This window comes from Cimex lectularius, unplaced genomic scaffold (assembly GCF_000648675.2).
Source record: "Cimex lectularius strain Harlan isolate CLEC.00 unplaced genomic scaffold, Clec_2.1 scaffold131, whole genome shotgun sequence".
NCBI classification, from domain to species: Eukaryota; Metazoa; Arthropoda; class Insecta; order Hemiptera; family Cimicidae; genus Cimex; species Cimex lectularius.
The window spans coordinates 80,839-150,288 of record NW_019392685.1 but is presented as its reverse complement, the minus strand read 5'-3'; the positions used below and the strand labels follow the sequence as shown (position 1 = coordinate 150,288).

Genomic DNA, 69,450 nt, shown 5'->3' with positions numbered 1-69,450 from the left:
GAAAGTTGGATACGAGCTTGGCTAATGGTTCGTAGGAATTTGGAATTGATTCCTTGGAGGTTGGAACGCGGAATTTTGAGTTTATACAACTAGAGTAAGTGTGAGTTGAGATGGAGATGTGAAGATATGTATATATATATATTTACTTATATAGAGATGTATATGTTGTGTAGATGTCTGGCTCTTCTGGAGTAAGTCCTTTTTTTTTGTATGTGGCCTCGTGAGGCCAGTCATTACCAGAGTTACTTTGTTGATTAATGCTTTATTTATAGCCGCACTGCTTTGGTCAAAATTAACGACTCGTTCATCGAATGACTAAACGGGCGATTGTGGGCGACACACTAAGGAGAGGGAGTGAGCGAGAGCGAGTGAATGATTTATTGATTGGTTGAAAGAGAGAAAGAGAGAGAGAGAGAGAGAGAGAGTGAGAAATGATTTGCATGAAAACGGGCGTTTGAGAGAAGGAGTGGGAGGGAGAATGAGTGAAATAGAGGGTGTGAGTGAGTTAGAAGGAAAGAGAATGAGTTTATTAGTGAGAGAGAGAGAGAGAGAAACAAAAAGAGAGAGAGAGAGAGAAATTGCTTTCAGCCTGTTCCTCTGTTTCTTGTAACATTCTTCCATGAAGATATATTCCTGAAGGTTTCCGGACGTAAGTACTGGTAAAAAAATTATGTTTATTTTTAATTAAAACCATGTTTTTATAAGCGATCAACCGTGAAAAACTCTCTATAAATTGCTTGACTTAAAAATAAACGTACATTAACTTTTTTTTATAGTCATTTTTGGTAAAAACGAGACTGGGTTGCACGGCGGAAGAGGGCAACAGTTTTGCACGACATGGAGGTCATGCGGGTTTAGCCTACTACCATCTAACATATGTAACTACATATTTTATTCTTATTTATTTAACTTATTAGTTTTTTATTAGTTATTATTCTTTAAAAAAATATATTTTCTACACTTCTTGAAAAATTATTTTTTAGGTTTTATCCGGGTGAACATCTCATTAAGAATAAGACTCTTTTCGTCGAGATTTCTAGGCCTATCAACAGGACTACGAAGCTACACTGCCCATAAAAAATAAAAAAAAATTACCTCATGAAAAAATGACCAATTAATTATACACAGTTTTTTCGAAATGAAAAATTAGTGTCACAGGCGGGATTCGAACCCACGGCTTTCTGCTTAATACACCGCTGCTCTCTCATTTGGGCTACCGTGACTTCGATCGCCCATGCCACAAACTTCTCATTTCGAATCCCCGATTTTATTCCAATTGTAAGCAAATCGCGGCTTCATATAGAAACACTTTTTATTAACGATTGTACTACATTAGCGGGACTGTATACGATTCACAGGTGTAATTCTAGATTAATACTAAATTTTTAATTTTTTTATCAGCTTATACTCAATTAATTATACACAATTTTTTCGAAATGAAAAATTGTGTATTGGGTTGTCCGGAAAATAATGCAGGATTTTGGTATTAAACAAAAAAAAAGAAACTAGTTACTTTAAAGCAATGTTCTTTAATCAAAATAATTTCCCATACTCTCAATACATTTCTCCCAACGTGTTGGTAACTTATTAATTCCGTCTGAGTAGAATTCAGAATTTTTAGAATTGATAAAGTCAATAAATGCATTTTCCAGTTCCGTTTGATTTTTGAATATTATGTGTTGTAAGTAGTGGTCCAGGTGTCTAAAAAAATGGTAGTCAGTAGGCGAGAGGTCCGGAGAGTAGGGTGGGTGAGGCAAAGTTTCATAGCCAAGCTCCAATAATTTTTGTGACGTTACACGTGACACATGTGGTCGAGCGTTGTCATGCAACAAAATGGGCCCTTTCCGATTGACCAAAGAGGGCTTCATTACTGCCAATTTCTGATGCATGGTATTAATTTGGTTACAGTATGATTCAGCATTGATGGTTTCGCCAGGATTTAAGAAGCTGTAGTGTATTAAACCAAATGAAGCCCACCATACCGTAACCATTACCTTTTTTTGATGAGTTGGGGGCTTTGGAAAATGTATTGGAGCTTCTCCTTTGTCGAGCCACTGTCCAGAACGTCTAGTGTTATCGTAGAGAATCCACTTTTCGTCACATGTAACAATTCTGGCCAGAAATGGGTCATTTTTGTTTCGACAAAGAAGTGATGCACAAACATCAAAGCGCTGATTTTTTTGGCGATCGTTTAATGAGTGTGGAACCCAATTTTCGAGTTTTTTCACTTTTCCAATCGCCTTGAGGTGGTCAGCGACGGTCGTTTTACTGACTTTGAGTTGCTCTGCAAGTTCTCGAACAGTTGTTTTGGGGTTTTCTTCCACCACTGATCGCAGAACATCATCATTAAGAGAGGAAGGCCTTCCACGACCTTCTTCATCTTCAAGGCTGAAATCTCCCTCCCGAAATTTTTTAAACCACCTTTGCACAGTGCACTCATTAACACAACCCTCGCCCCAGACTTGGTTAATGTTTCTAGCCGTTTGGGCTCCGCTTCGGCCGAGTTTAAACTCGTAAAAGAAAATCGTACGAAATTCTCGCTTTGACATTATAAGGATGACTGAATTATTTCCAAGTAGCGGAATGCTACAGAGGTAAACAAAATGAGTAATCCTGTAAACGTAAACAGAATATTTTATATAGATTTTTTTTAATGAAAACTTAAAATCCTGCATTATTTTCCGGACAACCCAATATAATTAACTGAGTATTTATATAATTAAGTAGAAGCTGATAAAATAATTAAAAATTTAGTAAAAATGACCCACTTTGGAAATATGTACGTATTTTTTAGCCTTTTAAGTCACAGACCGTCCGGTGATGCTCTTCGCGATGGTGATGGGGCCTGGGTTCGGGTAGCGGGAGGGCCTTTGAAGATACTAAGTTTGGGTGACACGCTAGGGAGAGGGAGTGAGTGAGTGATTGAGAGAGAGAGAGAGAGAGAGAGAGAGAGAGAGAGAGAGAGAGAAATGACTAGAAAGAAAATGAGTGTTTGAGAGAGAATGAGTGTGTGAGCGTCAGAGTTAGAGAGGAAAAAAAATTGAGATCAGTCTGATCCTTTGTTTCTTGAAACATTCTTCCACTGCAGATATAGGCTTGAAGGTTTCCAGACGTAACTGCTGGTAAAAAAATAAAGTTCTAAAAAAATTATTTAAAGTTTATAATTTTACCATGTTTTTTAAAAACCACCAACCTTGAAAGACACTGTAAATTGCTTTATTTACAAATAAACGTGCATTAATTCTCCTATAAATAATTAATTTTGGTAAAAACGAAACGGCGGAAGAGGGCAACAGTTTTGCACGACGTGGAGGTCGTGCGGGTTTAGCCTACTACTGCCTTACCTTACATATTTGAATTTTACTCCCTAGTAATTACTCTTTAACAAAAAAAAACTTTCTACATCGGTTGAAACATTATTTCTACTGTTTTATCCCAGAGAAAATCTCGTTAAGGCTAAAGAAATATATTTATATACCAGCCTCAATATTATAATTTTATATTAAAAATCTAGGATAAGGCAAATTTGAACGAAAAAGACTCCCACGAGATTTCTAGGCATCTCTGTCGATTGGACTACTAAATTATAACATTTAATATTACTTTAAAAAAAATCTTTTCTACATCCCTTGAATATATATAGCATATTTAGCGGTAAAAACATTTTTTTATGTAGAATAGTTATATAATATAATCAATGTTATAATTTTATATTAAAAATCTAGGCTAAGGCAAATTTGAGCGAAAAGATTCATTAAAAGCCTCGGTCCTTCTTTTTTTTTTATTCCGCGGTCTCTTTAAGTATGCAGGTTGATCAAATCGGAAATGTTTATCATCGACTTTTCAGGCAGTACTGAAGGCAAATCGAAATGTCTGACGTCATTGATCAGCAGGCCAGTAATCACGACCACTTTGACATCCTTGGACCTGATGAACCGACTAGTTTAACCACGCCCACTTTGACGTCATTTTTCAGAAGGCCAGTAATCGCGACGACTTTGACATCCCTGGACCTGATTAACCGACTAGTTTAACCACGCCCACTGTGACTTCATTCGTTAGAAGGCCAGTAATTGCGACTACTTTGACATCCCTGGACCTGATGAACCGACTAGTTTAACCACGCCCACTATGACGTCATTGGTCAGCAATCACGCCCCCTTACATTGCCAACGGTCCATAACCATCACCAGCCATCCTTAATTCAAACTGTGTTATCTAGAGTGTAACCATCCCAAACAAACCCACGACTGAAGATGGCAAACTTCTAGAACACTTTTAACAAGCCAAATCTGCCAGCAAACTGATAAAAAATTATCAGGTGCCTGTTTGCCAGATACTAACGTAAAAGGAGTTTAATATAGTATCCTATTGCATCAGAAAGATGATGTGGACGTAATAAAAGGTTATTTTTTCAATTTTGCGCGTCACAATCTTGTTTCTCCGCGTGTTCTTTGCACGGGCTTTTCCACGGGGAGAAGAATGGCTTTCTTACATTTGAAAAACAAAAAACAAGAGGTTGGAAGTGAAAAAAAGGCCGTTTCACGGGCGAACAAGCGCCCTCGTGCCCGTGGCCGTGGTGCGTCGGAAAGCTGAGCTTTTGATCTTCGGGAATTGACCGGGTTAGGCAACGTCGGCGTAAATTACAGAGAGGGAGAGAGAGAAAAGGCAGGAAGAGGAAAGAGACAAAAGCCACCCCCTAAAACTCATTTGCCAGATTACCCTAGTCTCTCCGCGAATCCTGTTGATTAGGCACATCAAAGCCTTGTTTTTGAATCAGCGCCTACCAGCCTCGGAGCCCCTGAACCTTTTTTTCCCCCTTTGTCTACACTGCGCCTCACAAACCGTGTTGCCAGATCCGCTTCTGCACTTTACCGAAACTGGTTGTTAAATAACAAATGATATTGTTGTTCTGGAGCAACTTCTTGAACAAACTAATCAATTTGAAAAAAATTGGATATTTAATTTTTGACAATATCTGTAGGGTATATCAAAATCTTCATTTGGGCCACAGAATTTAAAATATTCTCGAGGTTACTTAATAAATTAGCTATGGGATTTGTCTATATATTTCGATTAAAGATTTTTTGTTGGAAAATTTGGGGTGGGCGTCAACCGTGACGTCGGTCTGGGACGAGAGGACTCGCAAAACACTTTTAATACAGGAAAACTGGGTCCTATGGATAAATAAGAGGCAGATTGGCGGAAACAAAATAATGGAAACGCCATTGTATCGGGGGAATGGCTTGATTTCAATGGGGAGGACGGTGTGATAGGAAGTTGATTACACCAACTTCGCCTCAACCCCCCCCCCTCGACGACGTTTCCGGTTTCCCATTTTCTTATTGTTACAACAATCACACTACAAGGAAGTGGTACACAATTAATTCGCAAAACTCCCCCGCGGTGATTAAATCCTATCGACCCGCAGGCCGACAAAAGGGGGGTGAGACTCGTGAGTTTTATGCAGGGTGCAGGAGGGGGTACATCATAAAATATCCATCTTTTTCTAAGATATTAATAAAGGATAATAATCAAAAAAATACGAAGGGGGTATGACCCGTGATAGCAGTCCGACGTGTAATCCCCAACATGACTTAAGAGATTTAAGACTTCGACGACTAGGAGGACTTCTAGGACCGAAATCTGACTTGACTGTCAAAACTAATCAAAACTTATACGAGACGTTACTGCGACTACTTTGGTCATATGGAATTGTAGGGTTCTGCCAAGCCAATAAACAGCCCGTTGGAACCAAAATCCTCCAAAGCTCCTTACTACGTCACTAACCTTACTATCCACAATCCACCTCAATATTCCTTTTGTCACCCAACTCATCCGTTTCCGATACCAAAAGATCCACAATAACCTCTCGATCCATACTTAATCGCCTTAATCGACGATGGCCTCGAGACCTCCTTGCCCCTTAATCCCTCACGCTGAGTACCAGCATTGGCTGGTTTATCATGGCATGTGTCCTCCGGGAGCAGCGTAAGCATTAGTGTTAGTGTTGCAACCGTGTGAAAAGTTTTGTAATCTGTGACGCCATTGATCAGCTGGCCAGCAATAACAGCAACTGTGACGTCATTGATCAACAATCACGTCCCTACTTAACATCACTGGAACAAACTAGTTAACCACGCCTACTCAGACGTTATTGCCGAGCTGGTCAGCAATCATGCCCCAATTGGACATCACCGGAACATATGTGCCAAATAGATTACCCACGCCCAATTCGATGACAATGATCAGCTAGTAATCACATTCATTTTAACATAACAGGAACAGATGAACCTACTAGTCAATGACGTTCACTTTGATGCCATTTATCAACTGGTTCACAAAAAGAGCCCGACATCACTGGAACTAATTTCTTTAACTACGCCCACGGTGATGCCATTGATCAGCTGACCAATAATCACACCTACTATGACATCATTGAAACTATCGACTTACCAGTTTAGCCACCCACACCTCTTATTGACGTCAATTAACTATTGCCAATTAATAATAAATATCTTACTAAAGTCATTTGATGATTAACCAATTACAGTAGTCACATCTATGACAATAATTCAAAACGTTTGTTTATGTCTTGGCGAGCCCAATCTGGTAATTGTGTAAAGTTTAAATAAAGCGGTCCAATTTCGACACCATTTGCCAATCAAACCCGCCTAGGTTCAACATTGACATAATTGAACGTTGACAAACCAGTTTAGCCAGGTCTATTTTTACGTCATTTGCCAATTGAACCACGAGGTTAACCCCACAGACTTTGACCTCATTGGAAAATTAAAAAACCGTTTTAGCCACGCCTACTTTGACGTCATTTGTCAATTGAATTACGAGGTTAACCACACAGACTTTGACGTCATTGGAAAATTAAGAAACCGTTTTAGCCACGCCTACTTTGACGTCATTTGTCAATTGAACCACGAGGTTAACCACACAGACTTTGACGTCACTGGAAAATTAAGAAACCGTTTTAGCCACGCCTACTTTGACGTCATTTGTGAATCGATTAACCTTAGTCATGACCACATTGAAGTCTTTGAACATTGAAAAATTATTTTATTTCTAATTTGACGTCATTTGACAATTGAACAATCAGTTAACTGCACCTATTTTACGCCATTGAACGTTAATTATTAACATTCTGTTTTAGTCACGCCTACTTTGATACAATTACGACTGTTTTTTACGCCTATGTCCAATTTTCTAGCAGTACGAAACCCTGATGAGCCGAGAGTAATTCGCATGAAAAAGCTCGGCAACAAAGATGAAAAGGATCTGTTCTTCTATGAAACGAAAAACAAACAAAAATGCCTAAACAATGGTAAATGTTATATTTTGACTACTGGTTTCAAAGAGATTTTCAACCGAAATCAAATCCTGCTTTGAATTTCAGTCATTGCTGGGGTAACGTTGATAATTAATTTTGAGTTTTGTATTCGACTAATATTTTGTTTGGATAGCAGAGAAAAGGCAGGACGAGAATGTTTTGATATGGAGAACGTTATCAAATGTATACACGCAGATACCATTAGGATGATGATATGCAAAGCGGGTTTATTAGAAAATCTCCATGGGGGAGGATTTTTCTCCGCACTCTTTTTATTAATAAAGTATCATTTATAAAAAGAAAGTCCTCCTGTATTTTTTTTACCCCACGGGCAAGGGAATAAAAATGGGAACGAATTGGATGGCGATGAGGGAACGGAGTTTCATTCACGAGTATTAAAAAATGAACTCCCGCCCCCCTTTTATGACGGCGGGCGGGGATGTTTAAAACGCGGCGGACGAGAGACCGGGGGAATCAGGTAAAGTGGATTTTTCAATATTTCCGATTGGATCCGAATAGGGAGCGAAAGGGCCGACAATGGGCCAATCTAATCTGCAAACTCTCTTATAATCCGAGACGCCCATTTCTCGGTATAGCGTCCCCCGAGCCGCCCCCAAGGGCCTTTTGTCATCCCCCTCCGCCCCGGGGGTGGGCGAGCGCTAATTATCACCCCTAGCTGGGAAAAGTGACGGGCCACCTTTTTTCATTAGGTGGAACGGGAGAGGGACCCAACTTTTCCTCCCTTTAAGAACTTTTTCGCCTTTCCTCAACTTGATAAACTGATGATAAATAAAAGAAGGAAATTGAAGAGATCCTTACAAGTTACAGCGTTTAAAACGGTACGGCATCAGAAGGGAAAAAGCTTCTATCTTTCTAGTCATGAATTCATAAGTAAATCACTATTGATAAAGTTTTTTTTTTGTGCAAAAATAAACAATCGTTACCATTTCATCTGCTGAGTCCTAATTAAAGATTCATACGAAGCTTTATATGCAATTATGAGGGTTTCTTTAAGGTGACATTGTCTCAACATAATTTGGCGGAACCATATCTTAGTTTCATCAAGAGATTCTTTATGTTTGGTTCCTATTTGAGCCTAAAGTTAGTCCCAAATAAATCTTTCATTTACCATGTTCTGTGAAGGACAGTCATATATCAAGACGTTTGGATCTCCTTAGTTTATAAATTACAAAATATACAACACAATTTAGTATACAGTCAAAATAATATGTAAATAAATGGTCAATACTGTCCAAAAAATTTAAATGAAACCATGTATTACACTGGTACGGTGGTCGTATTTTTTATTTTATTTTATTTATTTTTTATTTATCAGTTCCTTTCAAAAGTAAGCTGGTTTATGAAAGTTTTATGCTGATATACCATGGGTGTATTTTATTTATTCAACTATTAGATTTTGTGGCAGCCATTAGATGTTGTACTGGACATCCTTATTCACTTCAAACCAATTTTAGAACCTCCAACCATCTTTAACCACCTCTATCCATCTTTAAGTATCCACCTCCATCCATCTCTAAGCAACCACCTCTAAACAACCACCCCTATCCATCTCTAAGCAACCACCTCTATCCAACTCTAAGCAACCACCTCTATCCATCTCTAAGCAACCACCCCTATCCATCTCCAAGCAACCTCCTCTATCCATCTCTAAGTAACCACCTCTATCCATCACTAAGCAACCACATCTATCCACCACTAAGCAACCACCTCTATCCGTCTCTAAGCAACCACCTCTATCCATCTCTAAGCAACCACCTCTAAACAACCACCCCTATCCATCTCTAAGCAACCACCTCTATCCAACTCTAAGCAACCACCTCTATCCATCTATAAGCAACCCCCTCTATCCATCACTAAGCAACCACATCTATCCATCACTAAGCAACCACCTCTCTCCATCTCTAACCAATTCATATCTCTCTCACCCTCCTCCCCATGCACAGCTCTGTTACTATGAAATCTTGAAGATTTTTCGGGTCAATGCCACATGTAATGTTCTCAATATCCCTGGGGCTTGGTAAAAGTATGTCGAATAAATTTGATAGAGAAAAAAGATACCTTGACCTGATTAGATCTAATGCACTCTTCTATTTTTATAACTTAATGGCTAGCTTCTGATTGTTGACTCCAGAGCATTGCCAGCGGTTTCTTAGTGTAGAATTTTGCTTGTGGCTTTTCCTCTTCTAGTTGCAAAAATCTGCACCAATATAGACCGACACAAAAACAAAGTCTTCTGTGATCTCTTCTTCTGGGCTGTCTGTATTCCTTCTTATGTGGCAGGCAAGGAGGTCCGAAGTCGTCGAATGTAATGTACAATATGCTGCAAGTGCCTTTAATCAGTTCTCTAGGAATATAAGTGACGATAGTTTGTAGAAATCATGTTATGTGGCAGTGCCCTACCAGAAATTCCTTTGTAAGTCTTGCAGGCAGCCCTTCTATGAATCTCTTCGCGTGCTTCATGCCTGTAGTATTGTTCCACCAAGTTTTGGACTCATTAAGGATCCTAGATGCTAGGCCACAATAGGATGTGTAATGGCTCCTCTTTAGGCCAACATGTCTACTTTCTCACTGCCTCTGTCCTGAATGCTCAGGAACCATACAAGGGCAGGTCATTGGTGTTGACTACTGCCAGGGCTTCCATAGAATTCCGTAAACTTTTTGCCTTTACCTTCCATGATGGAAAGCCTGATTGTCAGAGAAAATGGCTATCTTTCTGGAAGGTGTTCCTAAGTATTTTTATTTCTCTGGCGCAGTATTCATTGCTATAATTTTAGACTGGAAAATTGTAGTGAATTTACCTAAGCTTCGGATTTATTCCGAGGACCACAGTTCCCATACTTCTATCCATTTTTAAGCTGTCAGTATACTAGTAGAAGCCCTTCAGAGATATTCCTTTGGCCCACTTTTCTTTTTCTAATAAGAGTATTTTCTAATTGTTAGTGAAGTTTGTTTTGTCGTACAACGTATCGATTGCTAGTATGGCATCTGTATCTCTTCCTTCAGTTTCTATCCTTGCAGATGGTTTTCTGTTTATGAGCCTTTGAACCTCTGCTCTGGCTTCTCCTTGAACTAGAATACGGAGCAGTGGAAGGGTTGGCGTTGCACTCCTGGATCCGGTGACACTGAGAAGCTTGTAGCACTTGAGTGACATTTAATAGCCAGCAAAATCTTGGTCCACCATACCACCAACCCATATAATAAATCAAGAGTTGTATTTATTTAATACTTTCTTCTAACATGGTAAAATATAAACCTCAACTTTCCATTAGTTAAATAATAAAAATATTCTTAAGCCATTTGTCTATACAATAACATAAGGTACAATGTATTTTTTTGTTCTATTTGAATTCTCATCTTGCTTATACTTATTTTTGCTAAATATATGTTTTATTTATATTACAAAGTACAGAAAATAATTAACAATGCAATGAAAAATTTAAAGTAGTCGTTTGGTATTAATTGCTAGTAAGCATTTGGACAGTCACTGCTATCTAGTAGGGGTTTTGCAAACTGAAACATAAACTAAGTATTTTAATAACATAAAATATACAACACAATTTAGTATACATATAAAGTTAGTCCCAAATAAATCGTTTCATTGACCTTGTTCTGTGAAGGACAGCCACATACCAAAACATTCTGATCTCCTGAGTTTATGAGTTATAAAATATACAAAATACAATACAATTTGGTATGCATTCACTAGTTTTCGTGGTCCGCTTGACCAATTAATGTCTTTAAATAAATTAAGGTTTTTAGTTGAGATAAGTATTTAGTATACAGACAAAATAGTATGTAAATAAATGTTGAATACTGACAGAAAAAATAAATAAAATGTATTACACTGGTACAGTGGACATATTTTTTTATTTATCAGTTCCTTTCATACATAAGCTGGTTTGTAGAAAGTTTTAGGCTGATATACCATGGGTGTATTTTATTTATTCAACTATTGGTTTACATGCTTTTTTGCCAGCCATAGGTGTTGTACTGGACATCCTTATTCACTTCAAACCAACTTTAGAACCTCTAACCATCTTTAACCACCTCTATCCATCTCTGAGCAACCACCTCTATCCATCTCTGAGCAACCACCTCTATCCATCACTAAGCAACCACCTCTATCCATCACTAAGCAACCACATCTATCCATCACTAAGCAACCACTCCATCACTAAGCAACCACCTCTAAGCAACTAAGCAACCACCTCTATCCATCTCTGAGCAACCACCTCTCTCCTCTCTAAGCAACCACCTCTCTCCATTTCTAAGCAACCACCTCTCTCCATTTCTAAGCAACCACCTCTCTCCATTTCTAAGCAACCACCTCTATCCATCACTAAGCAACCACATCTATCCATCACTAAGCAACCACCTCTAAGCAACCACCTCTATCCATCTCTGAGCAACCACCTCTCTCCTCTCTAAGCATCCAACTCTATCCTTCTCTAAGCAACTACCTCTATCCATCACTAAGCAACCACCTCTATCCATCACTAAGCAACCACCTCTATCCATCACTAAGCAACCACCTCTATCCATCACTAAGCAACCACCTCTCTCCATTTCTAAGCAACCACCTCTATCCATCTCTAAGCAACCACCCCTATCAATCTCTAAGCAACCACTCCTATCCATCTCTAAGCAACCACCTCTAACCATCTCTAAGCAACCATCTCTATCCGTCTATAAGTAACCACCTATATCCGTCACTAAGCAACCACCTTTATCCATCCTTAACCATTCCATATTTCTCAACCCCCTCGATAATGGCCCCCATGACAATCCCATTCAAGAAACGTGTCCATCCTTGGCGGACAAGGATTTCTAAAATATTTATATTTTAATTAATTGGAAAAATAAGAAATGTAGAACAATAAAAATATTTTTTGCTGGAAAAAGGTAATGTAGGTATGTTTTAAAGTTAAATCAATAAATCTTAAGTGTATTTTATTTTAAATACAGTTTGTACTCTGCATTTATCACATTTTTAAAAAAATTATATTTATTATTTAATGTAGTTTATAATCATTTTAACTATGTATATCACTTTCTTATTTTTGTGTTCAGTTTTATTCATTCGATGGACTTTCACCATGGGTATTTTGTTTTATAAATTAAAATAATAGTAATGTGGTACACATGATAAAAGTAAATTTGAACAATACATTGTTGTTTGAAGATAAACTGCTCAAAAATGAATAGGGACATTTGTAATTTATTCTTATTCTATTAATTTTAATAAAATTAACCGATATAATCTTGTTAGTTGGATAAAACAAAATAGCAAATACAAACCAAAAACAAAAAAATGTTAATAATTAATAGTAAACGTGAAGATTACTCATTTAATAATTTAACAAACACCTTTTCTCCATTTTAATCCAGTTGTAAGCTCTTTAAAAATGGAAAAATATCATCTTGAACCAGAAGTTCGAAATATTATTGTGAGAATGAGTCATCGAGGTCACCGGCAAGTGGATATCGCAGAGGGAGTTGGCGTTTCTCAGAGGAAGTACATAAGTATATAAATAGGAGGCCTGGCAGTGCATCTCAGCCCATTACGATGCTAAGGGAGAATAGAAATATTGTCATCATTGCAAGACGGACCCCTCTCCTTAGTGACTGCCAGAAACCTAAATGATGTACAAGATGTTTTTGGCAAGGCCTCTCATCAACACAAACGATTTGTAATAGTTCACTTCACATCGTATGCCCCTTTGAGACAACCTGCAGCAACAGCCCGCCACCAGCAACTTAGTTGAATATGGTGCTGCAAGCGCCTAGAAAAACACCAATTGGTACACTGTTATGTTTACCGAGTCGCGTTTCTGTCTGTATAGTGTTAACAGGTACCGAAGAGTCTACTGAGAACAGGGGATGTGTATAAGCCCCAGGTCATGCTCCCTTCAGTGTAGTGGAGGCGTTATGGTCTGGGCCGGGATTTTCACCGGAGGATGAACTGGACTGCACATTGTTGAAGGCCTCACTGCAGTCCATTATTTCCAAGAATACATTGCTCAAACCAAGGATTTTTGAAATTTGAATGACCTCATAGAGGCAGAGGTGTTCATCGATGTTTAGATTACCAAGGAATTTCCCATCTGCCTCTTCCCCTGTTGTCTCCAGACTTCAATCCATTTGAGCACATGTGGGATGCGTTGCAGACATCTGCAGCCAGTTAACCTGCAACAACTGCAGCATTGGAGTGAAATTCCTTATGAAATTATTGACAACCTCATTAACAGCATCCTTAAAAGGTGCACAGAGGTTTTAACATGTGACAGTATTAATTGTTTAAAAAAATTGTGTCCAAATAAACAAAATTATGGAATTAAAACCTTTTATTTTGTTATTCTTCAAAATCCCTAAATTAAATTTTCCTACAGTAAAAAACAATAATTTTTAATAAATTTTAATGCAATTTATAATAAAAATAAAATAAAAATGCTAGGGAAAGTAAATACTACACAATTAGCAATATCCCTATTCATTTTTGAGCAATTTAGATAAGCTTATAAGATTTAGATAATTTTGTGTATCTGGGGATAGTAACTAAATAGTTTACATTTTAAAAATTTATTATATACATTGTATAATTGCATAAAAAATAAATTCCTACTTGTTACTGTTGAAAATAATATTAAAACATTAAATAATTTATTATATATATTTGTAAATTTGATTGTAATAGATTTCAAAGAGTAGAACTAGATAATTTGTCAAATATTCAATAAATAAATTACAAATTGAACTAAATGTTTTTTAAGCGGCAAGAAGGCACTTGATGGCAGACGGGTGCTCATCAGCGGAATGAATGTTGTATGCGCCTGTGCTTAAGCATGTCGCCTTTCTGTCGATAGCGCTTGCCGCAAATATCACAAATGTTGGGCTTCTCTCCGGTGTGGATGCGCTTGTGGACCGTGAGGACATGCGACCGCCTGAAAGAGATCCCGCATACGTCGCACTTGTACGGCCTCTCGCCTGTGTGTATCTTGCGGTGCTGGCTGTAGACGTGCTGCGTCATGAACGCCTTGCCGCAGAACTCGCATTTGTACGGCCGGTCGCCCGAGTGCTTCCTCACGTGAACGTCCCTGTCGCCTTTGATCTTGAAAGACCTCGGGCAGATCGGGCAGTCGTACGGCCTGACGTTCGAATGGACCTTCTGATGCGTGTACAGCCCCGAACTCTGCGAGAACCCTTTCCCACACTGATCGCATATAAACGGCTTTTCCCCCGTGTGCATCCTTATGTGCTTTATCAGGGCGTCTTCAAGGGCAAACGATTTTATACAGTAATGGCATTCAAAAGGCCTGTAATAATTATTATCGTCTATTGTCGCATATTCAGGGTGGGACGCCCTGTGCTCCATCACTTCTTCTAAGGTCTTAAACCTCGCTATGCAGATCCTGCACTGATACGGCTCCGGGTGGTAATGGATGGTCAGGTGTTCGGAAAACTTTATATAATTCATAAAACACCTGTCGCAGTATTCGCAAAGGAAGGTCAAAGGGATGACAAAATTCGTGCTGTATTCTAACGGTATGTCTCTGTCTACATGCGACGACTTGTGATCTGTATGTTCTCCAAAAGAACTGAAAGACTCCGAGCAGTATTTGCACTCGTATGGCATGTCAGAAGTGTGGGCTTCCCTGTGCTTATTGAGCGTTGCACCTTCGGCAAAACACTTCTCGCAATATTCGCACGTGTAGATACGGTTCAACGTGTGCATCTCGAAGCTGTACGAAGGCTCATCCATGCACTCTTCTTTGTGCTTTGCGTCCATATGCGCGACGGCTACGTACGTGCTGGGAAAGGCTTCGTAGCAGATCTTGCAGGTGAAACAGGAAGCTTCTTTACTCGAATTTTTATGATGAGATGTTATGTGCGATTGGAGGAGACTCTTTGACACGAAGCTTTTATTGCACCACTCGCACGAGATGGATTTAGAAAACATATCGACTATGTGCGCCCTCTGATGATACTTCAAAGCGCTCTGAGACCTGAAAATCTTTCCACATTCGTCACAATGATGTCCGATCCTCGAAGAATGTAGATAAACTGTGTGCTTGTAGAGTTTCACCTCATCAGGGAAAGTCTTTTTACAAAGTGTGCAATAGCCTGGCCTCGCGCCTGAATGAAACTTCATGTGGAACTGAAGTCGTGCCTTCGACCTGAACGTTTTATGACAAATATTGCATTTATTGGAATGAACCGTAAGCATCGATTCACAACCGTGAGAAGCGAGTAGTATGAAAGATTTAAAAGTCGCTTTGCACGTTTTACACTGGAGGCGCACATTCTCGTTCTGAGATGTTTTATGCGAAGACAAGACATGTTCTTCCAAATCGTCGATGGAATCGTAGTAGTTCTCGCAGCTGGGACAGTGGAAGAGAGAGTCGACCGCGTGGCTCTCTCTGTGTTTTGTAAATTCGGACAGCTCGACATACTCCTGGTCGCAGATCCTGCATATGAACGCTCCGTTCTCTTCAAAAGGCATTGAGTCTTCTTCCATCCCTTCCATCTCGTCTAACTGTTTAGGCTTTTCGTCCTCATCGTCCTCTTCAATCGGCTGTAATTCGCTTTCAAAATAGTCCTGTTGTTCCTCTTTGATCGCCACCATCTCCACATTGAGCCCACACTCTTTTTCACCCTTTTCGGGATTGTCTTTGCTTAGGTTTGTTTTTATAAGTTCGCCTTCGACACATAGCGGGCATGACTCTGCGTCACAAGGATGCTTGTCGTCAATGAGACTGCCCTTTTCTGACATGGATTTCAACTCGTCATCTGCGTTACAACACACCTGGCCGTAGTTAAATAAGCTCTCTACTTCTTGTACGCAGGACTTGCAGACCTGCTTGGGCAGACCGTCCGTCATCTGGACTTTGATCGGCAGGCAGGCGTTGATCTTTTCGGCGAGGCGGATCTTCTTACCTTCTGTTCCATAGAGGTAGACAAAATCAGGGCATTTTTGGGCGCATAGTCGGCAATGGAGCATCGTCACCACGTGAGGCTGGGTCGTCTCAGGTGGTGCAAGCTTGGGAAACTGTGCAGGCGAGACGAAGTCGCCTATCCTTACGAGCTCCGGGTTGATGCAAGGGACTGCCGTCCTCTTCAACAGGGTGGTCGTGTTTTTGACAAACTGATCACTCCTGAAATGGTCAGAGCAGATTGCCGACTCCTGAGTCAAGTTCATCCTGTGTTTACCCGAAGCCATGCTCAACCTCTGGCAGTACAAGACCCATTGATGGCATCTCGTCTCTTCCTGGGGCAACTGGGGAAAATCGAAAAATACCTTGTCCGGTGTCGTTATTTTGCTGTTGTTGCATCCTGGAACGGCGCACTGGACATCCGCCTCTTCCTGGAGAGTCTCCTCCGGGTCTTGGTTGATGAAATACTCGATGACTTTTTGCGTGTCTATTATCCTTTTTCCGTTGGTCGGGATGTCGTTCAAATCCAAAGAGATGCCTGCTTCATCTTCGACCCTCTCCTTTAAATCGACAAAAGTGTCCTCTGGCCGGATCTGGAGTGAGACCGTCTCGCCCAGATTATTTTTCACGACGAGTTTCATCTGGGGAGATTTCAAATTAAATAAACGGGGAAAAATTGACGGGGAAAAGACTAGATCTCGCCGTGGAAAAAAATATAACTTGATCGCGTAGAGAAAGTGCGTGGTGCATTGATCACTTCCAGGATGTATGGTGGGGGTAGACGAGTACACGGACCTCGGCCCACTGATCCATCCCGTTCCAGGTGGAAAAACACTTTTCCAACGGACCCCGAACCCGGAAAATCGATATTTGAAACTAGTTCAAGAGACTTTTCCGACTGGAGAAAATCCGACACACTAGCATTCTAGGTTAGACGGGAAACGCGTAATATAGAATCTCCCATTGTGACCAACCTAAACTCCCGAAAAACCGAAAAATTAATTCTACCCGGATTTCAAATTCAAACACGAAAATATGTTTATTACAAACATTTTCAAATCGCCCACTAAAATCTAGCATTAGAAATAAATAAAAAATAAGATTTGCATAAGTGGCGATTTAATTCCGAAAATAAATATTTATAGAGAGGGCACCCGGAATTGTGCGCCAAGTATGGCCCATTTTCATTCTTCACACTGAAAACAGAAATACACAATAAAAATTTTAAAAAATCGATAATATAACTTCGCATTCTCACGAAATATAACTAAGGACAATTACGAATCATTGAAGACTCTTAAAACGCAGAAAATACAAATTTTGCCTTGATTTATATTTTTTTTTAAAACCTGACAATTTTAATAAGTACCTAGAGCTATGAAAAAAGAAGCATTTTCTGTGTTTTAAAAGTTTCGTCAACAATTTCTAACTAAAGTTAGAGTTGTGGGCCAGGTATGACCCATACACAATAATACCTGTAACACACATATAATAATAACAATATTAATCTAATTTATGGAATTATTCTAATTTACAAAAATGTTTAACATAGAAATATTCAATATATATAATACATTTATAATATACGCTTAATGCTTTTTCTTCCCTGCATAGATTTTATTTTTTAAATAAAGATTAGCGGGTTATTTCTTATAATTTGCTAAATTTTTCTATTAATTTCATTTATTCTAATGTAAGGCAATTCTATATTTTGCTTATTTGTATTGTTACCAGTTTTATTCGTAAACAATGTTGACTTATACCTTCTTTTTTTTTCTTCACATTTTTTTGTCATTTTTTTATATTCTTATTATTTTTTATTTTATCCTTTAGTTAATTTCATTATTCAGTTTAGCTTTCTTAATTTTAGTTCTTTTTATGGTTGTAACTTTTAGTAGCAACCTATGTTTATATTAAGTCACCATTATACTTATATTCTTTTTTCTTTCTGCAACAACCTCTAACAGACTGGCTTTGCCCATGTTTTTATATTTCTCTTCTACTGTAAATATAATTATTGTAAATAAAAGTCTCTCTCTATCTATCTTTTCTCTCTCACCCTTAGTTATAAAGTACAACATTACACAATTAAATAAAATTGAGGACAATTACAAATGGTTGATGGACCTCTCAAAATACAAATTTTGCCTTAGTTTATATTTATATATATATAATATTTTAATAAAACTAGATGAAGGCAGAAAATAGAAGAATTTTATGTGTTTTCAAAGTTTCCTCGACAGTTTCTAACTAATCATAATTAAAATCTCCAACTATCCCTCATCATACATAAATATCTCTAACGAACCTTGGCCAATGACCAATGTTATTCATTACACAGTTATATTTTTTATGCTTTAAAAGTTTTATTTATAAATTTACATTACCTGTGATTTTAATTTCTTCAATCATCACTACTTTTCTCAAACTATTTTTTAAAATATCTTACTATTCCTTGGCCTCATGTCAACTATTACTTTATATTTTATTATTACTATTATTTTATATTAATCTGTACTTAGAGAATACATCTTTTACAGATAGAGTGATTTCTATTGTTACAGATATGTACAGGTAAATACAACAAACAGAAAGTATTAAGAAAATTAATTATAATAAAAATAATACATAATATTATTGATTATTTGGAGATCGTGAGATGCGGTCTGGTGTGGCATAGGTTTAGAAAAACATTTTCTTTATCATGCCAACGTTTCAATCTTTATTGAGATCATCTTCAGGGCATGGGATTTACAAACATTTAAATTACACAAATAATTTTGTTTATAAATAAAAAACATTAAAATCTCACTGGAACTCTCAACACGACGCACAGTAATGACACATCTGTACAGAAAACAAACACTTTGAGAAAGTACAAATATTTTGACTGAGTCTAATAAAATTTCTATCATTTTATAAATTCATTTTTTTTCACATCTTACATGTATTATAATTTAAACAATGTTTGTAAATCCCATGCCCTGAAGATGATCTTAATAAAAGTTGAAACGTTGGCACGATAAAGAAAATGTTTTTCTAAAACCTACATCACACCAGACCGCATCTCACGATCAACAAATAATCATTATTTAACAGTCACTAAATACCACACATATTAGTAATAATAAAACAATAAAAAGAAGAATAAGCTTAGTAATAGGTGAAGAGATTTTAAAAATGAGAAAATAAAAAATTATCCTCAGTACTGTTGGTTGAAAAGGAAAGTATAAGTAAATAAAAATAAATGAAAACATTGTTACTCTTTGCCTTTCATGGTATATTCATGGAAATTAAGTTACTCTTCGGCTGTGAAATAAATTGTGTCAGTTTTAGTGCTCAAATCACATGCTTATACAAATTATCAGTTTCTTTCAATGTTTTAGGGAATAATAAGTCAAAAAGCATCGCCTGGAAGTAAAAACATTTTTACATGAAAAACATTTTTCCCTAATGTTGTAAAATAAAAAGGAATGCTGTAAAGATTCTGACTCCTTCCGATTACAACTTTAGCATGAGCTTTAAGGATTGATGTATTTTTGATTCTTTATACAGATGGCTATATTATTTTCACTGCATCTGGCTGATTAATCTCTAAATGATCATTCATAAATACAAGCAGAGCCGCTGAGACCAAGATTGCTAATTATTCTGAAATGGGGATTATAATTTGAATTGACTGCTGAATGAATAACCAGGGATGAAAGGTAATTTGAGTATTTTCTAACTAAAAATTTATAAATTGAAGTTTGTCGTTAGTGAAATAATTTCATCGCCAGTAGAAGACAAAAGTAAATTAACATAAACTTTCCAATTGTAAGGTATCATTCTATTACTATTTTCTGTAGTTAACTTTTGAAGGTAGATTTTCTCCAATCTTTTTCCGGGTAGTATGGATACTTTCAGCCAAATTTGTACAATACTTTTAAATATGGATAATTTAATACTTTTTATCTTACAAAATAATTTGAGTAGATGATGACCAAAACAGTAAATTTTTGCCATTGAGAGGATTATTTTCAAATGATCCAAATAGGGCAATGCCTAAATTTCAGATTAAGGCTGATTTTATTAATCAAATAATTTTAATTTAGTGAACTTCGTAATCAGACATTACGATTCTTCTTTTGGCAGATGGCAAATATAATTTTGAAATAAAGTGAGAAGTGAGAATGAACTTCCCAGAGGCAGCAAAGTGGTCTTCTGGAGAAACATAAAATTTCAAATATTCTATAGTTTAAACTGTCCTCAGGTGCCTCTGTTATCTACCCTTAGATAAAATTAATTAGTTGGTTTTATCAATATTGACAGTGACATTATACCACAAAAGAGTATTTAGCTTATTCTGTCTCATGTCGGGGATGAGCTAAATTCACCTAATCAACGGCATGTAAGAACACGATAATTTCTCAATTTTTCCAATATCAACCCCAATAGTTCCATGTTTGGTAAAATATTTTGCAGTGCCTACAATAAAACATGAAAACCAAAACTTTTAAGCTTTAAAGGTTTTATTTATTTTGCATTTTATGTGTTTTTATTTTCTTCAACCATTACTACTATCTTACTAATCCTTGGTGATGAGTCAACTATATTCCCTGTTTGTTTTATATATAAAAGTAGACCAATTTTGCATTTTGTACGTTTTAAACATTTCATTAACTATCGCTCTCATTTCTTTAATATATTTAACTATCCTTATCATTTACCTTTTCCCCTTTTACTAAACAACTACTGTTTTTTTATTTATTTTTATATTTTTATCTAAATGTGTAGAAAATGCGCATTTTCTGCGTTTTTTTAGTTTCTTTGACTGTTGCTACCAATAAAAGTCTTAGCCAATATTAAAATATCTTAGCCTTGGCCATGAGTCGACTATTACAAGATTTGTCCTGTTTTGTATACATAGCAATTATGTACCTAGGTGCCATCATCACTGATATCACCTATGATATCCAAACTCCAACAGGCTAACGGTTTCAAGACTGAAAAAAAAGTTATGTCATATAGAATTGAACTAAAGCTAAACTAATTTTGAAATATTATTACAGTTTAAAAAGAAACATTCAACCAATTTCCTGGACCAATTAGTAACCACATTTCTAGATACACATAAATGCCTTTATTTAATTTATTTTTTAATTTATTTTTATTATTATTTTTATTTTAAACTAGACCTAATCATAACTTAGAACCCTCCTAGACCATTTCTAATAATTTCTAACCATTAGGATTTATTTTTTTATCTCTCCACCTTGGTAGAGGTATGCCAGGATAAATTTAAAAAATTCATAAAATTCCTCAACTTTAAAAAAATCCTTTTTTCATGTCTTCCTTTAAAAAGCAAAAGAATAAAAAGAAATGCAGGTGTATTAAACTGTAATTACAAGGTAATTAACAAAAAATTTATTTTATGTTTATTAAATATTTTATCAAGTAATAAGGTAAGCTAAGTATATTTATTGTTGCATAAAACTATTGATATATTTAAATTTAACAACTATTTAATTCAAATGAGTTTCATTTATATTTCGGCTGTCCCAGAGTTTCTTAATTGTTGATGTTGAACCTTCAAGTGTCGAGTGAGATCGCCGCGTAGCCTGAAGCTCTTTCCGCAGAAGTTGCACGTGTTGGGCTTTTCTCCGGTGTGGATCCGTTTGTGGAGGGTAAGCGCGTAGGAGCGTTTAAACGCCATGTCGCATGTCTCGCACTTGTAAGGCCTCTCGCCGGTGTGGATCCGCCTGTGCTGGCTGTACACACCCTGGGTCATAAAGCCCTTGGCGCAGAACTCGCAGATGTAAGGCCGTTCGCCCGAATGCGCCCTGACATGGGAATCCCTGTCACCTTTCAATATGAAAGTCTTCGAGCAAAAATCACATGAATAAGGGCGCTCATTCGAGTGGAATTTCCTGTGTGTGTAGAGTGAAGAACTCTGCGAAAACCCTTTCCCGCACTGGTCGCAGATAAAAGGCTTCTCGCCCGTGTGTTTCCTAATATGGTCAATTAAAATACTCCTGAGGACGAAAGATTTTGTGCAATAATGACACTCGTAAGGCTTACTGATCTTCCTGTTGTTCGTTTCGTACTGGAAATGACTCGACCTGTGTTTGCACGCTTCTTCCAAAGATTTAAACTTCATATCACAGTTTCTACAAATGTACGGTTCCAGTTGGTAGTGGATCGCCATGTGTTCTGACAACGTGGAAAAGCAGTAGAAAAACCTTTCGCAGTATTCGCACAAATAGGTCAGACACAGTTTAAAATTGATGCTATACTCGAAAGGTATGTCCGAGTCAATATGAAAACCCCTGTGCAGATTGTACTCAGCTCGTGTGCTGAAGGTCAGAGTGCAGAACTTACACTCATAAGGGTTTTCGTAATCGTGCGAAAGCTTGTGCCTGTTCAATAAGGATTTCTCGGCAAAACATTTTTCGCAGTATTCGCAGATCAAGACCCTTTTGATACTCACTGGGGCAACGAGGTAAGGGTTTTCTGTTGTAACATTGTGCCTAGTTTTCGCATGAATTATGCCGAAGGACGCGCTTGGAAACGCCTCCCTGCATATCGTACAGCTGTACGCTTCTTCTTCGATTTTGTGCAGACGGCTCGTATGGTTTTCAAGCTCTTGTTTTGATTTGAAAACGCCGTCGCAGCAATCGCAAGGAAAGTCTTCTTTATGTTTCCTGTTAAAATGGCGCTTCAGGGTTTTCCTCGAGCTGAACATCTTGTCACAGGGTTCGCAGGAGAAAGACTTTTGTGATTTGTGCTTCATCCTGTTGTGCCTGTAGAATGCCGATTCATCCTCGAACACCAAACCACACAGTTCACAGTACAGACGCTTGCCCTCTTCATGAAACTTCATGTGGAACTCAAGCTGGACCTTAGATATGAAAGATTTCTTGCAAATATCACAGATGTTTTTTTGGTTGAAGGCGATATTATCACAGATATGAGAATCGTATATTATTATAGAATTAAATATAAATTTACACTTTTTACATTGGATCTCTTTGTCCGGCGTGCCTTCGTGCGACTCCGACCAGTGCTTATTAAAGTCCTGTGAACATTCATACGAACTTTTACAAGCTGAACATATACAGTTGAAATCTGTATGCGTGTATCTGTGTTCTAAGTATTCAGCTTGGTTTGAATAAGAAAGATTGCATAATTTACAATAGAAAATGTTTTTAGTTTTGTTTTTTGTAATGTTTTCTTTAGGACTTTTCACTGTGCTGTCTTCTTGAGAATCTTCATCATTCGAATCTTTAGTTAAATCGCTTTTTTTCAATGATGGGGAATACGCTCCAGCCGGCAGTTCTGGGTTAACGCAAGGCGCCGCTGATTTTTTGAGCCACTTGGAATTCTTGACAAACTGATCGGCCCTGAAATGGTCCGAGCAGATTTTCGACTCTCTATTAATAACTACTTTATGCTTGCCCTCGTAAGCGCTCAGACGCTGGCAGTAAATGAGCCATCGCTGGTACGTCGACTCTTCTTGCGGAAAGTCGAAGAAAATCTTACCGGACGACTCGTCGGTCAGACATCCGGGCACCGCACAGTTCACGTCCTGGCTGAACAGGTCTAACATGTTCGACTCGACACCCTGGCCGAGCAGAGACATGCCGTCCAGGCTGAAGCTGAAAGGTGAGCCGAGATCAAGTTCCAGGCACTCGTCCGACTCTTCCTCGTTCCGAACGTTCATTGCAACATCCATTATAAAAATATACTACCCAAGAGAAAAAGAACCTACAGACCACAGTTCACCACCCCCAAAGGAAACCTCCACCCTCAACAGTATTTTTTTCTTAAATCAACATTTTAAACATGACCCAACTTAAAATTAATAAAGAATAAATATGCAAATAAACTTATGTATTTCATTAAGAAAAGCAAGAAAATATAAATAAATATTCAAAGCATAAGGGAGGCAGGGGTCTTCTCCATGGATCAATACTTACCCCCAGGGGGTGAGCAATGCTCAATAGAACAACGGAGTGGGCAAAATTTTTAAAACAGAAAACAAATATTATAAAAATAAAATAGGTGTTTTTTAAAAAATGTTTTACCTTGCAAATTAACCGGATCTGAAATGTTCGACTGTTCAAAAACCAACAGGAGCAAGATGGCGCCGCGACACGGCGAAACCAAACGGACCTTTTTTAATTATCATCCGATTTTTACAACAGTATTGAGTACAATTTACATAAATATTACTTTCTTAGCTTTTAAAATATAAAAAAAAATAAAACTCCTCGGGCACATCAGGATGTGTTATTAACACCTTTAGCTTACACATCCTGGACTCCTGGCCCTCCATTGACAGCCCACAAGTACCGACGATGACATCTATTCCAGGAACCCTCTTATTTTAAAATTTTGAATGAACATTTAACTCTGCGATGATTTTTAAGGGTTTTTGGATGATAAACCTTTCAATATTGTTTATATTATGTATGTTTAATTCTTGTGTATGGTATATTTTTGGTAGGTTAAATGTACACTAAAACTATTAAAGTAAATTTTGTTTACAAATTTGTTTTTAATTTATTGTTTAATTATAACTTTTTTAATGTTTTGGAGTATTTTTATAGTGTGAAATGTTTAGTTTATAATTTTTTTAATCGCTGTTGGCGACACTGTTGGATAACCCGACTCGCGGTGAAGAATTTGTGAGGCACATTTGCCCGTCATCTTACGATAGAAGGTACACAATTACAATCGAAAATTGTACATGAAAGTGCGGTTTTTGAGACAGAAAACGTTTTTTGTTTGGTGAGTGTGTATTAAAACTAATTAAAACAATGTTCCTGACGCGATCCGAATACGACAGAGGCGTGAATACGTTTTCGCCGGAGGGCAGGCTTTTCCAGGTCGAATATGCTATAGAGGCAATTAAACTCGGCTCCACTGCGATTGGGATAAAGACCTCTGAAGGCGTAGTCCTGGCCGTGGAGAAGAGGATCAAATCGCTTCTGATGGAGCCGAAGACAATAGAGAAAATCTTAGAGATAGACCACCACATCGGTTGTGCTGTGAGCGGTCTGATGGCCGACTCGAGGACCCTCGTAGAACACACAAGGCTCGAGTGCGCCCAGTACACGTTTGTATACGGTGAGAAGATGAGCGTTGAATCAGTCGCACAGGCTTCTTCGAACCTTGCTATCAAGTTCGGAGACTTTGAGGACGACGAGGTAGTCATGAGCAGGCCGTTCGGAGTCGCCATCATGTTTGCAGGCTACGATGACAAAGGGCCGCAGCTGTACCACGTCGACCCTTCGGGCACTTTCCTGCGGTTCGACGCCAAGGCGATCGGCTCAGGGAGTGAAGGCGCTCAACAGAGCCTTGAGGAACACTACACCAAATCGATGACGCTCCATGAAGCAATCAAGCTCGTCCTGCTCATCCTCAAACAAGTCATGGAAGAAAAGCTCAACGAGTCCAACGTCGAAATTGCCACCATCACCAAGGAGAACTTGTTCAAAATGTTCACGAAGGAAGATGTCGCGAAGATACTCGTCGAACTCGAAGGCGTCGACTTGCAATAACACCATCTTTAAGCCTTGAAAAATATATTTTTTACACTTTTTTTCTCCAAATTAATTTTGTTCTGTTATTGAAAAACAAAAAAAAAATTGTAAAACATTTCTGGAAAATAAAACTTCTTTTTTAAATTAGTTTTTATTCTTGTTTTCTTTTTATGGAATTTGTTTAATTTTTGTAATTTTTAGGCCTTTTTTGAAGGCGGTTGTCAAGTGCTGTCCGAGAATTACCAGCGACACCTGCGTTTAAACTACCAAGAGCTACTTTCAGGGATTGTCTCTGAAACTTTTGGATTTTGGGAATAATCTATGCAGGCATGAAACGCTGTTGGGTTTGGACGTTTGACCAGTGAAAATTATTCTTCGCCTGATAATCTCAAGTTCTATAAGTATAAACTTTTGATCTAGTGTTAAATTTTATTGTATTATACTTGGTATGTAGACAGTAAATGTATGTTCAAGCCTCTTCTAAAGTGACAAACCATTAATTGTTTAAATATTTAAATGACCATTAACAATGTTAATTATATAGCAGGAAGAGCATTGAACATGTAAGTTCCCACATTTATTAGACCAGTGTTTCCCAACGTGGGGTCCTCGCCAGGGGGGCAGTTTGAAAAAAACTCGTTTAGATTTTAAGTCAACTATGTGCCAATTCTCGTTCGTCATTTAGTTGAAAAATCATCGAATATGGTAGCTTCTGTTCCCCATGAAATAGCTGAACAAGCATTCCGTGCTATTTTTCAATATCCCTTAATAATTACTGTCAGTATCTTATTTTCACAGCGTTTCAAGTAAGGCTTATCGCCATCGCTGCATTAATTCTAATTATTTTTTGTTAAAATCTTTGTAAAGCCTCACTTTTTCATAGTTCAGTATATTTTTTTAAACTGTCAAATAATACATTAAAATTATGCATATTAAACTGGTTATATCAGTTTAGTTTTTAAAGATCCTAATTGTAGAATAATGACAAACTAATGTTTTTTTTTAAATCTTTTAGAAAATTTAGCATTATTAATATGCAAATAGATATGACCTATTCGTGTTGTTATGAAAAGGAAAAAAAACAAAAATAAAATTTCAATAAACATTAAAAAAAAACCCACCATAAATGTAATCTTATAGGCTTATATAATTTGTTACCGATACTGGCTATTGCATATCAACACCTATACAGTTTATTTCAAATCTATAATTTCAAATTAATTGAAAATAAGATGTGGCGTCTTGATTTTTATACATAAACAATACTGTAAAATTTATAATCCATATCTTTTTATATCATAATTTTAATCTTAAATGAAATTTATGAGCCTTATAATTTAAGAAACAAACTTATTTAATTGCTAACAAAACTTGGTAATCGAGATCCGTGCAAGTGATGATTTTCCTACTTAACAAATTTTCCTATTGCAGACTAATGTAACTGATTTATCAGGTGAAGGAAAATAAATAAAATGAATCACATTCCGAGAATAGTATTACTTTCTAAGGTTATAATTTACACGAGGAAAATGGCATTTTATCTGATATTTTGTTAAATTTGGAAATTTCAACCAAATCTTATGGGAGTTTTTTCTTGTTTCGAGAAAATAAGGCTTTATCAGATGTGCAAATTTCACTGAAATTGACTATTTTTCACTTTAGCTGGATATTGATTAATGTCTGTCAAATATTTTTTAATGATGCGCCAGTTTAAGTGCGAAAAGTCAACTGGTTTGCGAAGAAGTGTAATTGGATCTACCAGATGCCCTTTTTAAAAGTACTTGGATTTGAATCTCAGGTGTCGTGTTCCTAATTTAATTAATTTTTTTTTAAAGATTGATTCTTCTATCTAAACTCAAACATGATAGGATTGCATCAGTAACAATCAATCTTTAAAAAAAGGAAAAAAAAATCTGGTAGATCCAATTTATACTTCATCGTGAAATAGTCGACTTTTTACACTTAAACAGGTGAATCGTTGAAAAATATTTGTCGGACATTAATTAATATCCAGCTAAGTAAAAAATGGTAAATTTCAATGAAAATCGTAGATCTGATAAAACCTTCTTTTCTCGAAAAGAGAAAAAAACTACCATAGATTTGATTGAAATTTACAAATTTAAGAAAATATCAGATAAAATACCGTTTTCCTCATGTAAATTATAATCTCGGAAAATTTTAAAAATTAAAGAACATCATAAAATGAGTTCTACATCAAACAATTTATTATCTCTCATATTCGTTCCAACGTCCTAGACTCTCAGTATAGTTTTCAGGGTTTAAAGAAAAAATTGTGCACTGTGTTTTATCAATTATTCTATGGTGATGTTACCAATAATTTTTAACTTTATTCAATGAGCATTTTAAAATTGTAAAGGCTAAGGGAAGGGCCAGAAGGAATTTGAAAATGTCTAAGTGGGACACAGCACAAAAAGGTTGGGAAACACTGTATTGTATCATTAACTATTATTAGGACCTGATCTAAAATCATTCTTAGAGCAAGTTTTATAAGAATGAATTGCCAAATTAGTAAAGAAAAGAATGCAATTTTTTTAAAAATGAAAATGGCAATTTTATAAATGTATAGAGAAGTTAGTCACTATTTTGTCATTTACAAAAAGCTAATGACAAATGCCTTATTTTTGGGGTGGTAATAACCCCCTCATAATGCAAAAAAAATTTACTTTTAGTTGCACCTCGCATATTCCCAGGATATCTATGTCTTTTTCATTCATTGAATTTTTTAACTCTATCAGTTTGTCTTCATTTCTTAACGATCTTACATTTAATGTTCCAATTTTTAAATTATTTTTGTTGTTAAATTTGAGTTTGGGAGTGGGAGGATGTGGTCTCAGTTTCCCTCGGTGGCCAGTCATTCTGTGAAACTATTCTATCCTTACAATTTTTAATTGTTTACGTGTTGTTTCCATTTTTCAGTTCCGGGTCTTTCCTTAGAAGCTATGTTGTCCATCTACTGTTTGTTCATGTATTAATTTCATATCTTTTTTCTTTGTTACGTTGCTTCGTTGGGGTTGGTGAGTTCGTTATTTCTCTTTTCCTTTTTGGGTTTTCTTTTATTACTAGCCGATCTGAGATGAAAAAAGCCATTTTTCCCTCCCCTCTGGCGTCCTTCATTTCTGGTTTGCTCCCTAATTCTCTCACTTTCTCAATTCTATATCCTCTACAATGGTGATTTCACTACCTTTTAAATTATTTTTATTTTTTAGTATGATTTTCTTTTTCCTGCACGTCGTTAATCCGATCAGTATTGGCCTTATTTGTCCCTCTTTAGCCTGTCCGAAACGTCTGACGAAATCTAATTTTTCTTCTATCAAGTTGACTTTAAGCTTCTCTCTCAGCAATTTTATGACAAGTTGTTCAGTGACGAAATATCTTTCATTGCATATTTCTTTCACGTTGAAAATTATAATATTTTTCCTTTTATTCAGACTTTCTACTGCATTAAGCTTTTTCTCTTTCGCTGCCATATTTTTGTTATTTTCTTTGATGTTATTCTCCAGTCTGTAAATTTTTCAAACTGGCTTTCCATATCTGTGCTCATATCTGCTTTGAATTTGGTTAGTTATTCATTAGCCAAGAGAGTTTTTCTTCGTCCATTATATAGTTTTCTTCAGTGATGTTAAGATCCTTAGCTCTGCTATTTCCTTTTACTTCCTATGGTAGGTTTTGTTTCTACCAAAGTGATATTTATAATACAATTAATTAAGGTTTTTGGTTGAGATAAAAAAGTCAATGGCACGAGCGGGATTCGAACCCACGATCTTCGGCTGGGATCGAACCCTTTGGGAATTTTTCCTCAAAAGGTGGGGTTGAGATGGGAAGTTAGTGTCCGAGTGGATCAAAGTCACGATAGCTCAAGTGGTAGAGCAGTGGCGTATCTAGCCGAAGATCGTGGGTTCAAATCCCGCTCGTGCCATTGGCTTTTTTTATCTCAACTAAAAACCTTAATTAATTGTAATATATTAATTGGTCAAGCAGACGATGAAATTAGTGAATTTATTTATAATTTTAATGTGGTGTGGTTAAGATGAAAAATTAATGTCACAAGCAGGCCTATAAACATATATTAATATAATAATTACTGAAAGAACAATACTTTGTTTTACAGCAACCTGTGTATCTGATCACACGAAAATTGAATATTCGCTAAAAAGAGGGAAATTTGGAAAAGTTGTAGGTTGAGATGATGTCCCGAAGGACATCACAATAGATCAAAGCTCTCATTCGTGACACTTTCCATCTCAACCACACTTTAAATAAAAATAACAGATCAACTTAACACTACTAAGCCATTGTTGAAAATGTTAAATAAGAGTGGCCCTAGAATTGAGCCCTGTGGGACCCCTCCAGGAATTTTAGACGAAGAATGCCCATTTATAAATATTTTTTGACATTGTCTAGAAAGGAACCAAACCAAGCCAACACCTCACCAAAAATATCCAAATTTGATAAGTAATAAATCATTGTTGACAAGATCAAACCCCTTAGATCAATAAAGATACCTACCAATAAAAGATTTTTCATTTTTGAACCATTTTTTCTCAGAAAATAAAGGGTATCCTCTGTGCACAGCAATTTTATGAACCAAAATTGGAAGTTTAAAATAAATCGAACCTTTCAATGTTGTCTATTAGGCAGTTTATTTGTTTAAAATTTAAAATTTTATTTACATTACAATAAATATATTGTAATAATATAAAATACATATAGTTTGAAATAAACAACAAAATGAGTGTCTTTTTTCCTGTCTTTGAGTGTATTATAACATGTACTTCATCAGATGTGATCATTTTCTGTGGTTTCTTCATGACAGAAATCAATCTTCACATTTATTATACTAAAGAAAGCACAACTTAAGAAATATACATTATTTTTGGTTTATCCATTTTCCGTATGCCTTTTCCCCCTTGATTGTATTTCAAAAATGACGACAGAACCGTCCGATTCGTATGAAACATTTAATAAGAAATATTTAAAAATTTTAATCAATTACTTAAGATAAGGTTTGATGATGTTTTCTTCGATCCAGTTGACCCTGAAATGGAGGTGATCGCCTTCGACAGCGAGGAATTTCAATTTCCCCTCTTTATCCATCTGCCTCAGCCCGAGACGATCCTTTATACAAAAAATAAATAAATTCAAATATTTCTTTATCGTATTGATAATTTAATTTATACTTTGTTGTCTTTGTAAAGCCTCGAATCTCTCAGTGCGGTGATGTTCTCTGCCTGTCCGGGCGTGTAGAAGCCGAACCACGATGATTCAGACGGCACGACCATCGTGTCGTTCAGAAACTTGACCATGACGAAATTCTTGAGCGACGTCAAGCCTTTTCTGTACGTTTTGTTGAAATTTCGCTCGTTGTTTATTTCCGCTAAGAAATGACTGCCTTGTACGTACTCTTTCTCTCGGAGGGGGTCGTGCCAATACTGCGCTTGGACGAATTCATTCTGAACCCAGCTGAAAACAAAAAATATGATTTTTTTATGCTTTAAATAGAAATAAAATATGTTTTACCTTTGGTAAGCGAATTTATTAAGCAATAATCTCATATAATTGCAAAGTTTTTCAGGATAGAAACACTTAGGGAGGCCGTAGATGCCTTGGTGCTGACCACCGAAGGAGATTAGATTTTGCATCTTTGTACCGCATTGTTGAGCAACCGCTCTTCTGCGTATTAAGAAAAAAATATAAAAATCACCCGTATATTAAATTAAATGTGATATTTCATACAAGAACTGTGACCCTTGTGAAAATCCGATGGCGTTGTAACCGTCTTTGAGTCGCTCATCGTTCAGTATCATCTCGCAAGCTTGGCGCACCTGCTCGTTCGAGTCCATGAAGAACCCGTGTAGGACATCGTCGAAAACGTTCGACCCGAGCTGCAACGACTTGACATAAACGCCGGGTATCGATTTCTCCAAGTGTTTCGCAAAAGAACCCAGGCTCAGTGGGTTGCAGCAGCTATCTCCTAGTTATATTACAGATAATAATGTATTATAAAATCTATGTTCTAAACCTGATCCAACTCACCCATCCCATGCCATAGCACAATGGGCGTGGCACCCAAGCCAAAAGAGAAGAGATTTATTATTAAAATTATTCTCAGCATATTCAATCTGAGAGCCGACTGATAATGAAAAAGGCTGATATTGCCGGACTTCAATGAGGGCGCCAGTTGCTCTCTTCAAGATAAATTCATAAAGATAAGCTTTTTTTTATTATGCCTATCAATATTAATTTTTTTTTTTTAAGTATTATCTTTAAATAAAACGTTGTATTGTTTTTTTGACAGTTCGATTAGATTGAGAGTCGAATTAAATATTTTCTTGTTAGTTTTTTTAAATTTTTAAATCTTGATTTTTTTCTTGGTGGACGGTACTTTCTCATCTTACCATTCGTGATGTCACAAAGTTGTCGAAGAACCTCACGAAGGATCATCATGACCCCGCGCGACCCCCGCCCATTCGGGCCAGCCAAGCCAGGGACCAGTCCCGACTTCTAGCACAAAGCATATGTGACAGGAGGAAATTGTCACTTTTGACTGTCGTATTTTCTCGGAGCATCACCAAACCCTGCCAGGCGCTTTTTTTCCAGAATGGCTCGGACTCCGACTTAACCGAGTGCCTTGATAATTGATCCGTTGAAACATTTTTTTTCTTTACACCCATAACTGGTATGTTTCATTTTCAATTTACAAGTTTTATTTTGTTTTAAACAATTTCATGATAAAATCCCCAAGGAGATACAAACCGAGACGCACTTAACAATACCTAGTCTAATGGAGTCTAGTCCTGGTCTAAGGAAATGCAAAACCACTGATCTGATATGTGGTTTCAGACTACCATCTTCATGGATCAACGTTGACATTGTTATAAAAAAAATTCACAGGACCCTGTCGAGAGGTGGTTCGCGTCGGAGGATGTGTGTTAGCCTTGTGACTTGGGGGATGTGGTCCATGGCGAACTAAATGCAACGGTTTTTTATCCACATTCCCGAAGGGGTCACAACATAAAAATAAGTGATTTTTTAGTTAGTACACTTGTTTAATTAATTTGTTGAATTCGGGAGTAACAGACAAAAATGAGGTTTAGAAAAGCTGTAGCTACACCAATATAAGGAAATAAACTATTAAACTTTATTTCAATTAATTATTGTAACATGTACATGTTACATTATTATTTTTATCAAAGGTTTTTGGTTGAGTGTCACGAGAGGGATTTGAACCGCTTGAGCTGTCGTGACTTCGATCCACTCGGACACCAACTTTCCATCTCAACCCACTTTTCGAATTTTCCCTCTTGCCTTTTTTTTTTTTTTTTTTTTTTTTGCCACGAATCAAACTCTAATTACTCGAAATCTGAAAATATGGCAAAAGGAGGGCGAATTCGAACGGTTTTAGGTCGAGATGGGAACCCCTCTCGTGACACTAATTTTTCATCTCAAACAAAAACCTTAGATATACATCTTTATTTACAGAAAATATTTCCATTTATATTGTATGTATATATTACAAACCTCATAATTGAGGCATTTACAAATATAACAAATACATTATAAATAGTATAATCAGACCTGAATATATACATGATTTCTTTCAGTGGTTTAGAATTGACAATTTTTTTTATAACTTCACTAATTTTGAGGTCCGCTTGACCAATTAATATATTACAATTAATTAAGGTTTTTAGTTGAGATAAAAATGTCAATGGCACGAGCGGGATTCGAACCCACTATCTTCGGCTAGATACGCCGCTGCTCTACCACTTGAGCTATCACGACCTCGATCCAGTCGGACACTAACGTCCCATCTCAACCGCACCTTTTGAATTTTACCTCCTTTTTGCCATTTTTCAATTTTTTTTCCATTTTTTTTTTTATAACAGTTTTGTGACTGGTAAAATATATCTAGTTGGTTGTTTGCACAGTTTAGTATTTTATAAGCCCTTTCCAGGGGATCATTTTTAATATATGTGGTGATTAGTGACTGTTAATCGATAATTATTCAGAAATCATGAGATGCGGTCTGGTGTGATGTAGGTTTTAGAAAAACATTTTCTTTATCGTCCCAACGTTTCGATCTTTATTGAGATCATCTTCAGTGCTCAAAGTGTTTGTCTTCTGTGTAATTGTGCCATTCTTGCGTGTCGTGTTGAGAGGGGCATTCTCCGCCGGTATGGGGTCTCCCTTAGGTACGGCGGGGAGGTGGATGGGTAAAAAAAGAAAAAAAAGAACATGTAATTAGAATATTAAAAAATCAATTAAACTACAAAATAATGTACAAGTTAAAAGACAAAATTGTTAAAAAAATATGAAAAAACTATTCTAATTAAGAATGTTATTAAAATAAAAGAAATCAGACTAAAATAATTCACGAACACTAGATCAATCTAACGTCTTGAAGAAAAAACAAATTCAATTTTTACTGCCAAACTTTTGATCTATTTTAAGGTCATCATTAGGGCCTATATTAAAGTCACATTACAAAAAACAGTTTTGTACAATTATTTTAACTTTTTTTTTCATAGTTTGTAATTAATGATATGACCTTTAAATAGGTCGAAAGCTTGAAAGCAACATCTGAATCTGCTTTTTTTTTCAAGACCACACCTTGATCTAGAGTGTTCATTAGTAAAAAAGTGATCGATACTTCTAACATTTAAAGCTAAAATAATTCTAAAATTAATTAATACTTTGCTCTTACAATGAAGAGAAAAACGCATCATAAGAAGTAGGAATGCTGTTAGATTCAATTAAGGACACGCTATCTTTTTTCGCATAAAATATAATTGTGGAAAGTATTTACAATATTTTGATTTTCTGGAACTTTTTGACGTGCAACTTAGAAGCTGAGCATTCATGCTTCTCAGATCTGTAAGGGAAATCTGAAGAGCCAGAACTAGCAGGATTATAAGTCATACTTTTGTTCTCATTACCCATTGTCAAAGTGCAACAAGAAGATCCATTATCCAATGGCACTTTCAACACGACACGCAAGAATGGCACAAAGACATTTTTTACCCATCCACCTCCCCGCCGTACCTAAGGGAAACCCCATACTGGCGGAGAGTGCCCCTCTCAACACGACACGCAAGAATGGCACAATTACACAGAAGACAAACACTTTGAGCCCTGAAGATGATCTCAATAAAGATCGAAACGTTGGCACGATAAAGAAAATGTTTTTATGAAACCTACATCACACCAGACCGCATCTCACGATTTCTGAATAATTATGTTTAATATAATTTTTTTTTTTAATCTTCTAGTAGAGAGGAGCATTTTTTTAAATTATTTTGAACAATATTAGAGCATCAGTCATTGATCTTCTAGATTGTAGTGAATTTTACCCAATTTGGATCTCAGTTGAATGGTTTGGCCATCTGGTTCAAGACGTATTTGTAGTTTGAGTCCACATAATCTTAATTGTCGGTAAAAATTATGTCGGTTATAATTATCTCCAACCTTTATAGCGTTATAATATACAAATGAAAGAAAAAAAGATACTAAAACTCTTCTGACTGACGGAAAAAAAGGATAGTCATTCATAAATGATTGTAATTTGACTATTAAAATTCTCTTCAGTATAAATTAAAATTAAATTCTCTCAGAGCAGGCATAATGCACTCGAGCATCGGCGTTGGTGAATCGATGAAGTCGATAGTCGCAAAGGGCATCCAGACGGAGATGGGCAGCCCGTACGGGGGAACGGGCTTCGTCACCGAGAAGATGTACATGCTCCTCCAGCTCTACATACAGAACAAGGGCTGGAATCAGGTCGAGCTTCAGTATATCTCCGAGTCGAAGGACGGTTCAATGCTCCCGAGCGCCGCTTACGTCCAGTAAGTCCAGTAATGAAAAAGCCCAAGCGATCAGATCGTTTCAAGACCGTAAATTGTTTAGGATGATGGCATCGAGAATGACCCTCGATTCTCAAGGAAGACTGATATTAAGGGATAACGGGAAAATCATCCTTCCTTTTGAGCATTTTGCGAACGCGGTGATGCTCAAGCACATGAACGGTCCTCACGGGCTTCATTTAGGTTTAGAAGGCACATTAAGAGCTGTAAGTCCCAAAATTTTCCAACAAAAATTGTATTTTTTTTTTTTTAATAATCTTGAGTAAATAATCTTCCCTGGAAATTTCAGGTGATGGATTCTTACACAATTGGCCGGGAGAATTTCGGCATGGAGAAGGAGTTCATTGTCGAAGTCGTCAACAATTGTCCAAACCCGGCGTGCCGGTTTTATAAATCTCAGCTTGACATCAGCCACAACAAGCCGACTTACATACCCGAGCCTTCGAGTAAGTTAATACAATAAACAGTTTGTTTTTATAAAAAATTTTAATTATAAAGGAAAATCAGGCTCTATAGGTGAGAGTAGTACGAGCGACATGGACAGGATGAGCAAGGGCACGCCTCTGCCGCCTTCGCAGAACCAGCACAAACTCTCTGATTTCCTTAAATCTAGCCTTGATAACCTTGACAGTTTAACAAGTGCTAACAAGGTAATGGAGGAAAGTATATTTTTGATTTTTTTAAAACTCTTTTCCATTCCAGAAAGAGAGTTGAAATATACAAATTTAATAATTTTTTATTGTACGTTTTAAACACTTTTATAGGATTTGCTCGCAGTCCATAATGGCGCCTGGCTCAACCAGGAGACGACTGATGGTAAAAAACATGCCTCATCAAACACAGAAGGTACAATTTAACAAAAGAAACAAATTATAAATTTTTTTAGAGATTTTATGTGAATTTTGTAATCTTTCTTGACATCAACGGAAAAGACTGACTAACAATTTCTAACCATCCATAACCAACTATCCCCATCCCTAACTATATTGTACAAACTCTAGCTGACATTATCCATATTATACCATTCATAACCATCATCATCTACAGCCACTTTCTACCAATCATCCCCATCCCTAAATTAACCATAACCAACTATCATCATCATCCCTACTAACTTCGTACCAACTATCCCCATCCCTAACTATATTGTACAAGCTCTAGCTGACATTAACCATATTAAACCATCCTAACTTAACCATAACCATAACCAACTGTCATCACCATCTCTAGACACTTCATACCAACTATCCCCATCCCTGACCAAATTGTACATGCTCTAGCCAACATTTACCATATTAAACCATCCATAACCATCATCATCCCCAGCAACTTCATATCATCTAAACAATTTCTAACCATCCATAACCAACTATCCCCATCCCTAACTTAACCATAACCAACTATCATCGTCATCCCTACCAACTTCGTACCAACTATCTCCATCCTAACTTAACCATAACCATAACCAACTGTCATCACTTCATACCAACTGTCCCCATCCCTGACCAAATTGTACATGCTCTAGCCAACATTAACCATATTAAACCATCCATAACCATCATCATCCCCAGCAACTTCGTACCAACTATCCCCATCCCTAACTAAATTGTACAAGCTATGGCTGACATTAACCATATTAAACCATCCTAACTTAACCATAACCAAACCAACTGTCACCACCATCTCTAGCTACTTCATACCAACTCCCCATCCCTAACCAAATTGTACAAGCTCAAGCCAACATTAACCATATTAAACCATCCTAACTTAACCATAACCAACTGCCATCACCATCTCTAGCCACTTCATATCAACTATCCCCATCTCTGACCAAATTGTACTTGCTCTAGCCAACATTAACCATATCAAACCAGCCATAACCAGCCATTTCCTAACAATCTCCACCGATCATTAACCAAACTATAACCATTCCTAACCACTTTATACCACATCTAACAAAATTAACAGCAATCCTTATGTCTCCAACCACTCTTAACCATCGCCTACAGTACCTATCCATCTCAAGACACATAACCAACAGCATACCCCTCCTTCCTTAATGATATCCCACCATTCCTAACCATCTCTAGTCTTACTAACCCTACCTATCCTTAATGCTTACTGGCCACTTCATATCATACTGGCCAACTATCTCTCACACTTAACCATCTCAAACAATACCTATCTATCTCTAGTCAAATTTAACCACCTCCTAATACTTCTTCCTTTATGAACTCTAATCATTCCTAACCATATGTACTCAATGGGATGACTGCTCTTAATGCCATTTGGAAATTTGGTAAGTAGGAGGGTCCATCAGTAGTATAGAAAGGCAAACTACCCTTGATCAATGGGACAGCTGCTCTCAATGCCCAACCATCCCTAACTGCCCCTTCTTCAACAATCTCTAGCCATCCCTGACTATCTGTAGTGACACAACCATCTCTGATCCAAACAATGCTTGAAACCTTGTTTTTGAACAAACTCACCACCAAAGAGATTAAAATATGAGACCAAAGCAGAAACGACCAATTTACAGATTTTATATGATTTTTCTTTTCAGTCGGCCAGGAGAAAATCATAAGAGCTTTTAGCGAAATAATGAAGAATATGACTAGGATCAAGACATTTGTCCGACCGGCGATGTGCAAGCCTTACGGGAAACAGTCGGAAGCGTTACAAAAAAGTAATCGCCGCTTTAATCCAATTGGAAGTAATGTTATTAACATGAATTTTTTTTTACAGCCATCATAGATACGATTCAGCTAGTGCAGTCGTTGAGGTTGATCCTCCCGCCGCCTCACATAGCCGTGAGCAGCTGGAAGAACGAGGACAAGCATAGGTAAAATCCGTCGATTCTCGTCCATTTTGATTTTATTTTTTTATTTTTTTTATTTTTTACCTTTTTGTTTTTCTTTCTTTTCCCCTAAATTAAGGATATTCAAGAACTCTTCATTGCTCTAGGAAGGGTGTACCTGGACTAGACGAATTTTGCGAGTCTATCCGCTAGAATTGCAGTTTGCGAGAGGCCTGAGGGTCGTCTAGTCATCCTGACGCGCTGTGATAGGCCTCTCGAACTGGCCGACTTAAAAAAAAATATATATAATATATAAATGTTTTAACGTGACTGTAAATTCCTCTTAGATCTGAACTTTTTAAAATGACTTATTTAAACAAAAATCTTGTTGTGATCGTTTCCTTTTTTCTTTTTTTTTTATAAGCCTTACGATGGTTCAAAGGTCTTCCTTTTTAATTAAAATCAAAATAGCCATGATTGGCCTTTCATTGCTAATGTATTATTATTAATTAGAATGCAAAAATATACGTAAATTTCAGTGCACTTGGTATAAAATTTGAGCACTTGTCTTGACTTCTATTATTACGAGAATTTTTTTTCATTAAAAATTTTGCTCAAAGACTTAAAATCACAAACTGCCACTTTTGACTAAATATGTTATATATCGCACATATAGGATTTTTTTTTTAAACAAACGAAATGCTTCCATTAATAAATAAAAAAATGCAAAAAAAAAACTTTTTGTTAGACATCACTGATTTGTTTTTTTTTTAATCTAAAAGGTCAACAAATTGTTGACAAAAGTAAAAATAATTTAAAAAATTGTGATACTAGTACTAAAAGGCATTTCACAATTTTTATACTTTTCAAGGTAAAAATGAAATTGTTACCCAATTAAAAAAAAATATATTGTTTTGCATGTGAAACATGTTACGGATGCAATCCACGATGTTTTCCTTCTCCCCCTCGTATTTTTTTTATGTGTATTCAACAATGTTCTCACTTTAATAGCACAATTTGTTAATAGTGCCAATAATTAATTTTTTTTTCTATTTATTTTAATCGTACTCTTATTAATGTTAAACAATTGTAAACGTATTGTTGTAAAATTGTAAGCAAAAATATGTAATTTAGAATAAATAAAGGTTTTTAAACATTATTTCTCTTAGGAATTTTATGTTTTTCCTTGATATGGATAGCATAATGTATTTGTAAATCAACATATTTTTATGTAATAATAAATCTTGTTTTTTATTCTTAAACAGGAAGTGAAAATATATTAAATATAAATTTTTGGGAGGCGTGGGTGGCCGCAAACTTAAAAAAAAAATTAGTTGTGTAAAAAGTATATTGCACGACCCATTAATAAAATAAACATTAAATAATACATATATACAGATTGCTTTTAGATTCTCAGCCTTCGTTGACGTATGACTTGTTCGACGGTTTTCACCTTGTCAAGCGGCACGGCGATGACTTCTTCGGGGATGGACACTTTGGCTTTTTCGACGACCTTCTTGACCGGTTCATCAGCTGGTTTACTGTCGAATTTGAACAGTTTCTTTCTGGCTTTTATACTCGTGTCGTCTTCGTCGGCAGGACGTCTTCGGCAACTACGTCTTATAGAGGAACGTTTGAAGTTCGTGCACGGTCTCAGCGCGCTGACGGGTGTCGTGTTTGAGTCGTTTTCGTCTGTAGGCGGTGAGTCTTTATTCTTGTTCATTTTTCTGCAAAAAATTACAAATATAAATAAGTATAATGTATAAAATGTATAAATGAACACCTATCTTTAATATTGAAATTTTTAGTCTTTGTTAGTAATTGGAAATTGTTTGAAGTAAATAATTTGAAGAAAAAAATTTGAAATAGTTTGGTCTTAATTTGCTGAATAAATAAATTAAGGGGATAAAAGGGCTGGCGAAAAAATAAGACAACAGAAGAACTTGAAAATCAGATAACATCTTTACTCCTAATATACCGATTTAATTAAATTATAAACAAGCCAAACACAAAAAATGTTATTTAATGTAAATAAAAATCACATTAGTACACATTTATGTGAGAATTTCCTCTATTATCAACATTTTCTTTGGTGATTGATCAGCCTTCTCAGTTTAAATATATTTTTCTTTCCAAAAAAATCAATCATTTATTGACTACGATGACCCTTTCAACAATCAGCAAATGATTAAAATTTAACATAGTTAATAACAATTTGAAATTTAAATTTAAAACACTTGGTATTTCAGCATTTTAATTTTACACAAGGATAATAAATAAAATTGATAGATTTTCTCCTGGCATCTAAAGGGAACCTGTAGCTTGGTCTGTCGGGCATGATTTCGCTTTTTGCTCTTCATTGGTAGATCTTTATGATGTAAATTATTATAATATATTAATTATATAATTAATAATTATAATAAGATATACAATTTATATCTTGTAATAATTACATTTTATATAAGTTTTAATTGCATATTCTATTTTTGAAGGTGTTGACTGAGATGAAAAGTAAATGTCACGAGCGGGATTCGAACCCACGACCTTTGGCTCAATATGCCGCTGCTCTAACCGCTTGTCCTATCATGACATAGATTAATAATTAATATATTATAATTATTTGAAGGTTAGGGCGGTAACCCAATTATTAGTTACTAATTAGTTTACACTATTTGTCCCGTTTATTCAGCGAGTTGAATCAATTAACTGCCTCATATGAAAGAAACCAAACGGGCTCCAACCAACTCTTACTTCCCTTAACCATCTCTAACCTCACTTCACCATCTCTTCCCACCCTTAATCATATCCACTCATCCTCATCTATATCCAGCCTCACTTAACCATCCCTTAACTAGCTCTAACTATCTCTAACTTCCCTTAACCATCTCTAACCTCACTTGACCATCTCTATTCACCCTTAATCATATCTACTCATCCTTAACTACCTCCAACCTCACTTAACCAACTCTAACCAACTGTAATCACCTTTAACCATCTCTACTCACCCTTAACTAGCTCTAACCACCTCTAACTTCCCTTAACCATCTCTAACCTCACTTGACCATCTCTCCTCACCTTTAACCATCTCTACTCACCCTTAACTAGCTCTAACCACCTCTAACTTCCCTTAACCATCTCTAACCTCACTTGACCATCTCTCCTCACCTTTAACCATCTCTACTCACCCTTAACTAGCTCTAACCACCTCTAACTTCCCTTAACCATCTCTAACCTCACTTGACCATCTCTCCTCACCTTTAACTAGCTCTACTCACCCTTAACTAGCTCTAACCACCTCTAACTTCCCTTAACCATCTCTAACCTCACTTGACCATCTCTACTCACCTTTAACTAGCTCTAACCACCTCCAACTTCCCTTAACCATCTCTAACCTCACTTGACCATCTCTCCTCACCTTTAACTAGCTCTAACCACCTCCAACTTCCCTTAACCATCTCTACTCACCTTTAACTAGCTCTAACCACCTCTAACTTTCCTTAACCATCTCTAACCTCACTTGACCATCTCTACCCACCCTTAATCATATCTACTCATCCTTAACTATCTCCAACCTCACTTGACCATCTCTAACCATTCTAAACCACAACTAACCACCCATTACTTTCTCATACCCAGGCATCCTTTACCATTCCCAGCTACTCTTATGTTAAAAAATCAGTCACTTCATCAAACTTTTGTGAAATACATTCTCTTCACCAAGCTTTTGAAACTATTAATATGCATACTATTACAAGATTAAATGTTCATTCTATTTCATAAATATGTTTGACCTGTGCTGTAAAATCAATTTTTAAAGTCATTATTCTTGAAACAATAAGTTAATACAATGCAATAAATGCAAAATAACAAAACAACAATGCTTAATAATTGTTTCTAAGTCCAGATGAAGAGATGATATGACTAGAAAGCTTGGCAGAGGATCTAAGTTTTTTTTTTTAATTGGTCTTATCCTCGATTTTAAATATAAATTTGTAATATTGAAGGCTGATATTAATTTATTGAGATAATTATAGAAGTTTAAAGGGAACATTTTGATAATTAACACAACACCAAATAATTTTACTGAACTTTTTCTAGAAGAGAACGAATTTGCATTAGATAAAAAATATTTTTAAAAAACACACAACTTACTTTTGCCAGCAAGTAGTCTTCAGTTGGTAATAGGCGAACAGGAGTAAGATGAGCCCGAAGAAAGAACAGGAAATATCAACGATAAACGGAGTCAGTTCGGCATCGAATGTCATAATCAGACCAGACGTCCACTCTGCGAGAGTAAAGCAGCAAATAAGTCCCTCTAAGCCCTTTCCCGGGGTTTTTATACCATTCTCACTTTCGCCCCCTTTCTAGACGTACTTACCTGCACCAACCCCTCGTCGGTCCTTGACCTCCGGTCCTTGATCGGCGCAAAATAATAGAAAATCGGGTTAATTTGATTATTTCTAGAATATAGAATAGAATTCGTGAAGAACGAAGGCTAAAGGGACCTGGGGGTCATCTATGCGTATACTGGCATACCATACGCATACCAAATAATGGACAGTCATATCCTTTGTTCACATAAAAGTGGCCATTCAAGATCTCTCCCAACAGTACAAACGGATCGACGGCTTGGTCGTGAATGAGAAAACCCCGAAACGGGATCGGGTGTTTTTTTGAACAAGCCCAAAATCTGAGCAGACAAACTCATTAGGGAAGGGATAACCAAGCAGCTAAAAAAAATCACATCAAAATTAGTCAGTGAATGCATCCAAAACGTGGTGATATCTTGGGCACAAAAGAATTTTGGGTAACGAAAAAGCACACTGACCAGAGGAGGAACCCATACTTCAGGTACAGAATACAGAATCCTCCATCGCAGAATGGATCCAAATAAAACAAAAGTTATTCAGAAAGTGCCGGGGCACTCTCAACATGACACGCAAGAATGGCACAATTACACAGAAGACACACTTTGAGCCCTGAAGATGATCTCGATAAAGATCGAAACGTTGGCACGATAAAGAAAATGTTTTTATGAAACCTACATCACACCAGACCGCATCTCACGATTTCTGAATAATAATCATCACCCATAAAACAAAATTTGTATTGTCATTTTCAATGTAAAAGGTTCATAGGACAAGTTTTTTATTGTCTTTTATGTATATTGTCTTTTTCGATGGAAAAGGTTCAAGGCACGTTTTTTACGTATTTTTCAAGGAAAACGCAAAAAAAATAAAAAATCGAAAAAATTTTATTGTCTTTATCGATGTAAAAGGCTCGTAGGACACGTTTTTTACGTTCATTTTTCAAAAAAAAATGTATTGCCTTTTTCGATGTAAAAGGCTCGTAGGACACGTTTTNACGTTTTTTTTTTTAAAGAAACGTGCAAAAAAAAAAACCAAAAAAATTATTGTATTTTTAGATGTAAAAGGCTCGTAGAGCACGTTTTTTAACGCAAAAAACCCCAAAAAATTGAGAAAAAATTTATTGTCTTTTCCGTTGTAAAAGGTTCGTTGAACAAGTTTTTTTACGCTTTTACAAGAAAAACGCAAAAAAAATCGAAAAAAATTTGTCTTTTTCGATGTAAAAGGCTCGTAGGACAAGTTTTTTTTTAAAGAAACGTGCAAAAAAAAACCCCAAAAAATCGAAAAAAAATAATTGTATTTTTAGATGTAAAAGGCTCGTAGAGCACGTTTTTTAACGCAAAAAAACCCAAAAAATAAAAAAAAATGTATTGCCTTTTTCGATGTAAAAGGCTCGTAGGACACGTATTTTACATATTTTTCATGAAAAACGCAAAAAATCGAAAAAAAAATTTCTGTCTTTTTCGATATAAAAGGCTCGTAGGACTCGTTTTTTTGTCTTATGTTTTCTAATCAAGGGGGTAACAACAAGGGGGAGTAAATATAAAAAAGACGTTTCATTCAACCTTAAATATTGGGCTGTTGAAAAAATAATGCAGGTTTTTGATCTTCAGTAAAAACAATCTACAATATAACCGCCAAAATGTATTTAATCGAAATAACTTCCATTACTATCATATACATATGTTATATAAAGAAGAAGCAGCTTTAACACAGTCAAACCTTCATAATGTACTGAAGAAAATTTAATGCAATCAATTTTTTTTCGTTTCTTCACTACACACTATACATCTTAGTTTTTCAAAACAAATTTGCATAATTGTGTAACAGATAAACCTAGAAAAAGCTAAATCAATAGGATTTTTACATTTAGGGTTTTTTTTATGTTGAAAATAAATTTCTCATTTAGGCCATAGATAACTGTGTAAGAGATAAACCTAGAAAAAGTTGAATCAATAGGATTTTTCTTTTTAGGGTTGTTTTTATGTTGAAAATAAAATTCTCATTTAGGCCTTAGATAAAGTTAATCTTTATTTTTTCCAAACCTGGCTCAGGTAGTGAAAGCCTGTGTAAGTTTTAATTCTCACCTTTCACTCCTGTAGATAATATTTAATCCCCATGGACTTTGATACAGGCAAAAACGTCAACAACGTACCGTTAAGCATAAAATAAGTCCCAGGAAGAAAAGTCGGAGTCGATAAAAAATCGGAAAATGTTACAGGACTAAATAAACATCGTGTAATTCTAATTAAAAATTGGAACAATCTGATGTTAATTTGTTGAATAAATGCCACAGGAGAACTTGAAAATCAGAACAAACCAAAAATAGTCTGATTTGATTTCCTTTAAAACAAATCAAATAAGTAATACTTAACGACATAAATTATTATGATTTTTAAACGTCAATATTGAATAGTTTCACCCAATTTGTTCATTTGTAATTATTAGGGAAAATTTAATTTTCTCTAATAATTAATAGTTACAAGTTAATTATAGGGTGGTTTCTATTTAGGACAGATTTGTCCAGATAATTTGTCTTCTTTCTCGTTAATACATATATATTATATATAATATATCTGCTTTGCCCGACTTCTTCAGATGGTAATTAAGATGGGCTAAGCAGAAACAGAAACGTGCCGACTATGCGGGAAGTAATCATACAGATATCGGCACATATTCTTTGTATTGTCTTTCTCAATATAAAAGGCTCGTAGGACACGTTTTTTACGTTTTTTCAAGAAAAACAGAAAACCCCAACAAAATCGAAAATTTTTTTATTGTCTTTTTCGATGTAAAANAAAAAAAAAAAATTATTGTCTTTATCAATGTAAAAGGCTCGTAGCACACGTTTTTTTTCCCCAAGAAAAACGCAAAAAACCCCAAAAATCGAAAATTAATTGTAGTTTGTGGGAAAAATCATTGTGCAAAAAACCACAAAGCTCTGAATTATTTCTCAATCTAATATATTATACACTAAATAAATAAATTTGGTATTGAATATAGAATTTGTATCTATTGCACACAATAAATATATACATAAATTACTTATATATGTACATTTGATTGTTAATTGCTAGAATGAGGACGTTGTGAAAAATGTTATGGAGATATTAACAGTTTTAATTAGGTGTTTCATACTTCTGAGTTTCCAGTTTACACATCCTTTGGATTATTTTATTGTCATGTAGAGGTCAAAAAGTTTTGTGTATCGTGAAGACACAAATTTATTTTGATTACTCTGTACCTTTTTAAAGTATGCAAAGAGAAGCATTGGTCTGACTATGTTTTGTAGAGGTAGATTATTATTTACACTTAATTTTGATTCCTTATTGAAAAGGGGAAAGAGAGTTTTGATTGCTAGTTTAGCTTTACTTATCAATTTGCTAAATATGCGCTGTAAAATTAAGTTTCTAGCAGAACACCAAGGTATTTTATTTTATTGATTCATGGAATTTTTCGATGGCTTTAAATTTTACAACATACATATCACAGTATTTAACAAATGAAAACAAATAGATTAAATAAAAAAAAGTATAAAACATGTGACCAATGAAACAATAGGTGTACAAGTTAAAATTTAAATTGATCAAGTTGGGATGCATAGGATGTCGTGGACAGTGTGCCGTCGGGCGAGCCAGGGACAAGGAAAGGCACAATGGCTTGCAGACACCGCGAAGAAAAAAGACCTGGTGCAAGCGCTCAAAAGTGCGCTGCAGGAGATAGTCGAGCACCACGAGGAAACGGTGCGCAGGAGGACAGACCTCCTCGTCCGGACGAAAGCGCTCATCAAGCAGGTTGAAGAATCATCGCGCCAGGCCGCTTCCCGCCCTGCCACACCGCAGCAGACCGCTTCCCGTCCTGCCACACCGCCGCCCATACCAACCTCTAAGCCCCGTCAGCCAAAACTCCATTAAGTTCAAAAAATGTCCCAATTATTATTATTTTTAAATATATAACACTTTGGCTCATTAAAAAAAATTTGATTTAGAAATCTTGTCTAGATGTAAATATATAATTTAAAAAAAAAGTACATTTATTCTCAGGGACTGTGTTAGCTGATTGGTTAGAATGGTGAAAAAAAATCCTATTTTAATGTTGGGTTGTACTGCATTCAAACCTGGACCTTTATCTTACAGTGATGAGTGCCGAGGGTTTCAAGCCTATTCTTGTAAAATCTAAAGTTTTTATTTAGTTTTTATTAAGTTATTATAACAATAAAATCAGTTTTCTACAATTATAACATCACTATACAATTAGAATGAACTACACTTCAATAAATACTTTGTTTATAGTACAATTAATAGCTAATATACATGGTATTTACATTGAGTTTTTTTTAATATTAAAAAGGTTCTTTTTTATTATGCAGCAATCGTGTGACAGATTGGACGGCGTCGTTGATGTTAGGGTATTCATAAGTGAAGCCAAACTTCTGCACTCTCTTTGGGCTGACCTTTTGACCGCTTGTCATGATCTTGGCCCTTTCAGCACTGAACAGGAAATTCAGGACGGCCTCGGGCACGCGGAAGACCGCTGGTCTTTGCAACGCTTTCGACATGGCATGCGTGAAATCCTCGTTCGTTACAACCTAGGGTAATCAAGAAAAAAAAAAATTTACAAGTGTGTGGTGATTAATGACTGTTAATTGATAATTATTCAGAAATCGTGAGATGCGGTCTGGTGTGATGTAGGTTTCAGAAAAACATTTTCTTTATCGTGCCAATGTTTCGACCTTTATTGAGATCATCTTCAGGGCTGTGTAATTGTGCCATTCTTGCGTGTCATGTTGAGAGTGCCTGTTCGCCAGTAGCCAAATTCAAAATGGCGCCGACGAACACCGCCGGAGAGAGGAGTTGAAGTTAATAAGAAGATTGTTTTGGCACCAACGGGAATGGAAGATTTGCGACTTTGTACCCCTCTATCTACAACCTTTATCTTCTGGAAATCCACCAATCGTAATACACTTCCCTCCTTTTCCCTCAAAAATCCATCCCTTCCAGCCCTCTCGGGCTCTCTTCTCCGCCAGCTCTCAGAGCGAGCACACCTTCTATCGCCCAATCTTCCTAAAATTTTGCGTCAAAGTAATTCACCTCCGTGTAAGATCGCCGCTTCTTAAAGTTTTCCTCGCCAAGCGAATCCATACGATCTTCACCTCTGCGTGCGTCCCATCTCACGACCGCATGGTCTACAAACCTATCATCGCCATGTTCCCTTAATATATCATCTTCTTGCATCTATCATCATTATAATCCTGCGAATTAATCATCCTTTCATTATCCCCCGAAGACTCCATCATCTCACTGGACTGCCTCGTCTCATTTTCATCGCCACTGGATTGCATCATCCATCATCATCATCATCAACGACGCTGCAGGAACCAGGTCGGTATACCGGCATAATCACCGCTGAACAACGCACGATATCGCATTCAGGAGACATTCACCGCGTTCCGGTCTTCATCGCCTTTAGACCGTCATCGCCTTCACATCTCCAACACATCATCGGCCATCTTGTAAGCCATGGAAATTTCATTAAACAGTGAGTCAATTACTCCCTTCGTTCATTATTTATTCCTTCATCTAACCATTCCTAAACTAACATCCCTTATTCAATCGGGAATCCTCCATTCCCGTTGGTGCTGAAACAATCTTGTTATTAACTTCAACTCCTCTCTCCGGCGGTGTTCATCGGCGTCATTTTGAATTTGGCTACTGGCGAACAGGCACTCTCAACACGACACGCAAGAATGGCATAATTACACAGAAGACAAACACTTTGAGCACTGAAGATGATCTCAATAAAGGTCAAAACGTTAGCACGATAAAGAAAATGTTTTTCTGAAAACTACATCACACCAGACCGCATCTCACGATTTCTGAATAATTATACTTTTACAAGGTCAAAGGGTGGTTAAAGTACCTGAGGTGCTACGCCGTTGAGTACACCGCTAACTTCATCGTTCTCAATGGCAAAAACGAACATGTTACAAAGATCTTTTATGTGAATCCAAGGCATTGGCTGTTTGCCAGATCCGATTGGACCACCCAGGCAGAAGAAAAAAGGTAGGAGAAGCTGCTTTATCATGCCACCATGCCTCCCTAGGACAACGCCTAAAAAAACAAAAAAAAAACTAAAATTTCTTAATTGCAAAAACAACAGTGAAACTACCTGAGCGTATTGTGACACTTCGCACACCCAAATCGGGTGATAATTCACCAGCTTTTTCCCACTCGACGGCGAGCTTGCTTAAAAAGTCAAAACTAGGGCCTACCGACGAAGTTTCATCATAAATCAACTCCTGATCAGGCTTGTAAATCCCTTAGAGGAAAAATTTGTCTGTTTTCATTTATAAACTACTTAGATACGTGTACTTACCTACACCAGAAATCTTGGCAAAAACTTTCGGCTTGACTTCAGCCTTGTTTATAGCTTGCGCCAATGTTAAGTTTGTATTGATACGACTGTTCCAAACATTCTGTTTGAACCTGAAGTAACATCACATTACATACGAACAAAATACTGTTAATACCGTCTTACAATACCCCGGGGTCCAACGCTGAGTCGGGTCGAGGACGTTCTGCCCGGCGAGGTTCACAACTACGGTCACACCGGAAGGAAGCCCAGAATTACAAATATCAAACTGAAAAGTTTTAAATGGTCAAACATGGACGAATGCTTTTAAATTAAACACTTACCCATGTCACCCTTCTTGGTCCGGGCATTCTGGAAATAACGGTGATATCGTAGCCTTTGCTCTTGAGTACATGGCGCAGTGCTGAACCGATAAACCCACTGCCCCCTCCTTAAAAATAACACAAAAATCAAATAAATCATTATATCTAATGTCAATTACTCACCGATGAGGACGTGACCGGGTATAGACATATTTTACAATGTCATATCCACAAGATTCAAAATTAAAAAGTTACTGATTTTTTTTTTTTAGCTGAACTATCCAGCTGATTTCCTTTTAATTCTATATTTAGGACAGCACGATCATGACACAATTTTTTTTTCTAGGAAGTATATTTTTATTTATATAATGCTGTAAACAAAAATAAAACAATGTTCAAGTTTTATCATTGCTGTTATACAGCTGAAGTTTATCAGTAGCTTGCTGATCAAAATAGAGTACACTACTGCAGTAGTCGAAATTTGATTATCCAGATTTTTTATTTTTATTTTGGGTACTTTTAAGTACTATTCCCATACATTAAACTAGATTATATTTTATTACAATATTTTTTTATTGTTAATAATAGTTCTAATTGGTGTTAAATTCAATTTGGTTAAATTTAATGAGGAATGTTTAGCTCGGCAGCTCCACCTAGGTAGCTACAGTCGCAATTTCGCAGTCCTGAGGTTATCACAACTGGTCACTAGACACTAGGTTCAGTTTTAAACTTTCACTTAGTTTTTCTGTATTTTGTTGTTTCGTTCTCCTTTCGTCAATCTGGAGAAAATGACCAGCTCACTGGAAAACCTGGAAACCCAGCTGGAAATGTTCATAGAGAACGTGAGGCAGATCAAAATAATTGTGAGCGACTTTCAACCCCAGGGGCAGAACGTACTGAACCAGAAAATGTAAGTATACAATTAAATTCAACGTCGTTATCGTAGAGATTTGGCTTTTTCCCAACATCATCAGTTGTGAATTAAAAACCTGTGCTGGGGACAAATAAACATTTTCCCCTGTAAAATGTATGCTTAAGTTTTCCTTGACAATTGTTCAAAACAGAAGCCATCTTCTTCACCGAAAGAAGACCTGCAACAAGAAAAAGCCTGGTCAGGCTATGTAAAATGTCTGGGCTTAACAATGGATAGCAGCCTGACATTCACCAGTTATGCGGCAGAGAGAATAGTCAGGGGAGAAACTGCTATCAGGCTGCTGTTTCCTCTGCTATCACGGAGGATGACGAGTGCTTTTAACAAAAAGCTCTATAGCAGCATTGTTAAGCCCTTCTGTAAGTATGCCCTGCTTGGAGCATCACTTCCCGGAAAAACCTCAACATGTTACAAATGATGCAAAATACGTTTTTGACGTTTGTCACCCCGCCCAAGATGAACCAGGATTGAGCGCCTCCACGAGTTGAGCAAAATAAAGACCATGAAGTCAAGAACACTACGCTTCTTCTGTATATATGCTGCAAGCAGGAATGCCCTATGCAGAGAAATTGAAGCCGGTGAAAGCATGAAGCATCGGCGGCAGCTGGAACCATAAGGGTAATAACATCGGTCACTTGAAAATCAAAATTGAGTAAGGTTAACGGCCAACTGTTAAGCGTTAGCGATAAAAAGGTTAAAACCCCCTTGGGGAAAAAGCACTTTCAGGTAGTTACTCCTTGTGAATACAACCATTGTAACATAGACTGCTATACAGATGGTTCACTTATCAAAGGTAAAGGAAGCGGTGCTGGATCCATATACCTAAATTAGGTATCAGTGTCTCCTCTTGGCAATAACACCTCCGTTTTTCAGGCAGAAATCTGGGCCATCAATGTGTGTTGTAGAACACTTATGGAAAATAAAATCAAGGGAAAAGATATTAGAATTTTTTCCGACAGTCAGGCCAGTCTTAGATCATTACAAAAAGATTTGTCAACATTTAGACTGGTGGACGAAACTGTAGATCTTATCAATAGAGAATAGGGTAACCTTTATTTGGATACCAGCACATAAAGGACACTGTGGCAATGAAAAGGCGGATAGCCTGGCCAAAGAAGGGTTTTGCGGGCCACAACTGGTATTACCTTACTCTATGAGCACAGCGAAAGAGAGTATCAAAAACTGGGGTTTGCAACAATTCCTAAGGGAATGGAATCTGTCCCCCGGACACAGGTAATCAAAGGAGTTTGTTAAAATCAAACCAATAGAATCAAAATGGCTATTCTCTATCTCAAGGAAGGGAATTAGGAGGCTGACAGGTATTCTGACGGGTGATTGCCAACTTCGAAAACACCGCTTAGAAATGGGTATTCTACCAGACCCCATTTGCCGTTTTTGTGAAATAAAAGAAGAAACAGCACGGCACTACCTCGCAGAGTGCAATAGGTAGCTAGGTCTAGATTCGAGACTTTTGAAGGAGAGGACATCACCAAATCACTCCCAGAGATTAAATGGTCCAAAATCTTGGGGTTTGTGAACAAGTCCAAGAGGTTTATGGAGGTTACTTGAGCCGACCAAGTCCCGGACCTTTTAGGGATGGGGTACGAGTCTACCCAGGCATTTAACCCCTCGGGTCTTGGTCGCCCACCCTGCATAATATATATGAAGCATCGGCATGTAAAGAACATACTTCGAGACTGAGCTGTGATTTTTATGACATTTGTGTTAGTCCATTAAGTGCTAATGTGGAGTCGATTCCTATAATTTCTGGTCCGTAAATGTACATAATCTTTTTATTTATTTATTAACTTACTTGGGCCCTCAAAATTTTGTGAATCCTCATGGCTAAATTAGTGGGTTTGTTTCCTACTTCTCAAAAACTTGGGTTTAACTATTTACAACAATTTAAACAATCTAAAGACTTTTTTTTACGACTTTGCCCTACAGACATCCAGTCAATGTCAATTAATTGGTGACAACGCCAACCGACCTGGGCCACCCCCAAAGGGCACTACCCCATACACCCGCTTCTCATTCAGGTTTACATCTAATTTCGGTAGCATTAGGAGGATGTGGATAAAAACCGTACATGGCAACAGAGGCCCCTGGAAAAGTCCACATCCTCCCCACTTCCCGGGGACCAATTGCCCTTTGCATGTGGAGTACCCCCCGGAGACAACCCGAGATAGCCGACACAGCACCCCCAGAATGACCCAGGTTCCTCACCTGTCAGTCAACCAACTGATAAATAAATAGTTATTAATAATCTATACAAATGTACCAATATCAGCAAACAACTTTCAATATAAATAGTCTATAAATAAATAAATAAAACAATATTTACATCGGTAATAAATAATCAATTGGTAAATATATAATTATAAATAATCGATAAAATGTATCAGTATCAGTGAACAAATTTCTATATAACTAGTCAATAAATAAATCAGTATTTACATCGATAATAAATAATCAATCAGTTAATATATAATTAATAAATTACTAATATAAATATATAAATTCTACTACATAAGTAACAATGTAAATCTTTAATAAATTATAATTGGACAGATATTGCATTAATCAATTGACTAATTATCTGGCGATTAAACCTTCAGATCATTTTTATTCAAAAATTCAAACAACGTCTTAAATACCATTTCATTTTCAGAACTTATAAGGCTATTAAAATTGAAGGGCTAATACTAACGAACGCCCTAATCTAAAGACTTCCTGGTTGTAGTTAAAGTGGCCCTGCCACTGTCACTCAAATTTTTAATTATATACAAAATAAATAAAATGTCTTCCTTGACTTTGAAGTCAACACGGTTGAATTTTGTTATTCATTTATTTTTTTTATGGGGGAATTACAACAACGAGGCAATTTTTTTTCAAACCCGTGGGGTTTGAAAAAAAAATCCCATTTGTTGGGTTTGCCCTGCATTGGGTTTGAATGCAGGGCCTCTAGATTTGAACCCATGACCTTCACATTACAGGAATGAATGCCTTGTCAAAGCCTAAACCAATGCGGCCACTGACGCCCTATGAAAAAAAAAAAAAAAAATGCTGCCAAAAGCATGACATTTTACATCATACACACTCATAGTAATTCTTCTTTATTGAGTTGTACTTAATTATGTGCTTCACAGTGTAATGAGTAAGAATGTCAGTGCAGATGATGATGGATGTTCTTACAATGCTTCTTGTAAACTTTATGAGACAGGGAGACACTGAAGATAATCAGTTATATCAAAAGTCAGATTTGGAATCAACAAAAGGATGAGACATGAAGTCAAGGGAGATAAAATTATTTTCACATATTAAACCTTTCTTTCAAACTTATACTGGAGCACATAAAAACTCTTTTTCTCTCTGTAATGTATGCTTCAGCAGACAATGATTTTGAAGTCAACATGGCTGAAAAAATAAGCATGTCCTTTTATACATACACACTCGTCGCTACTTATCTTCAATGTGTTTCAGTGTAATAAGGTAAATGAAAGCCTGTTGGTGCCGATGATGTTGGGTGCTTTTATTATACCTTGTGTAAACTTTATGAGACAGGGAGGCATTTTAAATGAATCTAGTCAGGTTTGGGATAACAGCGTGAGACTTTGATTAAGACAAGGCATCTGATGGCTTTTCACCATGTCAGTAAAAAAATTGTCTCACGATCGGTGCAAATTGCTAGGGATTATTGATGATGGCTTCGACGTTCCTTCTGAAACCTTAAAACACAGTAAGCCATTTTTTACAAACCATGTTTTACTTACTGAACACACTGTTATTAAGTTAGTCGTGTAAATTAATAGAGCAAAATGTTAGGATATTAAATGAATAAAAGACTTGAGTGTCCGGAAGCATTCAGTTTACTAGAAGACACATTCGGTTATGATTGATGAAGATCGTCACACCTACTATCGTGAAACATTAACACATTTCAGGGAACTTGTGTAAAACAAGAAAATATACGAAGTATGCTTGGAGTTTTTAACCGATTGTCAAGGCTTTTTTCTTTTCCTTAAAAACTGTGCTTTCTTCAATAAATTATTTAATTTTTTCCTATTTTTATTAACTTCTCCTTTTTTTTCAGACAATCAATGGTAAATGGATTACAAGAAGTTGATAGACTTAAGTCACAGGTACAGGATGTACTCGTACCTCTTGAAGTCTTTGAGTAAGTTTTTTATTTTTTTATTAATTAATACAATACATTAATTAATCTTCTTGACAGCTACATCGACAACGGCCGCAACCCACAAATCTACACGAAAGACTGCATTGAAAAGGCACTGACGAAGAACGAGCAGGTCAAGGGGAAAATCGACGCTTACAGGCGTTTCAAGTCGTACCTGTTAGTCGAGCTGAATAACGTTTTCCCAAATGAGTTGTCCAAGTATAGAGCGATCCGTGGTGATGAGAGGAACCAGACATGATCGCCCGAAATGCGATCAACATTTTTAATTTTCCTGTATTATATAATGTAATATTATTTAATAATTCTTTTAATTAAACGAAATTTTTTTTTTTTTAATATACATTATGGCCTTTTTTTTGTTACATTTATTTTATAAACTTTTTTTTAATTTTCAGAAATTTCACTGTAAAGAAATTGAGAAAGAAGATTATCGTTTTAAGATAGAATTACGAAAGAATAAAGAAGTTTAATTTGCTAAAAGATAACTATCATTATTTGGAGATCTCTGAAGATCGATGCAATAATTGTTAACTAACGGTCACTAAACATCACACAAAATAATGATCATCATTAAAATATATAAGGTGAGCCCCAGATGGTCAATTATATTGCACAATATTTGCGACAATTTAGGATTAGTTTTGAAGTTTGCTCAATGATTTAACAAAAGTTTGAGCGAGTTTAATTTTTGTTGTACCATATTTACTGCAGTGTAGGGTTCTTATTGCGCAATATTTTTTAGACGGAGCCAAATCTTGGTCTGACATCTTGCAACACTAGGTCTTGCTCACATGAAAACATTATACGTTTATGGGCCGATAAATTGGTATGAAGATGTCATTCAATAATATTGCACAATAAAAGTATTGTGCAATATTATTGTAGGCCTAGGGTCTGTGTAATAGTACGAAAGGATCCAGTTCTCATTTTTGGTCACCTGCCTTTTAAAAAAGATGGCCTAAGAAAATATAGAAATAAACCAAATATGGAATAAAGAAGGACAAACAAAAAGATGGACTCTTTTTAGTATTGGTGTTTTATTAATTTTTTTTACATATTTGTTTTTTCCCATCAGTCTATTACACAGTATGGTATTTCAAACATTACGAGATACTTATTTGATTTTAAAATAATATATTTTATTTAAAAAAGAAGGGTATTTTCATTTTTAGTTTTTTAAACATTTTGTTACATCAATTATCTATCAAAATAATCTTTTCTTCCACCTGACTTATACTCAGATGTTTCCAAGCAGTCAAGAAGTTTCTTGACAGTATCCTGCGCTTTTACGAGCTTGCTTTCGTCCTTCATTGTCTTAAACATGCTCTTGACTTCAGGATCCGATACTTTGTCCACTAACCTCGTAACCATATCCGTCTCGACTGGGCCTATTGAGAAAAAAAAAAAAAAAAAAAAAGTATATATATAATAAAAAATTTAAGTCACATTGCAACCTGTTAAAACAACAAAAATCTACCAACCTGGAGAATAGCTGAAGATATCAAGCTCGGGGTTTTCCTCTGCGAGAACTCTGAAGTACATCTCCCTCGCAGCTTTATTCACGCAGTAGTAACCCATCGACTTGAAAGGCTGAACCGCAGCTAAAGACGTGATATTCACAATTGTCTTAGACTTCAAGTTAGTATAGACTTTCAGAAACGCCGATGTCATCATCGTGACAGAATAAAGGTTCAAAGCCATATGTTTCTGCCATTCTTCAAAGTCGTTCATGTCTACGGCAAAACGGCCATTTCCTTCTGATCCGGCGTTGTGAACCAGAATGGCGACTTCGTAATCACCGTTGTTCTCTTGAAACATCTCATTGTATTTGTCATATTCAGGCTTGCACAGATCAAACTGATAATTCTAAAACAGATACCTTTTATTTTTAAGTATAGAATGGGTAATGTATCAGGCCAGTCAGTTAAGAGATAGCTTATGTTTCTAACATAAAAAATACTTTTATTATAAAAATAGTTAAGGTTTTCAGTTGAGATAAAAAAGTCAATGGCACGAGCGGGATTCGAACCTATGATCTTCAGCTTGATACCAACTTCCCATCTCAACCACAACTTTTTTAATTTTCCCTCCTTTTTGCCAGTTTTCAAATGTGTAATCGGATTGGATTCTCGACGACAAATGAAATGGCCTCGAAGAGCTTTAGTGAAGGTATACTTCATTTTAAACTTATTTTAGTTTAAAGTTTAAAATGAAGTATACCTTCACTAAAGCTCTCATTTGTCGCCAAGAATCAAATAGATTACACGACATTTGAAAAATGGCAAAAAGGAGGGAAAATTCAAAAAGGTGTGGTTGACATGGGAAGTTGGTGTCCGAGTGGATCGAGGTCACAATAGCTCAAGTGGTAGAGCACCGGCGTATCAAGCCGAAGATCATGGGTTCGAATCCTGCTCATGCCATTGACTTTTTTTTATCTCAATTGAAAACCTTAATTAATTGTAAGTTATTTATTTAGAAATCGTGAGATGTGGTCTGGTGTGATGTAGGTTTCAGAAAAACATTTTCTTTTTCATGCCAACGTTTCGCTCTTTATTGAGATCATCTTCAGGGCCTGGGATTTACAAACATTGTTTACATATAACAATTACATTTTGGATGTGGAAAAGTGAATTTATACAAAGCAAAATATATTTTTTATATATTCAATCAACGTATTTCTACTCACTCAAAGTGTTTGTCTTCTGTGTAATTGTGCCATTCTTGCATGTCGTGTCGAGACAAAATCTCACTGGCACTCTCGACACGACACGCAAGAATGGCACAATTACACAGAAGACAACACTTTGAGTGAGTAGAAAGAAATACTTTGATTGAATATATAAAAAATATATTTTGCATTGTATAAATTCACTTTTCCACATCCAAAATGTAATTGTTAAATGTAAACAATGTTTGTAAATCCCAGGCTCTGAAGATGATCTCAATAAAGATCGAAACGTTGGCACGATAAAGAAAATGTTTTTCTAAAACCTACATCACACCAGACCGCATATCACGATTTCTAAATAAATATCGATTAATGGTCACTAATCACCACACATAAGTGTAAGATGTTGATTATTTAAGCGGACCACGAAACTAGTGAATTGAATATAAAAATTGTATTGAATGACAGGCAGGCCCTAGACCTACAATAATATTCAATCATTGAACAAACTTCAATGCTAACCCTAAATGATCAGAAATACTGTGAAATAAAATTGATCGCCTAGGGCCTGCCTTAAGGAATAAAGGAATTCACCTTGACAGACATGTCTTCTGTTGTGGTTAAAATCTGCTGACGTGTTTTTTCCATGCCTTCTTTCGACCTTGCTACGAGGAGAATTTTGGACCCAGGTGAAAAAAGTTTCGACATTTCAACAGCGATGCATTGACCGATGCCCTGACTGCCGCCAGTCACGACGCATAACGCTTTTTTCCCTTTAAGCTTGCCCATCTTGTTCTATAATACAGATAAAATATTAACACCGATATCAATTCGAGCCATAAAACCCAGATAAGCTCTGTCAATAAAGATAACCCGGCTTACGTTCAATTTGACTTTCGTCAGACGCTTGGGCCAAATGGTCGGCTTTGACCAACTCGACGAGTTCGCCAACTGTTAATGCCTGTTGCGGGTTGATATAGCTTTTGAGCCACTTGGTCGGGATGTCCTCGTCGGCAATCGGCTCCGATGTAGTGACGTCTTCCGTGAGGAGCCTCACGATGCAGTCCTGTCTCGTCTTCTCAAGCGACTCGAGGAGACCTTTATCTTTGCTTTTCGCTGACGCAAGCTTCCTTTCTAAAAACAGTAATAAATTAAAATCCAACACGATTTCAGTCAAATCTAAAGAAACAATATAAAGTTCAAAAACATTGACACTTTAGAAAAAAAGGTTTTTGACCTATTTATAAATATATAACTGGATATTCTTCCTTAAACCAGAACGATCTAATCTGACCTTATAACCTAACGAGATTCAGAAAAACAACCTGTTATGTAATAGAACAAGACCAAAAAAGTACCTTTACCCTCTTTGTTCTGTCATTATTTTCGTTTGAATTTTAATCATGTTTAATAAATATATTTTTTTATATTATACCTAGCCTTGCGAGGTAGTCGGCGGAGTCCGGGAGATTTAGTTTTTCGACAAAATCGTCCTCGAATTTTTCCCCAGGTAGATCCGCGTGGCTGTTCGAATCTTCCTTTTTCCACGGGTCCATTTTTTTCCCCACCCGGGCCGTTTTAGACAGAATATTTCTGACTGTCGCTATCACAGTATCACTGACAGTCTGTCATAGAAAGTCGAGTGAATCATTGCTGACGATTCTAGCGCATCCTGGCTAACGTGGAAACGGGGTTCGACTTGCAGTGCCAGGGTCAAAAAATCCAAACTTGTTTCCAGGCGAGGTCAAAAGGTCGGTTAACCTCTAAAAACGCTATACAAAATTTAGATTGTAACATTATTGTTTTAAATTTTTAAAAGCAATATATTCGTTATTTTTGTCTTATTGAACTATTAATAACCTATGTTTTGGCTAGAAGTAATACAAAATTTCAGGCAATCCAAAAACAAAAATGGCTGAAAACCACACATTCTGTTGTTTAATATAGATGCAGTACCCTGTATAACTCTACATTTATCTGATGAATGATCAAATTGATAAGCACAGTATAATGACATGACACACATATAACAGGACAACCATTGCTGCAGCATATCATCTAAGTAATTGTGACTTTGCTCTAAAAATTTAGGTGTTGACGTATGAGGGCTAGACTAAGTTGTATGTATGTGTAGTTCATGAACAGCCTAGTTCAAATGAAAAAAGAACTATACTGACCAGCTTTAGTTTTAATACCCCTCTCCATGGACCAAGGTCCTGCATAAATGTATAGTACAGTTCATCCTATATGATCCCGGAAACATCTTTACATCCTATAAAGCCTCAACAGACTATAAAGGAAAGGAAGAACACAGGAGATCATCAGATATGGTATACAGATGGCTCCAAAACAAATGAAAGAACCAGACTGGGAATTTTCTGTACAAGCCCAAAACATGAGCAATCAAACTCATTAGGGAAGAACTTCTGTCTTTCAAGCATAAATACATGCCATCAACGCTTGTGCCCTGGAAAATCTTAAAAGAGGTTAAACTGGGAAAAAAATCCTCATGAGATCTAATAGCTAAGCAGCCATTAAAGCATTAGGAAAAAAATCACATCAAAATGAGTCAGCAAATGCATCCAAAATCTCCAAAACCTGGGGAAACAACAACCATCTTGGGTGCCAGGACACAGAGGAATTTCGGGTAACGAGAAAGCAGACAGACTGGCCAGAGGAGGATCTGCAAGACCATACAAAGGCTCTGAACCTATTCTTGAGATAACAAAAACAAATATAAAATCCTCCATCGCAGAATGGATCCAAACAAAACAAAATGAGAAGTGGTTAAATTCTAGACACTGTAAACTTATGAAATAACACTCACCAAGACTGGCAAAATCACTGCTGCGATTGGAGGGGGCTAAACTTAGAGAAGTTGTAGGACCACTAACTGGTCACTGGCATCTGAGAAAACACCCACACAACTTGGGCATACAACGATTATCCCATTTGCAGATTATGTAATGAGGAGGAGGAAACAGCCACTCATATCATCTTTGAATGCGAAGCAACAGCTCAATGGAGATTAAAAAAAAAAAAAAATCTAGGGAATGAAATTGTAGAAGCGACAGTCAATGACCTGATGCTTCTAAGAAGAAGGATTGAGTCTATTGCACTGAAAGGAAGGCCGGAAGGCTGCAGTGCCTGGGGAGCTCAAACCCCGCTTCCTAGTATCCTTACTACCATACCATTGCTTTTACCAACCCAGCTACTAACAAACTGTCCCGTACATTCGCCCACAGGAGGAAGTATTTTGGGCAACACAACCATAGAAGAAATTCAACCACTGAAACCAGGCCTACTAATCAAGTTCCTTGATCAATTCAGACTCATACAGAACGGGGATGCAACAGCTTTTAAAGGGTGCAGTTTACACACCACGAATGATACATCTATGTGTTATACCATTTCTAAAGACTTTGTTCATATCAATTTCGCTTTCAAAACTTCCTACACCAAGGATGAGACTAGATCTAATTGATTTTCAAAAAGTCTTCCAATTTACAGTACCATGCTTACAATTCTCATTGAAATGTAGTTGGATTTTCACTGAGGGATCTATCAGTTAAATATATCAGCTTCAGCTTCTGTGACTAATCATGATGCCTTACTATTTAAATTGTCTTCGATATGTGGAAATTAAAGAGCAGAGGCGACAAAATAATGTTCAGGTCCTTGGACTGAAGTGCATGGATATGATAAAGCTGTCCTGGCTGTAAACAAAGCTACTAGCACTAGTAATAGTGCCATTCCGTTTATATTACACCATGATGGTCAATACTTTTTAGTCTATTAATGCTCAGGAGCTTTTCTAAATTGTTTTGCAACAGTTTTAAACCCAGCTGTGATTCCAACTTCCCTGCTGACTCAAACAATATTGATTTTATGTTTTTAAAGCTCTTAATTCTTTGAAACTTAATTCTAGTCCTAGACCAGATGGTATCACAGGTTTTTTTTTCTTCCTAATGAAGTATTGCTTGCTTGTTTTAACTGTCCTTGGTACAAGTACTTTTCCTAATGCTTATGTATTATTATCTTATTACTACTTTATTCTTAGCTGACCAAAGAGCAATTATCCAAAGTTATTAATAATTTTTATGTAGTGTGGTTAAGATGAAAATTATAAATCTCTATATAATTATAGGCAAGTGTCTTAGTCCATAAGGTTATTGATTTGATTGTTGTTACTGTTTTGTCAGATCCTTTAGGAATGTTTTTTCTTTGAATTAGCATGGATTTGTCAAATTCTATATAATTTATTCTATTTTCTATAATTTATAAGGACTTTATACTCACTGCGTTTGATATGGGCTATGAAAATTTATCGAAAGCTTTTGACTCTGTGGACCATTTTTGATGGCTCACAGATCACTCTGGGTTTTTTTTTGGCCTTATGATCTATGTATATTAACCATGGTGACGAATTCTTGTATGTGTGTTCATATTTGGGGGGGGGGTATCGTGAAAAAAGGGCCAGAGGCGACGGTGGGAATCGAACCCACGACCGTGGCATCTGTGAGCGTATCTCACTGTGGTTGGCATCTTTCTTTTTTAATAGGAAGATCCTTTTGTATGAGCTTTGATGGTTTGTTGTCCTATGAGGTTCATATTGGATCTGGTATTCGGGAAGGTTCGCGATCCAGATCGATTTTGTTCAATACCTTCTTCAACGATATGGCCAATTCTATTAAATTTTGTAGGGTTTCTTTTTTGGCTGATAATCTTAAGATTTTTAAGGAGGACTCAACATCTAATGATTTTATACTGTCTGCTTCCTACAATTGGGTGCACTCCAATAGGCTCACGATTAACATTGATAAATGCCATTACATTTGTTTCCTATCTAAGACCTTTCTTTTGTCATGTCTGTGTCCTTTGTCTTGATGATGAAAGGAGACTAGACAGATAGATGTTCCCCAAGCACTGCAGCCTTCTGGCTTATTGAACATTCCTTGTTCCTTTGTTCAGACTGTCGATTTAATCCTTTTCTTTAGGCGTACTAGGTAATTGACTGTCATTGATACAATCCCTTTACATTTTTTTTTCTTCTTCGTCATTGAATATATCAATGTTATATAGATGCATAATGCATTTAGCAGCCTTCATTGACCATTTACATTATTTTAGGGAATTTCACTTTTAATCTAAGGTCTTGGTTGAGGTGAAAAAACAAGGAAAAGTGGGATTCAAATGAAAATATGGCAAAGGGGGAAAAGTACAAAAGGTTTTAGGTTAAGATGAGGAGTTGGTGTCCAGGCGGATCTAAGTCACATTTGATCAAGTGGTTAGAGCAGCTCATTCGTTTTTATTACGAATTGTTTATTCAACCTAGTCCAAATGAATAGAACACATAATATATAGAAAATATTGCTAACATTTGAAAATGACCAAAAGGGGTTGATCCACCCAGTTTTGGTTTTAGTAGATCTGCTCATTTCAGGACATTTTTCATTTGTCATTTGTTTTTTTTTGTTAGGAACTGTTTATTCAGCCTAATCTAAATGAATTAACACATATTGAAATGAAATGAAATTTATTTTTATTTACAAAATATATACAGTATTTACAAAGAAATTAAAAGACTGGCTTCAGGCTTCCTGCCTATATACCTGATCTGAAGTAAAAAAGAACTAATTTACAGAGGGAAAAAAATATAAAAAACCCTTTACATTATATAGTTAATTTACAGCAAAATGTGCTTCACTCTTTTGTACTTATATTTTTTGTAAAGTGTCTGCAAGGAGGCAGCTTCATAGTTAACAATATTTCTAATATTAGTGTATTCACTAAGTTCACAAGCTTTGCAAAATCTTGATGTTATACTGTGGACTTGTGTAGAGACACTAGTCACCTCCAATACTGAATGCATGTAGTCTATTGGTGTCCACCTGTAAAAGGAACCAATCAGTCTCAAGCATTTGTTCTGCACAACCTGCAACTTCCAGTAGTTGGTGATACATGTATTAGACCAGACAAGAGCCGCATACAACAGCATGGGTCGAATATACAAATAATAAATTAACTTTTTATTAAATATACTCAGATCAGAGTGTCTATTTAACAACGGAAATAAATATGCAGATAGAGCCACTCCTCTATCGCATACCATGTTGATGTGCTTGGTGAACGTGAGCTTTGAGTCCAGCATCAAACCGAGATACTTCACTTCTTTTTTCCATGGAATACCCCTTCCATTTATTGTCACAAAACAATCAACATTAGGCCTTCTGCGAGTGAACAGAATCACCTCTGTTTTTGACTCATTGGGTCTGATTCGCCACCTGTAAAAGTAATTAAATGTTTTCTCAAGGGCTACTGAGAGATGCCTAGCTATTGTATCTACCCTGAAAGGCGAGATCATAAAAGCGGTGTCATCAGCATATAGGGCACACTTTGGCTTAACTTGTAGTTCGGTTATACCATTAATAAATAAATTGAACAATGTGGGCCCAAGGACAGAGCCTTGGGGTACACCAGCAGCAATTGGCCGAAAGTCAGTGCTTATGTTGTTAAGCGAGACACAAAATTTCCTATCTTCCAGATAACTCCTTATTAAATAAACGATGTATTTGGGAAAGTTATAACTGATTAACTTAAAGAGAAGCCCACACGCAGTCTTTTTCAACATCAACCAGTGCCATCCCAGTGTGCTTGTTCAAATTAAAATTGTGCTCAATAATATCTGTGACCCTCGCCAATTGTGTTGTGGTGCTGTGATGTGACCTGAACCCAAACTGTTCAGCCGCCAGTAGGTTCTTTTCTTCAATAAACAGGTTGATTCTTCTTAATATCACGCGTTCAGTGATTTTGCCAAGACAAGGAAGAAGTGAGATGGGCCGGTAGCTCACCTGAGACAAGTCTTTACCAGGTTTAGGTAATACAATTATTTTACTGTATTTCCAAATTTTGGGGAAATAACCATACATTAATATGTAATTAATTTGGTAAAGTGTATTAAGCTTTTATTAGAAATGTTTTTTATGAATTTAGGGCTTACACCATCTATACTTGGGGACTTATTATTTTTTAGTTTGACAATAACATTTTTAAGTTCACTGGGACAGGTTAATTTGCAATTACTGTGCACACATATGTGTATATATAACACATATAAAATATTTATGACAGTAGGAAATGGCATAAAGGGGTGAATTGCCCAATTTTGACTCTTGCGGTTCCCCCAATTTCACGACGTTTTTCTTTTGTCATTCGTTTCTTTTGTGATAAACTGTTTATTCAGCCTACTCCAAACTATTAGAACTTATAATATACAGAAAATATTGATAAAATTTGAAAATAACCAAAAGGGGGCGAATCACCCAGTTTTGCTTTCAGCGGATCTGCTAATTTCATGACATTTTCATTTGTCATTCATTCCTTTTGTGATAAACTGTTTATTCTGCTTATTCCAAACTATTAGNCTCATATATATATATATATATATATATATAGAAAATATTGTTAAAATTTGAAAATGACCAAAAGGGGGCGAATCGTCCAGTTTTGGTTTTAGTGGATCTGCTCATTTCAGGACATTTTTCATTTGTCATTTGTTTCTTTTGTTAGGAACTGTTTATTCAGCCTAGTCCAAACGAATAGAACATATAATACACATAAAACCTCGATAACAGTGGAAAATGGCATAAAGGAGTGAATTGCCCAATTTTGACTCTTGCAGTTCTCGTAATTTCATGACTTTTTATATTTGTTAATAGTTTCTTTAGTTAAAAATGGAGATTTATCTCTAGAAACTTGTCTTCTGTTACATCATCTTGATACAGCAATAGAAGCTCTTTTTCTGATATTTCCAGTCAGTAGTAAACAATTGAATTATCTTGTCATATACTTTATACTTACTTATTTCTCTTTTAGTTTATAAATGAAATGTCGGAAATTGGGAGGAAATAGAAATTGAATTAGAAACACTTATGTGCATGCTTTATTTTAATTTTTGTAGTTTTCATAATATTCATACACCAAACATATTCAAAATTTCCGAAAAAGATAAAACATGAAACAATAAAACAACAAAATTCTTCATCAGACATCAAAAAAGAAAGATAATCTGTTAACAACGACTAAATAAGGGATCTATACATATATTATTTTAGTATATTCTTAAAATTCAAATTTTATTTTCTTTTTCTCAAGAAAAATACAATTTATTTACATTAATTTAACTCTTTATCTCTTTGGTGTTGAGGTTAATCCGTTGATTTTTATTTCGAAAATCTTTCCGGAGAATCCAGTAAGGAAACAGGCCATGGGTAATTTATTTACAAAAAAATCTGATTCTAAAACAAAAATATGCAAATTATTCTACGGAGTGTCTGAGAAGAAATAGAAGAGAACAATTTTTTAAAACTATCGTGGAAATAAATAAATTTTATATTTATTTTAAGGGTTGGGAGTGGGGTTAAAATGAAGTTTGCAGTTTTAAGGGGAGGGCATCTGCTTTGAGGTTTATCCATCAATCCGAATCGTCCTGCTCTGGCTGGCAGCTCTGCTTCAAAGGGGGCCGCAAGAACTCCAAGGGCGACACGAACCCATCCTGGTCGACGTCCATGAATCTGCGAACGAGGAGCCTGGCGAGATCTGGATTCGATGTGATCTCATCGGCCATCCAGTCCGCCGGAATCCTATAACAAAAATAATACTAGATTGAAGTTCAGCCCACAAACGAAATCCATACAACATTTTTATTGGAAAATCATGAAAATTGTAAAGATAACTTCATAAAAAGAATTCTGCTCAAAATATTTGTAGGCGATGTCCTCTCAGTTGCATAAACCTCTTGGACTTGTTCACAAACCCCAAGATTTTGGACCATTTTATCTCGGGGAGTGATTTGGTGATGTCCTCTCCTTCAAAGATTTCAAATCTAGACCTAGCATACCTATCACATTCTGCGAGGTAGTGCTTTGCCGTTTCTTCTTTTATTTCGCAGAAGCGGCAAAAGGGATCTGGTAGGATTATGAAGAGGTGTCTTCTCATTGGGCAGTGGCCCGTCAGAATACCTATCAGTCTCCTAATTCCCTTCCTTGAGATAGAGAATAGCCATTTCGATTCAGCTGGTTTGATCGCCTTAACAAACTCTTTCGATTGCCTGTGTCCAGGAGATAAATTCCACTCCCTAAGGAATTGTTTCATGCCCCAGTTATTGATACTCTCTTTTGCTGTGCTCATAGAGTGAGGTAATACCGGTTGTGGCCCAACAAACGCAGTATTAGAACCTTCTTTGGCTAGGCTGTCCGCCTCCTCATTGCCATAGTGCCCCTTATGAGCAGGTATCCATATGAGGGTTACCCTATTCTCATACCTGGTGATAGTCCTATCTTTTTTCGCATAAAATATAATTGTGGAAAGTATTTACAATATTTTGATTTTCTGGAACTTTTTGGCATGCAACTTAGAAGCTGAGCATTCATGCTTCTCAGATCTGTAAGTGAAATCTGAAGAGCCAGAACTAGCAGGATTATAGGTCATACTTTTGTTCTCATTACACATTGTAAGAAGATCCATTATCTGTAATACTTTGACCCAAAGTGATTGCCAAAGAGGTGGAATTTGATGGCAGTTTCTTCTTTTTCAACCAATTTAGAATCACTTTGCCCGCTGTGGTGTAAATGTCACTCTTACGGATATTTCATAAACCGATGCTTTAAACGAAGACAGAGAACTAAAATATGCCACTTTTCGTGAATGGTGACAGTACGTTCCTGTCAATTCAGGATTCAGGATCATAGTGCTGCCTAGCAGCTAAGAGTCCACCTACAGTTGTGTCATTTTTCCTGTAGCATCACACACATGAATACTTAAAAAAACACTAAATAATTCGGTTTTTATAATTTTTATTTGTGTCACTTTTCTTGTGGGTGTGCGATTTGCACTACTACAACTCCAGGTCAAACCCTTCATTGTTCGTTTCAAATTTGCCGAGTCCGTCTTGATACGGGGCTAAATTAAATTAGCCCCGGTCCACAGGGGGGGGGGTTACGTATTTTTAACGGGTGTTATTAGCTTTCACAGTTACGCCTTAGCGTAAATCCTTTAATACCCGATGTGGGACACGTCCTAAGCCCAGGGGGATAAAAGCTCACGCGCACGACTCTGTCTCTCGGACGAAATATTATGAAGGACGTACCAAGTCGAAATGAAAAGATGAAATTTAAGACAGCTTCTAGTTACTGGAAGGCCTAAAGGCCCGCGAAGTCTCGAGTTTACGATGAGCCGGTGGTTTAAGCAGCATAGATAAAACATACAAACAATTCTTTCTCTATATAAGAAAACACGTACGTGAATTAATTCAAAAGAGCGTTCAAACCATAAATACTTTTTACATCTAGCCATAACCGCGACCGGGACTGGTTTTTTCCTCCAACAAATTGAAACATTTGCTTTAAACTGCTACAACACGTTTTTACTTTACATAGGGGTCTCGTAGAGAGAATTAGTATTTTTTGGTTTTTTGTTTAGACAAATGGGAAAATCGACTGATAATGCTCGAACATGAGGTGCAACAAAAGGCGAAACATGAGATAAATTAGCTTTTTACCCCCTTGTTGCTTGTTGACAACGGTAAGGGAGTTGCGTTTCACAAGGATGAAAAAGGTAAAAGTCCGCCGATTTCCGACTTGAAACCCGAAGGAGAACGTGATTAAAAATGCAATTTTGAACGTGACAAGTAAATCAAATGATATTAATTTATTAAAGCTAAAAGCTAAACGAAATTTTAACTTGGACTACTTTATTCGAGAACTAACGATGAATGATCATAATCATACGAAAAAACGACATTTTCTCACGGTCATTCGACGACAAATCCCGATGAACCGTTTTTAAATGTCCCATTTGCCGATTGAACATTTTATCTCTCATCTTTGTAAAATAATTTTTTTTTCTCCAACGATAATTTAGTGTTAAACAGACAAAAGTTGGGCGCAAGACAGAGGGACAATTGGTGTCGAGCGGGTTGGTGGCCGTCCCGCGGACCACCACTTTGCAATCCCTCCACCATCGTTAATTGTTCAGTTCAAAACACGTTAGTAAATAAATTCCGCAAGCACTCAGGGCTGAAAAGCCGAGCTTTCAACTTTAGGACACGGAGTCAATTTGCTCGAATAACTGCCCGTTTCGCCAAATTTCGAGGTAGTCTCGTAATGTTATTTCCATTAGTAAAATGCCCGACGCGAGAGAAATAGTAGAAAAGCTTTTTACAAGGAGTTACATTAGAAGATTAAATTTTAATGTGTGGTGATTAGTGACCGTTATTCGATTAATCGGAAATCGTGAGATGCGGTCTGGTGAGATGTAACGTGCCAACGTTTCGATCTTTATTGAGATCATCTTCAGGGCCTGGGATTTACATTGTGTAGGACGTGGAAAAAAAGTGGATTTATACTATGCAAAAAATATTTTTTATATTCAATCAAAGCATTTCTACCAAGTACCATTTTTAGATACACTCGTAATAAAACAACCAGATGGCACATTAATCACAGATTGGTATCAAAAACCAAGAAACACAGATCGCTACCTCAACTTTACATCTCACCATCCTCTTCATACAATAATAAACACGGCCAAAGGGTTACTTCAAAAAATTATTACCCTGAGACATGAAACTTTTCATCACAAGAACATAAAGATATACAAACAGATCCTCCATAACAATCACTACCCTAAACACATAATCAACAGAATAATCAACAACTACAACTCAACACTAACACCATCCACTATTAGTAATAATACTACATCAAATCTATCAAATACAAACAAACCAACATACATTTCCATGCTGTTTTCCTGAAACTCGGTAATTTGGTAGTATCTAGTCAGTTTATAAGGGTCGTGAAGGTAATTTTCTCACAGACTAAGAGTGTGGTCGGGGGTCAGGAGGTATTTCCGAATTTTTTGAGGTATCTTGTGGTGTGAGACAAGGATGTGTCCTGAGCCCTTTACTCTTTTCCTTATTCTTGGATGATCTCCCGTCTAGCTTGGATTTTGGAGTCCGTGTTAGTGGTACAATTATTAAGATTTTAATGTATGCTGACGATGTAGTCTTGATAACAGATAGTACTGTGGTATCATCATCCCTGGAATCATACT

General features: G+C 36.4%; 10 protein-coding genes across 20 annotated transcripts in view; 3 read left to right on the top strand and 7 right to left on the bottom strand.

Annotated features, from left to right (window-relative positions):
- Positions 1 to 13,814: 13,814 nt before the first annotated feature.
- Positions 13,815 to 24,040, bottom strand: LOC106662944 (zinc finger protein 91-like). Its single transcript, XM_024225747.1, has 2 exons — positions 21,823 to 24,040; positions 13,815 to 17,176 (listed from the first exon to the last, which is right to left on the bottom strand). The coding sequence occupies exons 1-2, from the start codon at positions 24,005 to 24,007 to the stop codon at positions 14,169 to 14,171; spliced, it is 5,193 nt and encodes a 1,730-aa protein (XP_024081515.1). The 5' UTR covers positions 24,008 to 24,040; the 3' UTR covers positions 13,815 to 14,168.
- Positions 24,041 to 24,937: 897 nt separating this feature from the next.
- On the top strand, positions 24,938 to 25,960 carry LOC106663158 (proteasome subunit alpha type-5). The gene has a single exon (XM_014387771.2). It carries the CDS (start codon positions 25,095 to 25,097, stop codon positions 25,836 to 25,838), a length of 744 nt encoding a protein of 247 aa, XP_014243257.1. The 5' UTR covers positions 24,938 to 25,094; the 3' UTR covers positions 25,839 to 25,960.
- A 164-nt stretch (positions 25,961 to 26,124) lies between these two features.
- LOC106663183 lies at positions 26,125 to 39,094 on the top strand. Of its 8 annotated transcripts, none has more exons than XM_024225743.1 (9): positions 26,125 to 26,221; positions 35,453 to 35,683; positions 35,745 to 35,907; positions 35,991 to 36,147; positions 36,200 to 36,360; positions 36,466 to 36,547; positions 38,265 to 38,387; positions 38,447 to 38,543; positions 38,666 to 39,094. In XM_024225743.1, exons 2-9 carry the CDS (start codon positions 35,463 to 35,465, stop codon positions 38,709 to 38,711), a joined length of 1,050 nt encoding a protein of 349 aa, XP_024081511.1. In that variant the 5' UTR covers positions 26,125 to 26,221; positions 35,453 to 35,462; the 3' UTR covers positions 38,712 to 39,094. The 8 variants fall into 8 exon arrangements, with proteins under 8 accessions (XP_024081511.1, XP_014243314.1, XP_014243316.1 ...); XM_014387828.2 differs by lacking the exon at positions 26,125 to 26,221 and adding an exon at positions 32,124 to 32,517 and having other exon boundaries at positions 35,458 to 35,683; XM_014387830.2 differs by lacking the exon at positions 26,125 to 26,221 and adding an exon at positions 32,125 to 32,517 and having other exon boundaries at positions 36,200 to 36,351.
- LOC106663184 (palmitoyl-protein thioesterase 1) lies at positions 30,631 to 32,001 on the bottom strand. The gene is made up of 5 exons (XM_014387833.2): positions 31,875 to 32,001; positions 31,575 to 31,812; positions 31,359 to 31,511; positions 31,019 to 31,301; positions 30,631 to 30,956 (listed from the first exon to the last, which is right to left on the bottom strand). Exons 1-5 carry the CDS (start codon positions 31,951 to 31,953, stop codon positions 30,831 to 30,833), a joined length of 879 nt encoding a protein of 292 aa, XP_014243319.1. The 5' UTR covers positions 31,954 to 32,001; the 3' UTR covers positions 30,631 to 30,830.
- Positions 39,095 to 39,815: 721 nt separating the features above from the next.
- LOC106662990 lies at positions 39,816 to 43,224 on the bottom strand. Its single transcript, XM_024225767.1, has 3 exons — positions 42,877 to 43,224; positions 42,651 to 42,783; positions 39,816 to 40,225 (listed from the first exon to the last, which is right to left on the bottom strand). Exons 2-3 carry the CDS (start codon positions 42,761 to 42,763, stop codon positions 39,904 to 39,906), a joined length of 435 nt encoding a protein of 144 aa, XP_024081535.1. The 5' UTR covers positions 42,764 to 42,783; positions 42,877 to 43,224; the 3' UTR covers positions 39,816 to 39,903.
- Positions 43,225 to 47,134: 3,910 nt separating this feature from the next.
- LOC106663159 (epimerase family protein SDR39U1-like) lies at positions 47,135 to 49,875 on the bottom strand. The gene is made up of 7 exons (XM_014387773.2): positions 49,723 to 49,875; positions 49,561 to 49,667; positions 49,408 to 49,505; positions 49,241 to 49,350; positions 49,034 to 49,183; positions 48,785 to 48,975; positions 47,135 to 47,453 (listed from the first exon to the last, which is right to left on the bottom strand). The coding sequence occupies exons 1-7, from the start codon at positions 49,748 to 49,750 to the stop codon at positions 47,208 to 47,210; spliced, it is 930 nt and encodes a 309-aa protein (XP_014243259.1). The 5' UTR covers positions 49,751 to 49,875; the 3' UTR covers positions 47,135 to 47,207.
- A 303-nt stretch (positions 49,876 to 50,178) lies between these two features.
- Positions 50,179 to 55,252, top strand: LOC106663161 (mediator of RNA polymerase II transcription subunit 10). 2 transcript variants are annotated; one of them, XM_024225742.1, is made up of 4 exons: positions 50,179 to 50,449; positions 54,564 to 54,647; positions 54,705 to 54,953; positions 55,064 to 55,252. In XM_024225742.1, exons 1-3 carry the CDS (start codon positions 50,328 to 50,330, stop codon positions 54,904 to 54,906), a joined length of 408 nt encoding a protein of 135 aa, XP_024081510.1. In that variant the 5' UTR covers positions 50,179 to 50,327; the 3' UTR covers positions 54,907 to 54,953; positions 55,064 to 55,252. The 2 variants fall into 2 exon arrangements, with proteins under 2 accessions (XP_024081510.1, XP_014243263.1); XM_014387777.2 differs by lacking the exon at positions 55,064 to 55,252 and having other exon boundaries at positions 54,705 to 54,992.
- Positions 55,253 to 55,738: 486 nt separating this feature from the next.
- On the bottom strand, positions 55,739 to 59,044 carry LOC106663160 (sepiapterin reductase). Of its 3 annotated transcripts, none has more exons than XM_014387774.2 (5): positions 58,772 to 59,044; positions 58,219 to 58,470; positions 57,931 to 58,131; positions 56,150 to 56,534; positions 55,739 to 56,056 (listed from the first exon to the last, which is right to left on the bottom strand). In XM_014387774.2, exons 3-5 carry the CDS (start codon positions 58,123 to 58,125, stop codon positions 55,866 to 55,868), a joined length of 771 nt encoding a protein of 256 aa, XP_014243260.1. In that variant the 5' UTR covers positions 58,126 to 58,131; positions 58,219 to 58,470; positions 58,772 to 59,044; the 3' UTR covers positions 55,739 to 55,865. The 3 variants fall into 3 exon arrangements, with proteins under 3 accessions (XP_014243260.1, XP_014243261.1, XP_014243262.1); XM_014387775.2 differs by lacking the exon at positions 58,772 to 59,044 and adding an exon at positions 58,574 to 58,679; XM_014387776.2 differs by lacking the exon at positions 58,772 to 59,044 and adding an exon at positions 58,631 to 58,650.
- Positions 58,196 to 58,892, bottom strand: LOC106662943. Its single transcript, XM_014387398.1, has 2 exons — positions 58,772 to 58,892; positions 58,196 to 58,470 (listed from the first exon to the last, which is right to left on the bottom strand). Exons 1-2 carry the CDS (start codon positions 58,890 to 58,892, stop codon positions 58,196 to 58,198), a joined length of 396 nt encoding a protein of 131 aa, XP_014242884.1.
- Positions 59,045 to 65,268: 6,224 nt separating the features above from the next.
- The window catches only part of LOC106662942, a 16,870-nt gene continuing 12,688 nt past the window's right edge, over positions 65,269 to 69,450 (bottom strand). The window contains exon 3 of the mRNA XM_014387397.2: positions 65,269 to 65,978. Within this exon, the coding sequence (XP_014242883.2) occupies positions 65,810 to 65,978 (169 nt within the window). The 3' untranslated portion in view covers positions 65,269 to 65,809. The remainder of the gene's footprint in view (positions 65,979 to 69,450) is intronic.

Excerpts from the sequence above, each read along its gene's own strand:
- LOC106662944 (XM_024225747.1), bottom strand. The coding sequence starts at position 24,007 with ATGGATGTTGCAATGAACGTTCGGAACGAGGAAGAGTCGGACGAGTGC. Across the intron at positions 17,177-21,822 it reads AAACTCTGGGACAGCCGAAA|GAACTAGTTTCAAATATCGA; the intron begins TATAAATGAAAC and ends GAAAAGTCTCTT.
- LOC106663158 (XM_014387771.2), top strand. The coding sequence starts at position 25,095 with ATGTTCCTGACGCGATCCGAATACGACAGAGGCGTGAATACGTTTTCG.
- LOC106663184 (XM_014387833.2), bottom strand. The coding sequence starts at position 31,953 with ATGCTGAGAATAATTTTAATAATAAATCTCTTCTCTTTTGGCTTGGGT. Across the intron at positions 31,813-31,874 it reads TGTGCTATGGCATGGGATGG|GAGATAGCTGCTGCAACCCA; the intron begins GTGAGTTGGATC and ends TAATATAACTAG. Across the intron at positions 31,512-31,574 it reads TCACAAGGGTCACAGTTCTT|AAGAGCGGTTGCTCAACAAT; the intron begins GTATGAAATATC and ends CTTAATACGCAG.
- LOC106663183 (XM_024225743.1), top strand. The coding sequence starts at position 35,463 with ATGCACTCGAGCATCGGCGTTGGTGAATCGATGAAGTCGATAGTCGCA. Across the intron at positions 36,548-38,264 it reads TGCCTCATCAAACACAGAAG|TCGGCCAGGAGAAAATCATA; the intron begins GTACAATTTAAC and ends TTTTCTTTTCAG. Across the intron at positions 38,388-38,446 it reads GTCGGAAGCGTTACAAAAAA|CCATCATAGATACGATTCAG; the intron begins GTAATCGCCGCT and ends TTTTTTTTACAG.
- LOC106662990 (XM_024225767.1), bottom strand. The coding sequence starts at position 42,763 with ATGACATTCGATGCCGAACTGACTCCGTTTATCGTTGATATTTCCTGT. Across the intron at positions 40,226-42,650 it reads AAGACTACTTGCTGGCAAAA|AAAAATGAACAAGAATAAAG; the intron begins GTAAGTTGTGTG and ends AATTTTTTGCAG.
- LOC106663159 (XM_014387773.2), bottom strand. The coding sequence starts at position 49,750 with ATGTCTATACCCGGTCACGTCCTCATCG. Across the intron at positions 49,668-49,722 it reads ACCCGGTCACGTCCTCATCG|GAGGGGGCAGTGGGTTTATC; the intron begins GTGAGTAATTGA and ends GTTATTTTTAAG. Across the intron at positions 49,184-49,240 it reads TGCCAAGATTTCTGGTGTAG|GGATTTACAAGCCTGATCAG; the intron begins GTAAGTACACGT and ends TTTTCCTCTAAG.
- LOC106663161 (XM_024225742.1), top strand. The coding sequence starts at position 50,328 with ATGACCAGCTCACTGGAAAACCTGGAAACCCAGCTGGAAATGTTCATA. Across the intron at positions 50,450-54,563 it reads AACGTACTGAACCAGAAAAT|ACAATCAATGGTAAATGGAT; the intron begins GTAAGTATACAA and ends CTTTTTTTTCAG. Across the intron at positions 54,648-54,704 it reads GTACCTCTTGAAGTCTTTGA|CTACATCGACAACGGCCGCA; the intron begins GTAAGTTTTTTA and ends TCTTCTTGACAG.
- LOC106663160 (XM_014387774.2), bottom strand. The coding sequence starts at position 58,125 with ATGGGCAAGCTTAAAGGGAAAAAAGCGTTATGCGTCGTGACTGGCGGC. Across the intron at positions 56,535-57,930 it reads CAGAAGACATGTCTGTCAAG|AATTATCAGTTTGATCTGTG; the intron begins GTGAATTCCTTT and ends TATCTGTTTTAG. Across the intron at positions 56,057-56,149 it reads TATCTTCAGCTATTCTCCAG|GCCCAGTCGAGACGGATATG; the intron begins GTTGGTAGATTT and ends TTTTCTCAATAG.
- LOC106662943 (XM_014387398.1), bottom strand. The coding sequence starts at position 58,892 with ATGGACCCGTGGAAAAAGGAAGATTCGAACAGCCACGCGGATCTACCT. Across the intron at positions 58,471-58,771 it reads CGACTACCTCGCAAGGCTAG|AAAGGAAGCTTGCGTCAGCG; the intron begins GTATAATATAAA and ends TACTGTTTTTAG.